Source organism: Polypterus senegalus, chromosome 15 (assembly GCF_016835505.1).
Source record: "Polypterus senegalus isolate Bchr_013 chromosome 15, ASM1683550v1, whole genome shotgun sequence".
In the NCBI taxonomy this organism is placed as follows: Eukaryota; Metazoa; Chordata; class Cladistia; order Polypteriformes; family Polypteridae; genus Polypterus; species Polypterus senegalus.
Genome location: NC_053168.1, coordinates 89997553 through 90069641, shown reverse-complemented (window position 1 = coordinate 90069641; position 72089 = coordinate 89997553). Strand labels below are relative to the sequence as shown.

General features: G+C 38.4%; 1 protein-coding gene across 1 annotated transcript; it reads right to left on the bottom strand.

Annotated features, from left to right (window-relative positions):
- Positions 1-20076: 20076 nt before the first annotated feature.
- On the bottom strand, positions 20077-41946 carry LOC120516034 (GTP-binding protein GEM-like). The gene is made up of 5 exons (XM_039737465.1): positions 40549-41946; positions 40083-40400; positions 35533-35609; positions 33756-33957; positions 20077-21298 (listed from the first exon to the last, which is right to left on the bottom strand). Exons 2-5 carry the CDS (start codon positions 40378-40380, stop codon positions 21021-21023), a joined length of 855 nt encoding a protein of 284 aa, XP_039593399.1. The 5' UTR covers positions 40381-40400; positions 40549-41946; the 3' UTR covers positions 20077-21020.
- Positions 41947-72089: the final 30143 nt, after the last annotated feature.

Sequence of the window (72089 nt, the reverse complement as noted above, 5' to 3'; positions counted from 1 at the left end):
TTTTGCCAAAACAAACTGGATAAAATGACAGTGTTCTCTTGTACTGTATGTAACTGATTGTTTCTTGAGTTCAGGAAAGAAATAAAAGTGAGCACTGCAATAATGTTGCTTGTTAAATTAAAAAAATACACAAAGAAAGAAACTACATATGTCCCTTTACTGGTAGTGGTTAAAAATACTGTAATTGCAATTTTGTCAATTTGTTCAAAATATCTGCAAAAAAAAAAAAAACACAGGCAATCTTGGCTGCAACAATCCAAAAAAAAAAAACTCTATGCAATCCTATAGGGACTAGTGTATATATATATATATATATGGTCAATTCAATCATTTCATCTCCTCCGGAGCTTTTACAGTCTCTGAAAGAAAGAAAGAAACAAACAAACAAACTTGCAGGACATCTTCCCAAATGTTGACGTCGCTTTCAGGCTTTACCTGACATCACTCATCACTTGCATTTGTGACTAGCTATCTTTCTCCAAGCTCAGACAAGGAAAAAAGGTTCCAATCCACAATGTGAAACAAAAGACTAAAGCATTTGACTATGATTTCAATTGAGAGTGACTTGGTTTAGAGTCCTCCACCTATTCCAAGCAAGGAGTAGGAGTTCACATTCGAGAATGAAGGACATAATGATTTTACAGTAATCGAAGCCACAAACTTGTAGTTCCCTTGAAAATTATCATATGTTGTGGTTTTCTGATACTAACATTATGGCTTCACCACAAAGATATTATTTAAAGAAGGAATACCTAATAAGGTAGGGTATAGCAATTGACTGAACCTAATCGTTGCCACTCCACAACATATAGAATAATACCATAAAGAGCAACAAGATAGAAAGTCCAAGAATGTAAAGTAAAACAAACACTGCCACAAACCACTGCTCATCTAATTTTCTATTTTCAAGTTCTCAACATGCAAATAGTGTGGGTCAATGGGCGAGGCTTTTACAGTTTTCACCACCTTGTTCTCCATTCCATTCCCCTGTAGTTGAGAGATTACTTGATTGGACTCATTATTGTTATAACTTTTTAAAGTAAAAGAAATAAAAATACTACTTTATTACCTTATTTCATTACTTTTTAAAATAATGTGATACAGTAGTGATTTTGTTCACAAAGACCTTCCATAATCCATTCTTTTTCCATCATTTATAACCTCAAAGAAATGAGGTAACAAATGTGTACTGCATTACCTATCAATTAATTTCACATTTCTAATCAAAAAGAATGAAACAATTCTGGTCACATAAAGATCGTATGAAACAATGATACAGTGGAACCTTGGGTCACGACCGTAATTCATCCCAAAACTCTGGTCGTAACCCATAGAATTGTATTTAAATACAATTAATTTATTCCAGACCGTATGAACTGTATGTAAATATTTTTTTAAATATTTTTAAGCACAAAAATAGTTAATCATACCATAGAATGCACAGCATAATAGTAAACTAAATGTAAAAACATTTAATAACACTGAGAAAACCTTGAACAGAGAAAAGCAACATTGCAAGAATTCACACTATAGCCTTACAAATGATCGCTGTAAACACTTTTAACGAGTTTTAAGCACAGGGAAAAACATGAACATTTGAAAAATCCGCAATTTAATAAACAACCAAATAAGTAACATTGCAACAATGCACACTATGAACCGATCGCTGTAAACAGAAGTGAAGTGGATGCTAAAATCCAATAGAAATAAGTCTTCATTAAATACAATGAGGTTAAAACAATGCAAGAATCAATCTCTTTAAAAACAAGCCTGGGGCATTCTTTAACTGCCTTCTTGGCGTTACACAGCCAGCCCCCTCTCCCTCCATGACCTTTCTCCTTCTTGTTGTCGTCGTCGCCGCCTTCTTCTTCTTCTTCTTCTTCTTCTTCTTCTTCTTCTTCTTCTTCTTCTTCTTCTTCTTCTTCTTCTTCTTCTTCTTCTTCTTCTTCTTCTTCTTCTTCTTCTTCTTCTTCTTCTTCTTCTTCTTCTTCTTCACCCTGCTGCTACGCTGTTATTTATTGCCCTTAAATAACTTCATATGGGAGCACTCAAGAATTAACCCATCAATTAACCATCCATCCATCCATTATTCAACCCGCTATATCCTAACTACAATTAACCAATTAAATGAGAATACCACTTAAAAAACACATGCAATGCATCAATTGACTCAGTGCAGAAAAGAAAAAATATAATTAAAAACAAGCGTGTATAATCTTCAAACAAAGTGAACAATTCAAACAATAATTAACAAACGTGAATCATTCTCAGTTTAGCACAAATGTCAATAGTTACTCAAACCGGTGACAAATACAGTTTATATTCATTACTCATGTATTTCTTTATGAGGTGGATTTTAAAAAATCTTATAAATGATGGCAAAAGAAGCATGAATTAAATGAAAAATGCTGATTATAGACGGTGTTCATAGTGAATAAAATAATCACTACCATATCACCTTATTTTTAAAAGTAATGAAATACAAGTTTTTAAAAAAGTACTACCGTATCACCATATTTTATAAAGTTACAACAATAATGAGTCCTGATTGTTGATCAACTACAGGGGAATGGGACAAAGAAGGAGGTAATGGAAACTGTAGAGAGGTAAATTATATAATTCTACACAAAAAAATACAAAGCATCACAGTTCCACTTCAGTGTAAATAAATATAAATTAGGACATAATAAAGGCTAATTTTTGTCATATTAAATATTGTAATTAAATAGCACATTAATTACTTCAGAACTACAATTATGCATGGTTTTTGGATTTTGTGAGGTGGTTTCACTGTGAAGCTCACAGTATGACGGTGAATGTGGCTACAGCTATAAAGGACAAAGAATTGTGGGAAACCATGGTGCAAAGCCCTGCCTATTGGTCCATGCTATTTTCATGTTGATAGCTTGAAAATGCAAAGTGGAAATTAAAAATTCAATTAGCAGCAGGTGCCGCCCATGCTTATTATATTTTACTTTTCATTTTTGCAGCTTCATTGCTGTTCATACTGAAAATGAAATTGCAAATGTTATTTCATTTTTTTTTTAATTTGTACAGTCTTCTTGCACTTAGACTTTGAAAATTAAATTGAAAATGATGTTATTTCATCAAGCCTTTTTTAATTTGCAGCATTCTTGCGTATAGACTTTGAAAATTAAATTGTAAAAGGGAGATGTATTTTTATTTAATAACTTTCATTTTCATTTCCTTTTTTGCAGAAAATACCTCCCATAGTTTTGGAAGTCACATTCACTCTTATAGTGCTGCCGATCAACTTCCACAGTGCCATGTCATGTCTCTCTCTTTCATACACCATTCATTATGTTCTGTGAGGCTGTATTGATCTAGTGCCCTGGGAGTCTATGTCTGCTTTCTGGAGCCTCTCCAGCCTTATAAACTGTGAATGAATTAAGAGTTAATAAGTACAGCTCATCATGCCTGTGTGACATTTTGCTGTCAATCATCCATCCAGCCCTGCTTATCTTCTGGATAATATGCTGGCTACTGCACAACAGTTTGCATCCAAGACATCTGTGTGCAAATACTGTAATATCGCTTGTGAGTCACATATGTGTGCTCACCCATACTTGGTGTTAAGGTCTTTATGTTCATGCTGATTTGCATGAATGCCGCTTGCTTCAACATTAAATCACAGGGAGTGGTGGTAAAATGTAAAAATCTTATTACCTCAAGCATTATAAAAGTGTTCAAAGTTTGGTACAAAATTTCAGAAATGGTTGGTTATAACATACCCAAATCATCTCTGTTGCAAAGAAGCATTTCGCACATAACATTACCAACACTTCCATTGTAACTGAGAGCTTATGGCTTCTCTTTGTAAAGAGAGCAATTACATGAATATTATTTCTTGCCATTATTATTTGGCTGTTTACAGCTCTTTTCTCATTATAGTAATAATCTTCTTCTTGGGTCCCAGTATGATACAGATTTTTGAATTTGGGTACTTGAAATAAAAAAATTAAGAACCTATGCAGTAGGCCAATGTACCTTACAATGGTGTCCATGATTTTTACAGAACCTCACAAATAATTATTCCACTGAAACTTTTTTACTATCTACAGTATATTCCCATTGAAAAGAAGAATATTAAAAAGTAAATGACTGGCTAAAAATCCAATAAAATAAAATCCAAAGACCACCATTAAAGTTTTGATTAAAGCCATGTATTTCATAAGCCTGACTTTCTCCAGTTTTGTGTTTTATAGAAAATGATTTTAAAATGTTTTTTGGTAAATATCTGCTCATTGGTGTAAAACACTTTTTGATTAATATTAAACAAGGTCTGATTTGTTTTGTTACCTAAGTTTTATTTGGTGATGCAAGACTCTTACACTAGTTGAAGACTCTTGTGATAAGTTTTATATTTTTTCATAAAATATTCTCTGCATCTGTGGGCAACCTTGGTATTGTGGGACGGCTGTGAAATGGCCATTGTAATTGTAAAAAACAAAAATATTAGTAACAACATAAAAAAAATTATAAAAACAAAATTATATAAATATCATATATATGAATATATAGTGAATTTTTTTTTAATTTCTGGCAACCCCTAATGGTAGCAGCAGATAGAAGAAGAAGAAAGAAGAAGAAGAAGAAGAAGAAGAAGAAGAAGAAGAAGAAAAAATGCAAGCCATTTTAAGCAGCATTCTAGAGGGGGTTAGAGTAAAGAGTATACTGTACTGTAATGTAATGTATTGTAATGTAATGTAATGTAGCAGTACAGTTCACTCTAACTTCTGCAGCAGAATTTGCTGATTGGCTTTAGCAGGCAGCCTGACTGCCATTTAATGCCATTTAGCAAGAAAAGGTAATGCAGAATATGCCTGATGTACGGTAGTATTCCTGCCAAACTACCCTGCACATCATGAATAAGTGGCTAGCTTAAGGTTCTCTTACAATAAAATACACAGAAGCAGGTCCATTTTCAAAGAAATCACTTCAGTGTCTCATATCAATAAAAACCCAAGTTAAAAAAAGCGAGAATACAGCAGTGAGTGTCAGGCTCTCGGCTTTTCATGTGTCGTACCATGTGTTGTGTGTTCTGAAGTGCTATCAAATGAAGCTTTAAAGCCCAAGACATTTCTTTGACACCTGGAGACCAGACATAGAGAGTATGTGTCCAGACCTATTGAATTTTTAAAAATAAAGTTAGAGAATGCCAAATGAAATGAAATGAAAATGTTAAAGCAGCTGAAACATTCTTAGCTCAGCTTATAGCAAAAGCTGGAAAACTTCATACAATTGGGAAAAATTTGATTTGATTGTGCATGTAAGAGCTGTTGCTCTGCTTGTGATATCTGTGCACTGCATTTTACATAGGGAAGCGAATGCTGGCAAAAATGTCAGCAAAGCTTCAGAGTGTCTTGGATGAGGCAGTTAAAATAGTAAAATTCATAAAGACCCAACTTCTACTGTAACATTTATGTGTAAACAAAATATTAATACATATATGTGCAGTTTTCTTTTAAGTTGTGTCATTTAAATTGATTACTGTTATCAGGCATTTTGTGGGCACCTATGTCATGAGGAAAGTACTGGAAAAAGGAACCTCAATTGTATGTTTTATTTAGAGTTTAACATACAGCACGGATGCCATGGATGTAAGACTTGTTTAAAATAAAGTTCCCCTGCATACGTATTAAAAAGAATCGTCTCACCATCACTTCATTTTGCACAAAGTGTGCAAACAGGACACTACAGTCATGCTTATTTTGAATGCTACTGTATGCGAAGAAATGGGTAGCGATCATTTTTAGCTTCTTTTGCACTCCAAAATATGATGGATTTTCTGGGTAAAGTGCTTACTCTGCTTTTTTGAGTTGTGCAATAAAGCAAAAAATTTTATCAGACCTAAAATTTGAAATCTCCAGTCATTTCTATGATTTCTATGATTTAAACTGCCTTATCTTTCAGACATTTTTACTCACTCAAATGGGCTCAAACTTAATCTTCAAGGTAAATCAGTAATGACTTTTAAAGTCCAAAATAAAGCAAAAGCTACAATAAAGGCACTGGAAATGTGGGCCAGACATATGAACTGGCCAGACTTTGACATGTTTGAAAATGTATCTGATTTTTTAACAAAAGAACAAATCTTTCTTCCAGCTAAGGTTACAAAGGTGACAGAGAGCACCTTCAAAATCAGGGCAGTCAACTGTGCAACTGTTTCCCATCTCCTGATGTTTAGTTCAGTGGGACTGAAAATCCTTTTGTAAATTAAGGTGATTTTGTGTTTTTCTTGCCCAACTGGGCTATTTTTGATAGTCATTCAATAATTTATGTTTATTGTTTGTTTTGGGTTATACCTTCACATTTATGTGACAGTGGAAAGAAATAAACAGATTTTGGACATCTTCTAACATCAAAGTTCAAGGTTCAGGTTTCTTTATTTAATCATGTTTACATAAGAAAACATGAAATTTGCCTCAAATTCACAAATCTGTTTAATCCAAATAGGGTTATGGAGGCCACTGCAGCTTTGGGCACAAGACAAACAACAGCCCAAAACAGGGTGCCAGGTCCACTCACAGGTCCAATCATGCACACAGTCACACTCACAAAGGCCACTCTGAACTCACCGTTTGGCTTAACCTGCGCATATTTGGGGATGTGGGAGAAAAGTTGGAGCGTCTCAAAGAAAACCCACGCAGCCATAGGAGGCCTATAAGACTCGCACAGACAGTCACCAACTATGGAGTTCAGATATCTATGAGGCAGCAGCACCAAACACTGAACCAGGATGCCATCCTTAGGCTACAACAACAACATTTATTTATATAGCACATTTTCATACAAATAATGAAGCTCAAAGTGCTTTACATGATAAAGAAAAGAGAAATAAAAGACAAAGTAAAAATTAAAATAAGACAACACTAATTAACATAGAATAAGAGTAAGGTCCGATGGCCAGGGAGGACAGAAAAAACAAAAAAACGCTGGAGAGAAAAAAAATAAAATTTTCAGGACTTCCAGACCATGAGACCGCCCAGCCCCCTCTGGGTATTCTACCTAACATAAATGAAGCAGTCCTCTTTGTATTTAGGGTTCTCATGGAAGGACTTGATGATGGTCATGTAGACTTCTGGCTTTTAATCCATCAATGTAGGAACATCATGGTGCTTTGATTAGGTGGTGGTGACGCAGGTCGCCACCACAGAAAAACGGGAAAAGAAACAGAAGAGAGAGTAGGGCTTAATACGGACTTTAGCACTACCATGAATAGTTATGACAATAAATTGAATATACAGAGTATCAGGATTAAATTAAAATTAAGTTATGAGAAGGCCATGTTAAAGTAATGAGTTTTTAGCAGTTTTTTAAAGTGCTCCACTGTATTAGTCTGGCAAGTTCCTATTGGCAGGCTATTCCAGATTTTAGGTGCATAGCAGCAGAAGGCCGCCTCGCCACTTCTTTTAAGTTTAGCTCTTGGAATTCTAAGCAGACACTTTTTTGAGGATCTAAGGTTACGATTTGGAATATAAGGTGTCAGACATTCTGATATATAAGATGAAGTGAGATTATTTAAGGCTTTGTAAACCATAAGCAGTATTTTAGAGTCAATTCTGAATGACACAGGTAACCAGTGTAGTGACATCAAAACTGGAGAAATGTGCTCAGATTTTCTTTTCCTAATTAGGATTCTAGCAGCTGCATTCTGCAGTAGTTGCAAACGATTTATCTCTTTTTTGAGTAGTCCTGAGAGGAGTGCGTTAAAGTAATCTAGTCGACTGAAAACAAAAGGGTGAACTATTTGCTCAGCATCTTTCAATGATATAAAAGGTCTAACTTTTGCTATGTTTCTTAAGTGAAAAAATGCTGTCCTAGTGATCTGATTAATATGCGATTTAAAATTCAGGTTACAGTCAACAGTTACCCCTAAATTCTTTACCTCTGTCTTGACTTTTAATCCTAATGCATCAAGTTTATTTCTAATAACCTCATTATATCCATTATTGCCAATCACTAAAATTTCTGTTTTCTCTTTATTTAGCTTGAGAAAATTACTATTCATCCATTTAGAAACAGAAGTAAGACATTGTGTTAGTGAAACAACAGAGTCAGGGTCATCAGGTGCTATTGATAAATACAGTTGCGTGTCATCAGCATAGCTGTGGTAACTCACGTTATGCCCCAAGATAATCTGACCTAACGGAAGCATGTAGATTGAAAAGAGCAGTGGACCCAGGATAGAGCCTTGTGGAACACCATATAGGATATCATGTGTCTTTGAGTTGTGATTACCACAAATAACAAAGAATTTTCTACAGTATAAACAGGTGTTTTTATTATAAAGCATTTAATGTGGGACCATTTGAACCAAATCCATCATGGAATAAAACATGCCATATGCTCCATATCAAAGACAGGAATCAGCTGAGAATACATCTAGAAATGGGAAGGATAAATATAGTTGAGTATGTTGGCCAGCTAAGATCAACACATCACTGGTGCAGTTGTGGAAGTGATCATCAACCATCACATCTGCTGAAGTCATGTTAGATGGATACTCCTAGATACATCCCTTTAGCCAGCTGTTATATGTTGAAATTCTGTTCTGTTTTTAAACCCTGGAACCTCAGGAGTGTACCATTATCTGCTGCAGGAAGACCCAGTTGGGATGAGGACAGTAAACAATTTTATATCATTCAAGAAATGAATGGTAGTAAGCCACCTTGGTACAATGTATACTGTGAATAACTATTTTTGTGTCCAAGTCAGGGAAACTTTGCTGCCACCACCCTTAGCTGTTATGCTTCATATTTTTTAGGCTGTCCTTGAAAAACCATAGAAGGAAAGTCTGTAATAGCGATTGCCTGAAGTGGATATACTGTAGATACATTCAGGAATTCTGTGTTTAAGACTGATTCTACCTCTTCAGTCCCTGGTAAGATGGGGAAAAAGTGATACATTCCTGTGAGCCACAACAGGCCATTCAACCCAGTAGATGGCTGACCATTTCAAAAACAGAAGCAACTGCAGTAATGGGGAAAGTCATGGAATTCAGAGCTCCTGTGGGGTTGATTTACAGAAAAGGCTGTGGGGAATTGAAGGTAATACACTAGGAGTTCTCTGATTCAGTGGAGGGCAGCATGTAAGCCAATTCCTATAATTTTAGCTGGCACCTTTATCCAAGGCAATTTACAAGGTCTCAATTTCTTAAATTTTATAACAGTTCTTTTTTTGTATTTTACACATGGAGCACAGACAGATTAAGTGACACAGCGAGGAAGAAGTGTGAATTGAACCAGTAGCCAATTGTGCTCACTATTCCACAGATTAATAAAATAACAGTGGGAAGTTGAGCTTTTAGTTACAGGGCCCCAAAGCTATGGAGTGGTCTGCCTGCTACTATAAGAGTTGCTCCTTTAAGTCCCAGCTTTTAAATCCAGGCTGAAGACTCATTGCTTCTGTTTACCATACACAGACTAGAATTTCTGATTTGCTGTGCTTACTGCATCTCTGTTGTTAGTTATTTTAACTAAAATGTAAGTAATATGATATTTATTAAATATTACTAAACCCTCCCCTTCTTCTCAGTAATCCTCATGAGGCACTTGGTGCAACAGCTGTACTGCTAAGTTGTTTGCTTGCCTATGTAAAAGTTATCTCAGATAAAGGAGCACTGAAATCATCGGATAGAAAGGTCCTTTCATCAGACTTCATGGTGCAAAACTGACTCAGCTGTGGAATGGCCAGTAGGTGGGAGACGTCTAGTTGGCCGAGGTCTCGACGACTGTGACTGTGTCTGGTTTGTCTGACTCCTTGTTCTACAACCTGGTAGTTCTACAATTGGCTGATGGGCAGGTATAGTTTTTTTTATCTATGCTAATTAGTTTTTAATTTGTTTTGATGTATTTGAACAAATCTTACTGTATACTCATAGGTGATATTTCTGTATTTAGTGAGTGGTATAATCTATTCTTGAATATTGCCTTGTAGTTTGTACTACTGTATCATTTTTCTGAAGTAGAAATCAAAATATTGGCCATCTAGCTCTGTGAAGAGGATTACTTGTATTCTGTTTTGTTTGTTGTATTTAACCCATTTTCTTTTTTTTTTTGACACACATTGCATGCCCAACCTATCTGGAATGGGGTCTCATTCTGAATTACCTTTCCCAGGATTTCTTGCATTGTTCCCCTACAAGATTTTATTTTTTGGGAGTTATTTTTTCTTGTCTTGGTAGGGAATCAATGCTGGGGGTGCCTTGAGCATGGGAAAGGTGCTATATAAATAAAATGTATTATTATTATCATTATTTTGGGATACATAAGAAATAAATTGTTTGATTTGTTTATTTCTTACCTTTTCTTTCCAAATACACTGTACCCTTCTAATTGTTCTTCTTGTACACTTTAAACAGGGTGTTATTTGTGCATGTTGACAGTTCAAGAATGATCGATATCATCCAAATGGATTAAATATCCATCCATCCATCCCCCTCTTTTTATGCTTATCTACTTCAGGATCACGGAGCAAGATGGAAAACAGCTCTGGTGGTGGTAGTTCATTACAAGCCACTCAGTCATAACAAGTCAATTTAGTGATGCCAGTTCACTTAGCAAGAGCTAAAAGAAAAAATCCAAATAGATGCAGGGAAAACATGCAAAAACTCCACAAATATAAAGACAACAGGCATTGAAACCTTTGGCTCCAAAACTTTGCCAGCAGAGCTAACCAATATGCCAATATCTAAGAGGCAAATTTAAATGTTAGCTGAAATCCATAGTTTAGAAATGTAGGGGTACTGATGGCAATCTTAACATCAACTTGCATCTGCAAGCTTATTGAAATTTAATATTACCATATTGGTTTTTTTTTTCTAAAAAAAATAAGGCCAATAAAATCATATCAATCACTTTTGATTATTTTCTCCTGTTTAAATTAGACAGATTTCATATATGTAACTCTACAGGGACTGGATAGTGTTCTCACTCTGGTCTAAGGGTCTGTGAAATCTCAGCAGAACTCTATGTCATCTCGAAGCTACTCCGCCATTTATATTTAAACATGACAAAATGCAATCCAGGCTCCCTATTTTCTAGACAACTGCAGTATAAGTATTTTGTTTATTATATTTTCTAAACCTAAAAAATATTATATTGAATTATTTAGTGTTAGTGGGCCAAAGGACACGTTTTCAGTTTGGAATTAATAAGTAAATAAAGCTACACCTACTTTTAAGTTGATGTCAACAATTATGCCGTCTATGTGAGGGGCCACTCTATTCTTAGCCACCAGTGACACCATGGCTAATGACCATGTAGCATGCATGCATAAGATGAAGTTGTGGACTAAAGTTTTTTTGCTGTTCAAAATGTGTGCGTTCTCCTGATGTGTTAAGGCAGGGCTTGCTCTTAGTATCAGCAAATCAATTCTGTCTGTAAAGTCTCTATGCGTGACAATTGCAAATTAACCTAAATGGCACTCTGCTGACCTCCTCGAGATTACTTTACAACTAAATCTGTTGTGTTACCATTCTTCTTGTGAATTGCAGACAGCAGGTGACATTCAGCTTTGCTCTGTTATTTTTAACACATTTGACAAGGTTTAGTTCTCCCTCCAGTACTATTATTGTCTACACAAATAACTGCCTCCCTTTATATTAGATTCTCAGAGGTTGGCTGATGAAACTAATCTGACGGAGCCTTGAAAATCTGATATTTAATTCAAGAGATGTTCTAAGAACGAGAAACTGAATATTAGAAAAAAGTCCTCTGATGACTTCCTTGAGGTAAGTGTGAAGAAAACAAAAGAGATGGTAATGGATTTTACAAGGAAAAAATAGCCCCACCAGTTATGCTTGAACATGTCACATTACCGAATTTGTAAGCGATTTTTGGACCCAGATTTCATTTGCATAATCTTAGTAAATCGAGACAGTCCGGCTCTCGTGTCCATCCAGTAATGATATCACATGTTGCGCTTGCGACAATAGCTTGTCGTTACTAACAACAACAAAAAAACCTCAATAGGGTGGACACGTTCAAGAAAAAAGATTGAGAAATACTGATGTGGTGACATTACTACAATATCAATAAAATATTGTAAAAAGAATAACATTAAAGTAATAATGCTAGAGTTCCACAACAATGGGTTGAACAGAGTGCAAAACCTTTAAAATCACACCACTGCTTAATCATATAAACATAAAACTGTTTTTGCAATTCTGGTTAAGAATTTTTTTTTGTGTGTAAATCAATGACTTTAATTTTTGCTGCTGTAATTTATATGTATTCGGCAAATCTGTTTTTTGACAGAGTTCTATCCTTTGGTCAAAGCTGTGATTTTGGAAGTAAAAGTATTTGATGAGACTGCTCACACTTTTTGATTCATGCAGAAGGTCTTTGGGGTTGCTCAAATTCTGACACTGTACTGAAAAACCTTTATCAAATCCTTAATGCAACTACTGAGCGTCTAAGCTAAAATTTTGAATTAACAGTTTACCAAGTAATACAATCTTTTAATCCGTAATCAGACCAACAACATGTATGATCATTTTTACCATCAGCATTTAGGTTGTTTGATGGTAAAAGGTAATCCAGTCAAGAATTGCATCAGATTAACTAAGCCAGTGGCCGTCAAAACCCCATTCTCTATCCTTGGCTGCATATTATGACTTGTATTTTCCAGTCAAACTCACACTATTTATTTATGTCCACCTCCACTGCCCACACCAATTCAAAGTTTCCCTCTGCTCACATGTAGTTCAAGGGGACAGCTCCCTCTTGCTCACCACCTCCTTGAGCTGATCCATGCCAGGAACCATGTGCTAAGGCTGAGAGATTTTTGCAAAGGAGTATCCTAACAGGCTACTGCTGTCATTCTGCCCTCTCACCCCCTGACCAATGCAGTCTGCACAGTGTCTCTCTCTGATGTGATCTCCTGACATTGAAATATATTTGGTCTTGATAAACTTGTTTGGTATGCCATCATTTTTATAACATGTTTAGAAACTGGCAGAGTAATAAAGGAGCATGTACAATGGGAACAAAGATGAATATTGACAATTATTAACAAAAAAATAAATGCGTCTAAAGTTTCATTTGTTTTTATCAATATTAAGAACAGAAGGCTAGTGTGTCAGAAAGAAAGATTGGTCACCTTTTTTCTTTAAATACAGGAATAGGCTGAATGTAGAAACAGATCTACCTTAATTTATCAAAATTGGACCCCGACATAAAGGCCCTCAGCACCATAACACAGGCTCAGTCTTGACATTAACTTAAAAACTTGTGAGAGTTATTTCTTTCTTTTTTAACCTGAAGTTATAAGTAAATTGTGAGTGATTTCCTTCTTCTTGTGGTCATAATTCACATGTAAATTTGTCATTTATGTAAATTAAACATATATAAGCTTTAGGATTTCTAATTGTATCATATATCAAATCCCACTGCTGTTCTTACTTTAAAAAATAATTAATTAAAAAATGTAAATCCCCACATGCATAATATTACCTTGAGTGATGACTTAATAAGAATTCAGTAAATAACAATTTAAGATTGAAAAAAGGATAGTAATTCAAGACATTTCAATTCTTGGTGATGGTATACTAAGAAAAACTTCTGAAATCCCCTGAACTAAACCAAAACGAATGAATGAAATTTCAGTTCATGGCACAAAAATACATTTTTCTTGTAGTTTACTGTTCTTTTACATGACCAAATGAATTTTGCATTATTGGGTAATTAAGTCAGTTAGTCAGTCAGTCATTGTCCAACCCGCTATATCCTAACTACAGGGTCATGAGGGTCTGCTGGAGCCAATCCCAGCCAACACAGGACGCAAGGCAGGAGACAAACCCCGGGCAGGGCGCCAACCCACCGCAGGGCACACACACAACACATATGCACCCACACACCAAGCACACACTAGGGACAATTTAGAATCGCCAATGCACCTAACCTGCATGTCCTTGGACTGTGGGAGGAAACCAGAGTACCCGGAGGAAACCCACGCAGACACGGGGAGGACATGCAAACTCCACAATGGGAGGACCCGGGAAGCAAACCCAGGCCTCCTTACTGCAAGTCAGCAGTGCTACCACTGCGCCACCCCATTGGGTAATTAAATTAATTGCAAATTAATTTACCTTGGAAACAGCACCTATGATTTCAACAATTTATAAAATAACCAACTGAACTTAAAAACAAACAAGGTAGGTAATTGACAATAAATGTTAAATTGCAATACCTCTTCTCACAGGTGATGGCTTTCCATGAACACACATGAAGCTTTCTACCACCCCGTGGCTCAGCTGGTTGAGCTTACAGTAAACAGAGCAAACTCTTGCCATAACCTGAACCCAGTTAATCGAGGTAAGGGGTGCACGAGGGCTGGATTGCAGCAATACTGGATGAAGACCAAGCCCATGTCAATATCTGCCACTTGCAAATCTACCTTGACGTTGCGATTTCACTTTTGACTTAAGTCCTGACTATGAACATAAAAATGTCTCTGAATGGAACAACACCATAATGAAAAGTGGTCTCTTTGAATGAAAAGGATATACATTGATTCAGGAAATTCAGGGTTTTCAAAAAAAGCTGAGAAATCGATTGCTTTTCTCAAGCTGAAGTACCAGATGAAAATATGGACATTTCAGATCAGCACAACAGTATGCGTGGGATATGACCAAGGGAAAAATGTTTGTCTTAATCTATGTGCATCTATCTATGTGTGGTGAGACTAAATACTTTTAGTTAATAAAAGCATTTTATTTGATTAACTAGATTGGTTGTTTCATGTAAAAAAGTATGTCTGCTGTTCGTTTGTATTTACTAAAAGAATTCACTGTGAAAACACATATGTAAGATATTTTTAATAATACATTTGTTTTTAATTTTACTTCTTGTAAAATTTTATTGATTTGTATGGAATGGTTGCAATAAAATTAATAAAATTTCAAAAAAATAAAAATAAAAAAATAATACATTTAGTAATACATTTTAAAATTGTATTTGTGGCACACTTAGTGATTAATGGAGTATGAAAAATGAATGGATAAGTCAACAGATGAATATTACACTATCTACTTTTCAAAGATGCAAGGTGAAAACGTCTCACGTCTTACTTTATCAAGCTATTTTGAAATAAAATGCATGATTTACCTGATAATGAGCCATTGCTTTGTTACTCTTTCCAAAACAATCTATGCTGCCTCCAGAACATTCTACGACTGATGGTAATCGCTGAAGAATATTTGGTGTCCTGCTAATTAGGGAATTAATACAGTAGTTAGCAGACAGATAGGTAAGGATCTGTGTATTAAGTGGATTAAAACCCTTTCTTCTGAGAGTGATGTCTAGTTTATAGATGAGATAGAACTCCAGTTTGGAGCCATCACATCATTTCTCTGGCTTTGATCCCATCTGTGAACCTGCAAAATTATATCACATGTTGCACTGTGTGACAGATAGAGGGTGCTATCATCCTCTTGAAGCCTCAGACTAGACGCCAGACACCAGGTAAAAGTCCAAATATATGACTTTTTATTAATACACAGTGCACAAAGCTCCCTCCTCTCCACAATACTCATTAAACAATACATTCACAATACTCAATAATCTACTCCACTACTCCCAGATGCGTTGCCACCCTTCCACCCAGGTCAGCTCAACTCTGGGATCTCCCACAGTCCTTCATATAGTCCGTGACCCGGAATTGCACCTGAACCCTTGTCCATGTGACTTCTTAGCACTTCCGGGTCAGATCCAAAAGTCTTCTTTTCATCCTGGAAGTATGTCAGTCTTTTTGTTCATGTGACTATGATGCACTTCCGGGTTGTATGTGAAAGTCTCGCTGCTCCTCCCTGCAGCGCCTTCTAGTGGCCCCTATGGTATCCAGCAGGGCTGTGGATGAAAACTCCAATGTCATTAATTCCCTGCTGGCATTCGGGGCACCTCCATGCTGCAGGGAGGGCTCCATCTGGTGGCCTGGGAGTATTGGCCGGGATGACTGGCCGGCCATAGTCCACAACTGTTTATGAGGGCATCAAAGCTGTATATGTAGGGGATCAGAATAATCTCAATACTCCTCAAAGTTAGTCCTGTAAACCTTTCCCTAGGTTGGACCATAGCAACATAATAGAGATATCAGTTATTATTTCAGTAATGCAGATATTGCAGTCCTTCAATTAAAAACATGTATTCAATACTATCATGTCAGATAGTTGCTGCTAAACAGGAAATATATTTTTGATTCATTTTGAATCTTTTATAGGAGTTGCACTTTGTGCCCCAATTTTAGCATTCAGGGTTACTAATGTTGGATTCAGCTTCAAAACTGTTTCAAAAATGAGGTTCTTTATACTTTCTACAACCTATGAATTACTCCATGATACAAGAATTTTGTCAGTGAGCTGTTGATGGAAGAATTTATTATGGTGAAGCAGAGGATAACAAAGAATGCTAAAATATCAAAGAAACTGCACTTGAATTGAAGATGTGGAAATTTTCCAGTAATAATCAATTTTTACTGCCAATGTTCAGGCTCTGGCCTGCTCTAAAACCTGTTATGTGGTTTATAATCTACTATATAAAAACACTACTCTGTGTGTGTGTGTGTGTGTATCTAGTCCCTCTGAGCAATCTGATTGGTCAATTTGGCTTTGGTGATGTGATCAAAAGAGGAAGTGTCAGGCAAGAGAGGTTGAGACACACATGGATACCGAGTAAAGGCATACAAGGAACACTGAGGCTACACATGGGGCAAGAGATATCCAATATTAAATATTTTTACATTTATTCTATTGCTTCTCTTTGATAGGTAATGTGGCTAGTACTGAGGACTCTGACTGATCAATATATAAAAACATTTTAAAGTCCCTTCCTTTCAAAGATCCTAGAGTACAGTGGGAAAAGGATCACTCACTCAACATCTCAGAAAAGGAATCGAAGGTCGCAATGCAGAGAAGTCACACGAGCTCCATATGCGCAAAGCATACAATTATTCATCTTAAAATTATATATCAAGCGCGTCTGTCTTATTTAAAATTGTCCAAAATGTTTCCAGGGCAAGATCCAACCTGTGAACTCTGCAATCAAGTTCTAGCCTCACTGGGTCACATGTTTTGGGCTTTCGCCAAATTAACATTATTCTGGACCAAAATCTTTAAATGCCTTTCAGACAGCCTTGGTGTCACAATCCCTCCTAATCCACTAACAGCTTTCTTTGGTGTACTTACAGATGGGCTTAAAGTGAGAAAAACAAACAAACTGTAACTTCCTTTACTACACTATTGGCACATAGACTTATCTTGCTCAACTGGAACAATCCTAACTCTCTTATTTTAAGTCAGTGGGTAACTGATGTTATATACTATTTGAAATTGGAAAAAATCAAACTCTCACTCAGAGGATCTGTACAAAATCTTTTCAAAATTTGGCAGGATCTAATCAATAACATTTCAGAATAAGCATTTAAATTGAGGAAGCATATTCTCTCCCCTCATTTTTATTACATTTTTTTTCATTTATTTATTTACACATTTTTACTACTATTAAAGTTTTACTCTGTTGGCCTTGCTTTCTTTCTTATAGGTAGGGGTTGATTTGTTTCAAACCTAGTTTTGTTAAACTTGACTTGCTTGTATGGAATGTTATTTGATTTTAATAAAATCAATAAAATGTAAAAAAAAAAAAAAATATGTATTGATCCTGAACAGAAGATACAATTTCTCCAGCCATCCATCTTGCATTACGTATTATTGTTATTGTATAAAGTGAGATGTAGTACAATATTTCTCCCCGTGTCTGCGTGGGTTTCCTCTAGATACTCTGGTTTCCTCTCACAGTCCAAAGACATGCAGGTTAGGTGCATTGGTGATTCTAAATTGTCCCTATTGTGTGCTTGGTGTGTGGGTGTGTATGTGTGTGTGTGTGTGTGCGTGCCCTGAGGTGGGCTGGCGCCCTGCCCGGGGTTTGTTTCCTGCCTTGCACCCTGTGTTGGCTGGGATTGGCTCCAGCAGACCCCCGTGACCCTGCAGTTAGGTTATAGCGGGTTGGATAATGGATGGATGAGTAGTACAATATTAATTTGGTGACATTTCATTTTGAAGCAAAATACACAAGTAAAGAAACACAAAGAAAATGTAAACAGTCACTCTGCTTATTTTACTACCTGTGTAGGCTTTGAATTATTATTTTTTTGACAAATTAATTATGTATAGATATTTTGGGATATTTTCAGTGTCTGAAAGACAGGCATTTCAACGTAACGTAGCTCTTTCAGGTAAGGAATTTATATATTTTGAGATAATGTCATTCTGCTTACTAGTCATGGTGCCAAAGAGTGACATGTTGCATGTTGATAAGCACATGCTAGTAAGAATTCTACTATACTCCGCACATGTGACAATAATGACTCTATGTATAAACCTATAAACCCTATAAATAACTCCATACCAAAAAACAACACAAAGCCAGAAAATTTAACAAATTTAACATTTATAGACAATATGGTGCATGTCGTAATCACTTTGATATTGTTTTATATGTTAGGTGTAGTTTTAATGACTACAGCATACAGTATGTGCTTCATTGCAGTCTTTGAGGCAATGGCTATGATTACATAGCCATCCCTAAGGCTGTAGAGAAAGCAGGCTATCCAGAGCTTTGATTCAGCACAGCACTCCTCTACAGACCCTACTTCCTTGCACAGGCAGGCCCCAAGTTTCATCAAATAAGGGACTGGTTGGGGACACCTGAAGAATAAGAGACACCAACTATGATCATGAATCATTAAATGCCTGTTTGTCTTTAGATTTCTGACAGAAACCTCTGGCTTTTTCAAATCAGATTCAGATAATGCTAAACTTTTGGCACAGGCTGCTGTATCCTATGGGTGACTCTGAATGTGACACGGCAGTGTGTGGCTATTTCTGCCCACCTCTCTTGTTGTGCTAGTTACATAAGAATGCTGTTCAATTTGTCTGGAGGTAAGTGTGTCTGAAGAGACAGCTGGATTTGTTCTTAATGCTCCAAGAACACATCCCGGACCTTATTTGATAGCAAAATTCAAGTAAATTATTAAGAATTGATGAGCATTTTATTTTTACCACATGTAGTCATTTATGTTGTGTTGTTGGGCTTCTTGTATTATAAGCTGTGCTTGCTTTTTTCACTTTGAGCTAATGAAAGCAAGATTGCTGGTGTTAAAGTGAGATGATGAAAGAAAGCAACTATGTAAGTAAACTAAATGTTGGTACCATCACAGCCTCAGATTAGATACAGTAAACGTACTTTATCCAGTGGTCTCAAGATATGAAGAAATGGAAATGTTGTCTCTGTATTTTTAAGTAGTTCATTTATAATGACACTTAAAAGTTCACTGTCATGACATTTTGTCAGACAAAATCTTAAGAAAGCGGACATGTTTTTCCATCTTGTCACCACTCCCCAGGGCTATTTCTAGGCTTGTCTAGGCACTCACCAGTTTGGGAGCCCTGACTCTTTTCACTGTTTTTTTTTTTTTTTTGTGGATTGTGGTAATCAGTCATTTATGCCAAGAAACAGCTCCACTACTCTTTTTATTTCCTGAGGTGCCTGCACTAGCGTTTCTGTAAAATTTATTGCCTGGTAGACCACTGAAGATTAACAGTTCTGTCCGAATTAAAAGCACAGCAGGCTTGTTCCACTGAATAAAACATCCTGCTTTGTTTCAACGGTCTGTACTAGACACTTGGATCAAGTCACCAAAGTCCGTATCGCAGAGAGACATTTATTATGGTAACAACTGTCTTTAATCTTGTGCTGGAAATCATGAAAAGAAGTTTAGCTGGAGATCGTTTTGCATAAACTGTCCTAAAATATAATAATATAAATGAAGTTTATATACCTCTTTTTAATAAACCTGAAACAGCTTGGGATTTCAGAATATGAAGAGTCTTTTGAGGCAAAAGGCATCATTATCTACATCACACAAGACTAGAAACCGATTATGACACTAGTATGAAAAAAGTCAATACAGCAACTGCATATGTCTGGAAGCTTCAGGTTCATAAAGCATACTTCATGCTACAGCCATTGCATTGTGTAAAAAATATTTATTTAAATATACACAAAATATTACTTTATAAAACATGCAAATGTATAATTGAAATAAAAGACAAGAAATCAATTTCTGCAAAAAACCTTTACAAATTCCATGAACAACCTCAAATTTCAGTTTCATCAAAGAATGAAGGAAGGGAAAGATTTGTGTGTTCCTAGTGGGATTAAACTCAAACTGAGTCAACACCGACTATGCACTTCACATTGGCAGGTTTGCTGAGTCAGAGTAGAACTTGTGACACACAAAGGCGCACTTCACAATTTTTTGTATTTATTATCTTTATGCCAGGGCCATTAGACATAAGCTAGTATAAGATTACTTTCTCCAGCAATCAAGTTGCTAACTATAAAAAAAAATCCATTTAGCTAGTTTTAAAAAGTATATTCATTCTACAATTTTTGTGATCACAAGTTTTTTACATTTTCTTTCCCTTCAAAAATGGAATTCATTTAATGAACTTCAGATATAAAACTTTAGCCAAATAAAATTTTATACAGTCCATAAAATATTTATGAAACATTCACAGAACATTCCAAATATTCTGTCTTAAATAAATGACTGTGTTCTTGTGCTTGTTTTAAGGTCGTCATGGTTTCTGTGTTAAAGCACTTTGGCAAGACCTTGCTGGAGTAATCAGTCTTCTTGATATGAAGCAGTCTTGTCTGCACCAGACGTCTCTGTCTGTCCACATTCTTTCATACTCCACTGCTGGCTAAAACTTGTCATTTTTTTTTTCCACTAGAGGCTTAAATTTGTTGTGCAAAAATGCATACAAATAAAGATGAGCCACCTGTGCCAGACTAATGGTTTGTGTTAAAAGTGTTTCAGCTCTGCTTTTGAGTCCCAACTTTAGTGCTGCTTTGAGCCTTTGTAGGAGACGAAACACAGTTTAGAGTCTGAGAGATTTTTCATTCTTCAGTAGAGTCGTTCTTAATGCTTAAAAACTTCTACAGCACAGACAGATCATGGCATGACTTGGATTTTAATCGGTAGGCCATGTTCTTGTTATTCTTGGCCACCATTTTGTCCAGAAAGCGTTTTGCCTTTTTGGGGATGCTTTCTCTCCTTCGGTTGAGAGCCATCCTCTTTTCGTTCACCTCTTTGCTGTCCCTCCTGAGCCTCACCTGCCTCACAATGCCTTCAAACATCTCAGAAACGTTGTGTTGGACAGCGGCTGAGGTCTCAATGAACTTGCAGTCAAACACTACAGCACATGCTCTGCCCTCTGAAAGATATAAAGAGCATACCTGTTTAGAGTATTTATCATCAATATGAAGATTTTACAAATGTCTGCTACATCTTGGCAGTATTTGTTTATGGTTACAGCATGCTACTATAAATAGCCATACAATTGTGAGTAACGTTGTGGAAGTAAATATTTTAAAGGTAGCAGAATGACGCAGAAATGAAGCTGGCTTAACTTTATCTAAAACCAGGCAAAAAATTAGCTAAACTGAGGAGGAAGGCTGAAGGCGGAAGGCTGAAGGTAGGCATTCTGAAAAACAGAGAGAATGAGGTTTCTGACAACTCGAAGAAACTAGCCACACACACAATTTTTTTCTGACCAGGGTCAAGAGGAAGGGTCAGGAGGGCAGAGGTCTCAGGAATAGCCCTCAAGTTCAGATTTCGGTGGGGAGCTGAAGCAGAAGGTTGACTAGCAAGAGGGAATTGTAGCCAAAAAACAGAGAGAGAATAGAAGATGGCAGAGTGTCTAACAGAGTTGGAGCTCTTGTTTTTAGTAAGCAGGCAAGTAGGCAAGCTATTTAAGTAAAGTGGCCAGAGGCAGTCACAGGTAGGCCCAGTAGAATAGGTGGCCATTATTTTTTGCCTCATTTTATTATTTTACCTTTTCTGGAACTTTGACTAAGTAAAACTGTATTTTGTTGGGCATATCTGACTCCAGATTGAAGTGATGTATCCTTCACAATATGAATGTGATTAACTGCCTGCATGGAGTTAGCTCATTCCGCCTATGTTTGCTTGGTTTTTCCTCTTAAATTCCAACGGCATGCATGTTTTGGGTAAGTGGTTACTCTAACTTGGCCCAGCGTGGGTGTGAGCGTGCCTTGAGATGGGCTGGCACCCTGGTAAGGATTAGTTCCCAACTTGCACCCAGTGCTGCCATGATTGGTGTCACTCACTGTGACCCTGAACTGGATAAGTAGGGTGGAAAGTCCATAGATAGATGGGTGTTGAACCATAATAAACAATGCAAAACACAAGATATTTTTGATTTCCTCATATTTCTGAAGATCGTGTCCAAAATTGTACTCCTCATCTATCACACCATGTTGAAAGGATTAAGCCCGTAGAAAAACTAATAATCCCATCAAAGTCAAAAGGGCACAATGTCATCATAGTTGCTGGCAGTATCAGGCTTAACTTTGAAAATCAGTTCTGACAAAAATAAACAAAATGTATGTGTCATGTTGATGCAGTGTGCTACGTGAAGCCAGGGCTCAAACAGTACTAGTTAAAGAACGGTGGACTATCCTGACAAAAATGAAAGGTGTGATATGATGACGACATGTTTTGCTGGATTGAAAATCACATATTTCCAGTAAAGAAAAGATGTGTCTGAATACAAATAATATAATTAGACTTCTAATGATTTGGGATGCTGAAGTGGTTTGTTGTGTTGTGGGGCAACACACAGTATCAGTGCATGTTCCCAATCTCTCTCTCTCTCTCTCTCTCTCTCTCTCGCTCTCTCTTTCTAATGATTTTGCTGAGCCAGTTTAATCCAACTTTGGCATTATACAGAAATGCAGCCTAACTCATGAACTCCAAAATGCCCCTTTATGAGTGGGTGTAGGTGTGTGTACGAGTGGTCCCTTTGGTGTTGGTCGAGTGTTCTCTTTGGAGTTGGTTTCTGCCATGCATTTGATTCTGCCAGGATAAAATGATTAACTGTTTTCAGCCAATTAGTGGATGGATGAACACTTAATCTATTGTACTTTTGCTCTCCTTGGCATGGCAAGTTTAAAAAGGAAGGCTTTGGATCCATAAGTGAAAAAGACCCAGGATGTCTAGTGTTTGAGTTAGGACATCAGGTTAAGGAGCCACGAAGACACTAAAAAGTCACAGTATCTTTGTACAAACTGTACAAATATGCATCTCTGCACATTGGGTGGCATTTTTAATTAAAACTGCTTTGGCCAGGATTTTTGCACAGCTGATACAGAAATAAATAACACTGTACTAATATCCTAGATTGTTAATAGTATTAAACACTTTTGCTTTCTGTTTTACTATATATGGCATGAGATCAACTAAACATTTCTAATAAGAGTCTTCTGGCACATCTTATCTTGACTTTTGTCACCTTCTATTTTAATCAATTTCAATTTGGGTTCTCTGATGTTCCTTAAAGCAGTAACCTATTATGACACTGTCCCAAGCAGGATGAACTTTAAATGCTTTGAGCAAATCCTTCTTTAGGTGTCTAAATGTAGAGCTTGCAAGCATGAATTCCTCTAACCTGTCCTGACAGATCAACATCTGACTTCTACAGATTAGCTTTTTCAACTACTTTTGTACTTTGACTCCTTTACTTAAAGCCAATGGCACTACACAAATTCTAGTCATTAGGTATGTCAGATTGGCCAACTCCAGTTGCTGATCTTGTTGACAGACTATGTTAATTTACATGACTGAAAACAACTAGCCACGTCAAATTTAGTGACTACGTGCCAACCTTCCAGCACAGTTGTGCTAGCCCCTTTCAGTGACAGCCAATATCATTCTGCCTGATAGAGACAGTGCTATACAAAAGGTTAACCGGTACATCAAGTTCAGCCACAATTTAATCCTTTTTTTGTTTTTTTTCATTCTGTCATGGCATGTAAAACACAAGACATCAGACAGACAAGCTTCTATTCTGTTTGTGAGGTCCAAAACACCCACATTCCTTATTCCTAGTCACTGCATTATATGCATTGTACTTTCCGATTAGCATTCATTGGTTGTCATCTCTCCTGCACACACAGCTCACCCCTACCACTAAAGACAAAGTCAAACCTGCTTGCAGAGTAGTTGGAGTGAGTCACTGGATATTTCACACTTAGTTATAGCTACAGGAGCAAGGCGCCAACTGCCTCTGACTCTCTAAGATTATATAAATTAAGGCTATGTCTGAAAATCACAGGAGAAGGTATCTAATATATCTTAGCCTTGTGATTGACAATTAGTAAGATTGAATTAGTGAGTTACAACCCCAATTCCAAAAAAGTTTAGATGCTGTGTAAAATGTAAATAAAAACAGTGCAATGATTTGCAAATCTTATAAACCCATATTTTATTCACAACAGAACATAGAAAACCTATCAAATTTTTAAACTGAGAAAATGAACCATTTTAAGAAAAGAATAAAGGCATTCTGAATTTCAGGATAGTAATACATCTCAAAAAAGTTGGGAGATGGGCCATGTTTACCATTGTGTAGCATCCCCTCTTCCTTTAACAACAGTCCATAAATGTCAGGGAAGTGAGGAGACCAGCTGCTTGACTTTTTGGAGAGGAACGTTGTCCCATTCTTGCCTGATGTAGAATTCCAGCTGCCCAACAGTCCTGGGGCTTCTTTGTTGTATTTTTCATTTCATGATGCACCAAATGTTTTCAATTGATGAAATGTCTGGACTGTGGACAGGCCAGTTCAGTACCCAGACTCTTTTACTACGAAGCCACGCTGTTCCAATAGATGCAGTATGCATTTTAGCCTTGTCTTGCAGAAATATGCAAAGCATTCCCTGAAAATGACGTCATCTGGATGGGCGCATATATTACTCTAAAACCTGTATATAAATTTTCAGCAATGATGGTGCCTTTCCTGATGTTCAATCGGGCAATTCCATAGGCACTAATGCAACCTCATACCATCAGAGATGCAAATTTTTGAACTGAGTGCTGATAAAAAGCCAGATTGTCCCTCTCCTCTTTAGTCCAGTGAACATAGCGCCTATATGTTTTTCAAAAAAAAATTTCAAATTTCGACTCATCTGACCACATAACAGTTTTCCACTTTGCCTCAGTCCATTTTAAATAAGCTTTGGCCCAGAGAAGATGGTGACATTTCTGGATCATGTTCACATATGGCTTCTTCTTTGCATGATGGAGCTTTAAGCTGCATTTGTGGAAGGCACAGTGAACTGTATTCACATACAAAGATTTCTGGAAGTGTTCATGAGCCCATGCAGTGATTTCCATGACAGAATCAGGACTTTTTTTAATGCAGTGCCACCTGAGGGCCCGAAGATCACAGGCATCCAATATTGATTTTCGGCCTTGTCCCTTGTGCACAGAGATTCTCTGAATCTTTAGATTATATTATGGACTGTAGATGATGAAATATTCAAAGTCGTCGCAATTTACATTACATTGAGGAACTTAATTCTGAAATTGTTCCACAATTTGTAGACACAGTTTTTTTTACAAATTGGTGAACCTCTGCCCATCTTTACTTCTGAGATACTCTGCCTCTTTAAGATGCTCTTTTTAAGCGCAATCATATTATAGACCTTTGCCAATTAACCGAATTAGTTGCAAAATGTTCCGCCAGCTCTTTCTTTTTAGTCCCACTTATTTTTCCAGCCTTTTGTTGCCCCTGTCCCAGCGTTTTTGAGATGTGTTGCTTAAATTCAAAATGAGCTAATATTTTTCATGAAAGAGTAAAATGTCCCTCTTTCAACACTGGACATGTTTTCTATGTTCTATTGTGAATAAAATATGGGTTTATGAGATTTGCAAATTATTGCATTCTGTTTTTATTTACATTTTACAGACTTTTTTGGAAATGGTGTTGTACTGTATATGAACTATGTAATCTGCATGGATAAGATGAGCCAAATTGAAATGAAGTACCTAAAATAATGATTGTAATTCTTGGATGTAGACTGCAACAAATTGTTTTCAAAGCCATCTAAAACACGCTGCACAAGTAATGACAGACTTTAGATAAACATAAACAGTGCAGTATAAGACACAATGTTATACTTAAAATATTCCAAAATGAGCCTGGGACAGCTGAATTGTACCAGTGTACCTCCAGGATTTGAGCTTGAATAATGACCTATAATACATCAGCATGAGCTGCTGGTGTTATATTGTATTGTATTCATTATTCTAATGTTCCTTGTGATCAGCTTTTAATATTTTTACTTGTGTTTCTTCTTCTTGGTGTGCTAAGATGTCTCTTATTGTACCTGGTATTTGGATCAAAGTAGCCCTTATAACCTTGAACACTGATTACACAATTAGCACTATAACACAGTAATTAGTATTGCTGTCTCACTGATCCAGTGTTCTGGGTTTGAGTCTCTGTGGGTTTTCCTTGGCTTTCTATCACATTCCCAAAGACAAACAGTTTAAATTAACTGGCAAGTCCAAATTGGTCTCAGTGTGAGTATGAGTCCTGTGATGGATTGGTACCTTGTTCAGAACTGTTTTCCTGCCTTGTGCCCAGTGCTGCCAAGATAGGCTCCAGGCAACATGTGATCCAGAATTAGAATAAGCAGATTTGAGAATATTATGTTACAATAGCATTACCAATAATCTTCACTATATTCCATTAAAATTAGGCACACTAACCCTTAACATATTATTGGTATTGGCATTAATAACCGTATGTCTAAAGATCTATATATTACAAACTGTAGGGCACATATACGCCATCCTAGAACCCAAACAACAGTAAAGGAGGCTAAAATGTACAAAACAAAACTTTTTGTTTTATAATAAGGAAAGCTTTACACAAAAGTGAGAATACCAAGTACAACTAAAAGTGAAAATAAAAGACATAATATCCACATGGGGAAATAGGACTATTGACCTACTGTATGCAAATGTTAAAGACGTATACAGCGCCACCCCACTGGCTGTGCTTAGGAAAGCAGATCATAACCTGGTTCTGCTTCAGCCTCACTACAAACCAAGATTGAGGGAGCTACCTACAACCACACCCTCATTCAAGAAGTGGTCCCCTGAGGTAGAGCAGGCTCTGAGAGACTGCTTTGGAACTACAGACTGGGATATCCTGCAGGGGTCACATAGTAAGAACACTGAGGAGGTTGTTGACTGCACTACTGACTACATCAACTTCTGTATGGACATTGTAGTTCCAGTAGGAACAGTATGCTGCTATGCTAACAACAAGCCATGGATTACAAGTGAAATCAAGGGCCTTTTGAACCAGAAGAAAATGGCTTTTAAAGGCGGTGATCAGCATGAGCTCAAGCTTGTGCAGAAGGAACTCCGAGTCCAGCTCAGGGCGGCGAAGGAGCGGTACAGGAGAAAGCTGGAGCAGAGGTTGCAGAATAACAGCATGAAGGAAGTGTGGGATGGGATGAAGATCATCACTGGCTGCAGCTCGAAGCGGGGTGCCGCTATCGAGACAGACGTGGAGAGAGCAAACCAAATGAACAACTTCTTTAATAGGTTTGATAACCCTAACCCACTTTCACCTTGGAGTACTGCACCCTCCACCCATCATTCTGCTGATACCAGCATAGAAGAGGCATCCCCATCCACAATTACAGCAGCCCAGGTGAGCAGAGAGCTGACGAGACTTCGTGCCAGCAAAGCAGTGGGTCCAGATGGAGTATTGCCACGACTGCTGAAGGCCAGTGCGCTGGAGCTGGGGAGTCCTCTACAGAGCATCTTCAACCTGAGTCTGGAACAGGGGAGAGTCCCGCGGCTTTGGAAAACATCTTGCATCACCCCAGTCCCAAAGGTATCACGTCCTAGTGAGCTGAATGGCTTCCAGCCTGTCGCCCTGACGTCACATCTGATGAAGACCATGGAGCGGCTGCTGCTTCACCACCTGAAGCCACAGGTCCGCCACCCCCTCGGCCCTCTGCAGTCACATACCAGGAGAATGTGGGAGCGGAGGATGCCATCATCTATATGCTACACCGATTCCTCTCAAACTTGGACAGAGGTAGTGGTGCTGTAAGAATTATGTTTCTGGACTTCTCTAGTGCCTTCAACACCATCCAACCTCTGGTCCTTAGGGACAAGCTGACAGAGATGGAAGTAGATTTATACCTGGTGGCATGGATCATGGACTATCTTACAGACAAACCTCAGTATGTGCGTCTCGGGAACTCCAGGTCTGACATTGTAGTCAGCAACACAGGAGCACCGCAGGGGACTGTACTTTCTCTGGTCCTGTTCAGCCTATATACATCAGACTTCCAATACAACTCGGAGTCCTGCCACATCCAAAAGTTCGCTGACAACACTGCTATAATGGGCTGCATCAGGAGTGGGCAGGAGGAGGAGTATAGGAAGCTAATCAAGGACTTTGTTAAATGGTGTGACTCAAACCACTTACACCTGAACACCAGCAAAACCAAGGAGGTTGGTTGTGGTGAGTGCCCTTTTCTATGCAGTGGTGTGCTAGGGAGGCAGCATAAAGAAGAAGGACGCCTCACACCTGAACAAACTGGTGAGGAAGACAGGCTCTATTGTAGGCATGGAGCTGGACAGCTTTACATCCATGACAGAGCAACGGGCGCTGAGCAGGCTCCTGTCAATCATGGAGAATCCACTGCATCCACTGAACAGGATCATCTCCAGACAGAAAAGCAGTTTCAGTGACGTCCTGCTCAACTGACAGACTGAAAAGATCGTTCCTCCCCCACACTATGCAACTCTTCAATTCCACCCGTGGGGGTATACGTTAACATTATACAAAGTTATTGTCTGTTTTACCTGCATTTTTATTACTGTTTAATTTAATATTGTTTTTTATCAGTATGCTGCTGCTGCTGGAGTATGTGGTATATGGATAAATAAAGTATCTATCTATCTATCTATCTATCTATCTATCTATCTATCTATCTATCTATCTATCTATCTATCTATCTATCTATCTATCTATCTAATTCCTCCACATCCTGGTCTTCTAGCCCAACTAGAAACTACTTCCAGGTGCAATGTGGAAATGAATTCTGCTGTCTTAGAGGAACGCTTCATAAGGAGTACATGGAACCCAGCCAGTATGTCCTCAACCTGATTGTTACCTAGCAACACAAAGTGATCCTATTAATTTAATGGGAGTTTCCCACTGCTTTTCATTGCCTGTTTTAGGGCCTTGCAAGTCCCTATGTCCATCTGGTAGCACCCGGTTGGAATTAAAGTATTAAAGGAGTCACCCCCTGCATCACTTTAACAATACAATGGGGTACATTTCAATGTAGATAATGAAAGATGGCTTGCAAATTAATTATGCTTTTAATGAAAGTTGTTTTTTTTTATTTTTTTTTTAGGTTGTAGCTTCATGCAACTACAGTAAGAATAGAATAGATAGAAAATGTATTTGTCCCCAAGAGGAAATTTGGCCTTTTACAGAAGCTCTTTATATAAATACATTAACAGATAGATAAATATATAAATATATGTATCTATTTAAATTGACATATATAAATAAAATATATATATATATACATATCAAAATGACTTAAAAAGAAGAAAATTAAAAAGAATTAAAATTTCTGACTTGGCTGTCATAGTCACAGTGAGGCATTGTGTGGTGTATTCCTGTCGGTACAAAGGAGCCCCATCAGTGTTTCTTGACACAATTCTGGCTGAAAGTATTAGTGTGTCATGGGGAGGATGAGCAGCATTGTTCATAATGAATGGCATTCAGTTTGTTTTAATTCTACCCTTTTTAACTACCTCCAGTGGAATCCAGAGTGCATCCCATAACTGAACCTGTCCTTTTGATTAGCTTGCTAATTCGGTGGGCCTCTCTTGAGGTCATGTTACCAGCCCAGCACATCACAGCATAGACAAATGCATTAAGCATCACAGTGTTACAAAAGATGTGAAGGATGTCACTTTACATGCTAAAGGAAAAAGTGCCCGCTCTTTTTTACTTATTTAAGTCCTCTGTGTTCTGATTTAATAGATCTAAAAAATGGTATGGATAAATATTATATTTATCTATTGTATATACACACACACATATACTGTTTGTCAATGCACATCAGGATGTTATTCATAGACTTTAGCTACGCCTTCAACACAATCATCCCTCAAAAGCTGGTTGTAAAACTGTGCAGGTTGGGCCTGAACACAACCCTCTGCAATTAGATCATGGAATTCTTGACAGAAGGGCCCCAGTCAGTTCGGATGGGCTGCAACACTTCCAACATCATCACACTGAGCACTGGAGCGCCGCAGGGCTGCATGCTTAGTCCACTGTTCTTCACCCTGCTGACTCACGACTGCACAGCCATGCACAACACCAAACACATCATCAAGTTTGCGGATGATACGACGGTGCTGGGACTGATAAGCAAGGACTGATGAAACAGCATACAGAGATGAGGTGGAACGGCTGTCCGCATGGTGTGAAGACAACAATCTATCTCTCAATGTCCACAAGACAAAAGAGATAATTGTGGACTTCAGAAAATGTGGGATCCAGCCTACATCCCACTCAGCATCAACGGTTTAGATGTGGAGACTTTTAGAAGTACCAAGTTCCTCAGTGTGCATATAACTGAGGAACATATGAGGACATATAACACCTCATCACTAATCAAGAAAGCCCAGCAGAGACTACACTTTCTGAGGCAGCTGAAGCAAGCAAGTCTTCCACCTTCCATCCTCACCATGTTCTACTGAGGCACCATTGAGAGTGTTCTGACCAGCTGCATCACTGTCTGGTGTGGCAACTGCAACATATCTGACCACAAGCACCTGCAAAGGATAGCGAAGACAGCAGAGAACATTATCGGGGTTCCTCTCCCTTCACTACAGGACATATTTCACAAACGCAGTGTCGCAAAGCCTGCAGCATTGTGCAGGACCCCTTACACCCCTCACATGGACTTTTTACACTTCTGCCATCCAAGAGAAGATACTGCAGCATCAGAGCCAGATCTGCCAGACTGCAGGATAGTTTTTACCCTCAAGCTGTCAGACTACTTAAAACCATGCTGCCCCCTGGGATCTTCCACAATGTATCAACCATCTCTAAAAACAGAACTTTTACTGTATACATGCAAGCCACTTTCCTGCAAAGACGAGTGTACATGTAGAAAAGAACTGACAATCTCATACTGACCTTTAAGTATTTTGACACTCTTGATATCCTTCTGCTATGAAATATTCTGACCTGTCATTGTTTACACATGTCTTAAACAACTATTATCATACACTAATAATTTCTGTATTATCTATATCTATTTATTTATTATATTACATATTTATTGACTATATTTATGTATCTAGATTGCATAATACCATACATTGTATCAATGTTCATATTGGTTACTACATACACATCAATATTGCTGCTACTTCTTTGTCTTGTCTTTGCACAATGTCTTGTCTTGCTTGTGTTTTAATTTTAATTTTAAATTTTAATTTTAATTCTAATTTTAATTTAATTTTCATTTTTTATTTGCACTTCATGTTGTTACATTGTGGACCCTGAGCTTCGCAATTTCGTCTATTTATATACTTATATATGGTTGAGATGACAATAAATTTCGCTTTGACTTTGACTTTACTTGACATGTTTCATACAGGCTTTAGTTTAAAAATTACTTGTGCCATAGACAAATACATTGAAAATAAGCCAAACTATATTCAACCCTGCAAGGCAATGCCGCCATCACTCTGTAATGGAATGAGTTAACTTTAAAAAATGAATTAATCAATCTGTTGTTTGAATGAATGCTGTTGTTTGATGAATGCTGTCTGAATAGATGATGCAGCATGAGTTGCAGAATAAAGGGCTGCAAGTACCCTGACAACATTACCCAAGCAGTGTTGTGAAGTGAGTAAGGGGTCCATGGTAATACAGAGTTTTAAAAATAAAAATCAGTCTTGTGTGTGTGCGTGTGTGCTGCAACAGTGCCATTCACCAAGTATTCAGAGGGTGTCACAGGAGGCTGGGGGCCAGACCAGCTGGGATGCCTGGAAGGACGGGGAGGCAGTCAGTACGTCCCCCAGGACAACCACCCTGGATAAGCAGGGGACCACAGGGATGGAGCAAGGAGGCACAAACCCGTGGGGGCCTGTGGCTTCCGCCAGGGGGTGCCCCAAGTCTCCTAAAGCCAGGGAGCTCGGTACTTCTGCCACACATGGGAAGGTGGGGGAAGATCCTTCCAGCGACACCCATAGTGCTTCCGGGTGTAAGGGCAGCACTTCCACCACACCAGGAAGTGCTGTTGGAAGAGTGTCATCAGGCACCTGGAGCACATCCGGGTGGAAATAAAAGAGGCCGTCTCACTACAATCAGGGAGCTAGAGTCGGGAGTGGGAGCAGGACAAAGTTCCCGTGAGGAGAGGAAAGGCAGCCCATGGACATTAAGAGAAAGGCCTGTGGAGGGTGATTGGTGCTGGGAGCACAATGTGCTGTGTGAGACTTTATACAAAATAAATGTGTGCTTTGTAAAGGAGCGGTGTTTGTCTGATGGTGTTTGGATCCGTGCTCACAAGGGGAATTGGCTTAACACACATTCACGTGCAAACACGATCAGTTCAGCTAGTTTCTTCATTGACACTTTGTGGTTCGTAACACAAAGTGCCTACACCCACAAGGTATAAATGGGCTGAGCAGGAAAAAGAAGGGTAAATGAATACAAGGAAAAGAAATCGGAGGAAGTAAGGTGAATCGAGCTGATGCCAGTGTCAAAAGTGGTTGGCAAAGCAGTCCATAGAGGAGTATGTGAAAGCCACTCCAGGAGTGGACAAGATAGCTCCTGCTGATCATGGGCCCCTAGGGATCCAAAAGACGCCGATGGAGGCGGAGAGAAGACAGGATCAGGTGAAGTATATCTCAATGGACAATGAGGGAATTTGACCGCAATGGCAGTCTTGAGTTGACCTCTTTCGCCAGGGTCTCATCCCTGCTGCATATACCTGGAAGATGGGTGAGTAGGGTGAGATGAGAGAGAAAGAGAGACAAATGCACTGGGGAGCAAAATAAAAAAGTGATTTTGACACTAAGATTTATTTAATTTTATCTCTATTTTTTAACTTCCTCATGAGCACTGGATTTTATGGAATTATTTATTTGCATTATTTAATTGACTGCACTGCACTATCTATTTGGACACTGCTTTTCACTGTGTGGAATAAAATGCACTAAACACATTTGTACGGACCTTGCTTGCTTATGCATCCTCATTGCCCTAGCCATCCTGGACATGACTATTTATGACACGAGTTTCAGAAGATGCCAAGGCTGCAGAGAAACCATCAAGCATCAAAATCATACTTACAAGATAAAGATATAATACAATTTCTACCATTTTTTAGGACCTGAGCAGGCTAAGTTACTTACTGAGGCACTCACAATGAGTCAGAGGAGAGAAGTGAACCTGCAACCTTGGAGTCTGAAGTCCAATGTATTATCCACTGCATTAAACAGCCCACAAGAAGTCATTTGTGGAGCTTAAGCTATGTTGAAGCCTATTGAGTCATTTATTTCTGTAAACTTCAAATTCAAAGCTTATCTCCATTCCATGAGCTCACAGCTTCATCACAAACTGACATGAGAACTTAATAAATTTCCATCCTCAGCTAGGATAAACTGAATGGGCCCAGACACCATGTATGGCCGTATCAGCAAGGCATCTGTAGAGTTGAGCCTTAATGAGTGTATGTCTTAGCTTTGTGCTAACAGAGGAAAAAGGTTTATTCACCATGTGGGATTCTGTGACTTACCTGCCACTGATACCTCTCTGCATCTGACCAGATCACTTTTGTTGCCCACTAAGATAATGGGGATGTCTTCTGATTGCCTCGTTCTTCGCAGCTGTATTCGAAGCTCTGAAGCCTTTTCAAAGCTTGCTCTGTCAGTGACGGAGTACACAATTAAGTAGGCATCTCCTGCCTGCATGCAGTGTTCCTGCACCCAGCTTCCCTCCTGTAAATATGAAAACTCTTGTTTTTAATTTGGGTCAGTGTGTGTAAAACCCAATACACAATTAAGAATATCAAGACCAGTTATTGCAAAATTAAGCAATTAGTGGAATTTCAAGCATCAGTAATCTGTATTGAGGGTAGAAAAGTGGTTAGTGCTACTGCTTTACAGGTCCTGAGTCATGCATTTAAATTCCACATCTACTTGTTGTCTGTGTGAAGTTTGCATGTTCTCCCTATGTCAGTATCTCTTTTTCTTTGGTTACTCCACTTTCCCAACCACATTCCAAGGATGTGCAAGTTAGACTAAATGGTGATTCTGAATTGGTCAAGGATGACCCCTGATGTATGCTGAGTGCTGCATGGATAGACTCTGGGACCTGGTGACCCTAAACTGGATTCAGCAGGCTTGGAAATAGATAGATATTTAATGAAGTCTATAGCACAAGCTATTAACTGCAGCCATTATTGACAGCTGTACTGAAAAAGACAAGAGGCTGATGTCATTTAGTTGTCAAAAATATCTGAAAGCACATTAGCTTTTGGGTTTTCATTTGTCTGGTTCTGAGAAGAAAGTGCATGTTATTGTTAGACGGGCTGATTGTTATTGATACCTTAAGGACTTAATTAATTAATGCTTTAATTTTGAATCAAAATGCATAAAGCTTATTAGAGAGATCAAAAGCATGTAATCAAATGTTGTTACATTCTGAATATACACACAAATGTAATGTTTACACGATCTGAGAAATAGCAAGCATGTGAGATAATAAATGACCACATCTTCTAAAAACAAAGAAATTTCAGTGCTAAAACAGCCCAACCAAACCCTATCATTTAATGAATCAATATACCAAAAATCTTGCGGTGGGCTGGCCCCCTGCCTGGGGTTTGTTTCCTGCCTTGCTCCCTGTGTTGGCTGGGATAGGCTCCAGCACACCCCCGTGACCCTGTAGTTAGGATATAGGGGTTGGATAATGGATGGATGGATGGATGGATATACCAAAAATGTGTTTTTCCAAGAAAATAATGGCTTAGCAAAAATATATTTCACAATTCTTAAGACTTAAAAATAGAATATGAGGTTTCAGAATTGTAAACTATGCTTGCTCTCTATTTCTAGCAGCATCACCTGTTTTCACTAGCTTGGACTTAGGTTCAAGTCAGATAATGGCCAAATGAATGTCTGGCATCCCTGATTAGAAAATTGAATTTGTCATATGCTACAACTGAATAGTGCAAAATATGAGCGTAAAGGAAGGGAAGATAAACAACACCAGAAACCTAATCAATTTAAATACAGCATGGATTAGGGTTTTTCATTGCCTGCTCCTCATCATTAAAGAGCCAAATAACTGAATGTACAAATAATCTCTTATATTGTACTGCTTTTATTATTTGTGTGTGCAAGTATGTGCTTATAATGTAAATTGTATAGATACATTCACCAGTTCCTGCCTGCATTCTTGTCTTTGATTAATTAGTGTGCATAGTCCACATAATGTTACTAAAGAAAGCTATCAATCATCCACATTGTAACATATATATGAACATGAGTATGAGAGGATGCCACTCTTACCTGGTTATCCCATGTATCAAGTAAAATAATTGAAGCACTTTCACCATCCACAATCACCGTTCTTTCATAAACGTCATCTGCAAGAATAAAGATATACAAATTAAAAATGACAAAATAGCATAATTCAAACTGCTGTTGAAATGTTTTGCAAATACTGCATAAGGAGACATTATAAAATAGTGATTAAACACTATCATAAGAAAATTACTAACAATATTAAAAATCAGCCAGACTTCTGAGCTTATGGTGTGCCATATCATGTATAATTTACATGTAAATATCCAACTCTGGATGCTCACAGCCACTACAGCAAGCATTTCAAACCAACACATCTTAACAATGCACACTACAGAATGCTCCTTCTCCCTACAAATTTCTACACCATGGGAGAATCTGAGGATTCACCACAAAGTCAGAGCAGATGCTGAGCAAAGCTGAATTCCATCAGTGGCAAATGTTTATTCATATGGCTGTCTAGCTGCCAAGTGAGCATAATCATTGCAGTGACTTCTGCTGCCCAACAGATGTCACAACAAAACACAGCAATATTCCATGAAGTTGTGCCAAAATTTTGCTGAAGCTCTTGCCAAGTTCAGTTCGACCGTCAACCTATCGATTTTAGAATTCACTTTAATCTGAATCTGTCAGAGTTCATCCATTCAGTGCAATGCAGAAACCAGTCCTGGATGGGATTCCAGGTCATTGCTGAGCACACACCAACAAAGGGACAGTTTTTGGTGACAAATCAAACTAAACTAGGGCCCACAGAATAAAAAAATGAAAACAAAAAAAAAAAAAATCACATAGAATATGCAATCTTTACAGAGAGAGAGTGAATGGGCATGAATGTGAGCATTACCATCTGGAATGCTGCACAATACTGCAAGCCCAAACAATGTAGAGCAATGGCATACTAAGAATGCCAATTATCCATAGAAAGTTGCACTTAAACAGAAGCTGCCATTAAAAAATTTGTACTATGGCAAAAAATGGCAAGCTTGCATTAAGCTAGTATCATTCGGGGTCATTTTTGCTAAATCGCTTGTAATTCGACCTCTCCAAATTAGAATCATTGCTGTTATTGAACTATCTGGAGTATAAACACATGTTTGGTCTCTTTGTAAAGGTAACATTCTCTAGTTTCACCCTTAGTAGTCAGAATCACTGTAGGTGTGACTGATCAAAAGTTATGCATATTAGAACTCACAAAAAAAACGAATTTTTTTGTTCTCGCCTAAGTTTTTTTTATGAAAATAAAGGAAAATAAAGCTGCAGTAGGTAGGTGGGGACAGAAACACACTATGTACCAACAGAATAACTTATTGACTACTCAAATTTCAAATTTGAAAAGAATACCTGTAAAATGACATTTTTACACCAGTTTTATGTGGGCATGCCCAGGGGCTTTTTAGAGGGACCATTATCCACATTTTGGAACGTATGGAAAAAGTGTAATAACTTTTGAATGCTTCAACCCACATATATCAATGAGGGCTCTACTGAAAGCTTACACCTAAAGGAATCTATATCTACACACAGTGTCACTCTATTAGTTATGGAAATTCATGTTCCATAATAAAAACAATAAAAAATACACATTTCTATGTAAAAATAGTCAATACAAGTTATGGGCCAAAAATATATTTATATTTTTATTTTTTACTTTTTTTATAAAATGCACACAAACTATATATATTTCTTTTACAAACTGTTACAACACAGCTCAGCGTTTTTCCATGTGCCACTTGATGGCAGCAATCACTAGCAAGCAGAAAGCACAAGGGCGTGGCACGTCGCTCTCTCCCATTACACGTCCCCTGTGCCGGTTGAATACTTTCGCAACGCGTACATGCATCTATTATTTAATCGAGCGTTTATTTACGTTTAAACTTCTACTTTTATTCATATTTAAAATGCGAAAAAACTTGGCGAAATCACAATAAACAACCACGCACCAACTCTGCAGACTGGCACAAATGCCACCTTCACGCAGCTCCGATCGTTTTGTTTATAAGTTAGTATGGCAAGTTACATATCAAAATGCTCGGCTGCTCATTGGCTGTAAGTTTTGAGTGTCAGTCACAGTGTCCAATCAAACTGGTAGATTCTACCAGAGTTCAGAGCTATACGTCACCCTGCAAGCTTTCTGTGACACTGGTTGGCTATACGAGGTGCCAGTCAACCCCAGACCCGTCGTAATTGGCCAACTTAGGTGTCTTTCGGAAGCTAACACTTCCGTGTTTCATGCGGTAGCATGGTTATCGCCGACAGAAACAAATTACGTCTAATATGAGCAATATAAGTGAAAAAAAATTACGTAGGTGGTCTCAAGTTATGAAACGTTTTCTGGAGTTTTTGTCCCTTTGAGAATATATCGTGTGTTTTGGACCTAAATCGTTTTACTGGATTATATTCGCTGGAGCCTTACGGACACAATGGGATCAATACTGCTCGGAAATATTGATGTTTGACTTGCAGGGGGTCTTCAAAGGTAGGCACAGTCAACTCTTAAAAGTATGTACTTCTCTGTAAAAAAGGCTTTAGTGTCAGTGCTGTGGTTGTTGTGTGTCAAAATGGTTTATATCATCGGAAAGACGAGACTTTGAAGTTTCATTTGATGGGTAGGGTGTCGAGATGCATGGCAGATGGGCATGCACACATTACTGTAACGTCATCAAAACGCTGTTATGTCCCGGGACCGGCACATGTGTGCGTTAAGAGGCTAGTGCTTTTTTTGGTATCTGCAGCCTAAACATTTTTAAGTATGGAGATCAACCAGAGGCTATCTGGAGTATTTAACGTCTTACCAAGGGGAAAATGATACCATGGCACCAGAGCCACTTCTAGGATTTTTGCTGCCCAAGGCGAAGTTGTAAATGGAACCCCACCACCCCCTCTGCTTTGAGGGGAATCATCACTGCCAGACCTGTACATTGAGGTCTGGAGACAGAACTGGGGACAGTGAAGTATTTAAGACATTGAATTCACAATTTACGAATGCTGAGTTATAGCAATATCTGTTTACAAAACTGTCTCAGAAAAACGCGCTCTTGAGGGGTGCCATTTCAGAAAATCAATAAGAACCGTGTTGTATTAGTGAATTTAGAAATGATCTCTTTTGTTACTGTTAAAACTACAACTGAGTTTCTAAAGTTATCTGTTTAAACCACCAACTAAATGTGTGTCTTTTCATGATGGTGACATTTACCTCACAACTTAGTAATTATTATTTTTTTTTAACTAAGACATTACTGTAACATGTACATGTCGTTTAATTAATAACATACATTGAAAACAGCATTCGGACAACATTCAGTGAAACTGAGAATATAATAGTCATCTTTAAATAGGTATCTTTAGGCACAATTCATATTTGCTTTACGCTCGTGTATGCAAATAATGCAATCTAACTATCCAAAAAAAATGCACAATTACTTTAGCGTGCCCAGAGCAAATCTCGCAAATGGTGGTGAGCAAAAGAGGACGATATTTGCTAAGTTTTAAGACAAGTTTGAATGTATGTCTATTTGGGAAACGATCATAGTTTGGGTTAATCAGCTTTTAGCGATTCACTCAAGAGCTACAGTCCTGCTGCCATTTCGATCATTTAATTGTTGGATTGTATAGGTCGTCAGACGGTAAGACCAAACATCACTAGTATGTAAAAATAATATAAAACAATATAATCGGACATTCGCTTTGAGTCCGAGTGTTTCTGGGCAGGAGATTGTGCTGTGCCAAGTGCAAACAGTGTAGGCGCTGCTGAGGCGCACAACATAAACATTTCTTTACGTTCCAGACACATTTTTCTAAACAAAATAAATGTAGGTAACTCTACCTGGGGCTGCAGTAATGTGCCATGAACACTAGAGGGCATCTCCTGCGCTTGCCTAGAACGCCTATGCCCAGAAAAAGTCATGATTGGCACATTCCTGTAGTTAAAACCGCATAAAAGAAATTAGAAAAATCAACAGCTGCGCAACATAATTAACTGATCAATGCAAAATATGTAACTCTTTTATTTACAGCGACTTTAATATAAAAATTACATCAAAGCATCCCAACTTTCTGATACAATATACACTAGAAGAAAAAAATGCGGCATTATAACAGCTCAGGGCATCAATAAGTATCCGTTATAAAAAAAAACTCGGCCAATGTTAACTTCTCCTTCCATAAATGATCTGAATTGGCTTTCTCGTTGTTTCCTCCAACAGTCCAGAGTCACGCTGCAGAGGTGTAAAGGAGTCTACGCGGACATCGCCCAGGTCAGGTTCCCTAGCATTGCTACCTCTTCGCTTAATTCTACGGAAAATATATGGAATGACTGTAAAACTATCACATCAAATTCTTAAAATAAAACCCGTCAAAATGAACCTCAGTTGTTTAGATGTCTTTTTACAAGAATACGGCTTACGTTTAAAGCAGTGTGAGTTAGTCGGTTTAAAGGCACTAGCTCGTCATTCTTACCCTGGCGCCCCGACATGCCCCAGCCATTTGGCTCAAACCTGGCCCTCTATATCCTCAGGAGGTGCCACTTTCATTTTTACCTGCCCATTGGTCGTAGTCTGCGTACATGCTGTACGGGGAGCCTGCAAAGACACTGGCTAGCGCCGACTTGCCCACGCCGTCTTCGCCAATCACCACCACTCTGTAGCACACTCTGCCAACTTCCGACGAGTCGGATGATTCCGAAGACCAGCTGCCCCGCGGGTGCTGATCCGGGGTGAAGCACGACTGGGAGCGCACGATGCTGGATGCGGGATTGCCTTTGCCAAGCAGACAGCCGCCGTCGGTGGAGATACTCCAGCGATGCGTTTGTTGCTGGAAACAGCTGTGCCGCCTCATCGTGCCATGCAGGGTCCGATCTGCAGTCCGCAATGGGGGAAAGAAAAGAAAAACTTAAAAGTAATACCCGGACACTTTTGTGCGGAAGCAGCACTTTGCATGTTTATTCATCATAATCTGCAATTTTATAACTGACATTTGAGAAAACAAACAAACAAACCTACTTACGTGTACACGCCACAGCTTTCCTTCGGGTGATGGTTTTCACGTGTCCGGTTACTGTCCCCGAGAACTAAAAGACGGTAGAGGTCAATGTAAAGGCTGAAGCCTCGTGCACGTATAGGAAATTATAACTGAAGATGTACAAAACTGAAACAGATCAACAAGCAAGTAGAAAGAGCAGCTGCAGAGTCCGGTAAGGGCGAGCGTCTTCCTCTTCGTCTGTCAATTTTGTGTGAGCGACTCTGAGGACCTGCGCCTCGTTACCGCCCTCGTGCCGCTAATGCGCTTTTAATCGCTTGCCTGAAAGCAAAGACGGGCTTCTCCCTGACGTCAGGAGTCAATCCTTACTCAGTTGCGAGGTAAACACAGGCGCTGGAAGACAGGGTTCATAAACTTTTATGACTTGGTATTGAAGAAATCAAAGGTGCAGTGGCAAGTGTAAGAAGAAAGCCGGATCGGAAAAAGTAAACCCAAGTCTGATAGTCGTCGTTACTTATACAACACCGTTGCCTGCCAAGGGCTCAGCATTCTATTGACCCATGAACTTTTTTGCTTCCTACAGCCCAAACACCTGAAATGTCCAGTATTGCTTTCCTGCTTTCATTTCCCACAAGTTTCTTTCTTAATTCTACTTCACTAAGCTTTCAAGCAGTACAGTACTTTGTTTACCTTAATCTTGCTTCAGATATCTCTTTAAATTGCTTTTTCATGTTATAAAGCAGAGCAGCATATGTCACTGCCCCTGGTCAATGTGATACATGCATATTCTCTCTGTGTTCAGTGGGGCTCCCTTCAAGTCTCTTCCTATATATTCTTAAGAGGAATGTTTCATGGGCAGCACTTAAATGGTCGAGTGTGAGTGTGTCCTGTAATGGACTGGCATCCTGACCAGTGTTGGCCCATGTGATCCCTTCAGTGCTTCCAGCCTAGGATTTGTTTCACTATGACCCAGTGAGGAAAATGAATGAATGGCAGTTGTAATATAGATGTACAATCATGAAGAGGCAAACATCTGATGCCCTCTTCAATCTCCTGGATCATGGACTACCTGACCAATAGACAGCACTTTGTGAAGCTCAGCGTCTGGGTGCCAGAAATGGTGATATGTAATACTGGAGCACCTCAGGGAACTGTACTGCTCCCTTTCCTGTTTACCCTCTACATAACAGACCTCTAGTACAATCCCAGCGCTTGCCTCCTATAGACATTTTCAGATGATTCCTGCATCATAGACTGCTTTAATAATGTTGATGAGGCAGAGTACAGGAAGGTGGTGGAGGATTTCATCTTCGGGTCCAGGGAGAGCCACCTGCAACTCATCATCAGTAAGACAAAAGAACTGGTGGTGGACTTCCGCATGGTAAAGAGCCTTTGAGACCAGTCACCATTCATGGGGAGGATGTGGAAGTGGTGCAGAGCTACAAGTACCTGGGAGTTCATATAAAACAACAAACTGGACTGGTCTAACAACACAGTGGCGCTGTACAAGAAGAGCCAGAGCAGACTGAACCACCTAAGGAGACTGAGGTCTTTAGATGTGTGCAAGAAGATGCTAGAAATGTTCTAGTAGCCAGTGAATTGCTGTGTGCTGCAGTCTCCTGAGGAAGCAAGTTGAGCACAAAAGAAGCACAATGCCTAAGTGCACTTAACAGGAAAGTCAGTTCCATCACAGGGCAAACCCTGGACACACTGGAAAAGCTGTTTTGGAAAAGAGGATGGATAACATCATGAAAAATCCCCTCTAACCCCTCCAGGAGGTGTTTTTCTTGCAGGATGTTTAGCCAAAGGCTCATTCCACCATGGTGTGCTAAGAAACAGATCTGGTGGGCTTTTCTGCTCACTGCTATTGCGCAATTTAATGCTTCCTCCCAACGCCTCAAAACTAAATTTGGATACTCCTAACTCCAAGTTTGTTTTGTAACTTTATCTTCAGTTTGCAGTTTCTTCACAATATAGATTATTTATTTATTGATTGATCAATTAATTGTATTATTTGTCCAATGAATCCGTATCCTTGACTTTTATGTTTTCTGCTGCTGTATGCATCTAAATTTACCCTCTGGATTAATTTAGTCTATATCATCTAAATGAGGTGATATATGTACAAAAAAAAAGGAATGCATAACAGAAAAACACAAATGGCTCCTAAACGTTCAAGACAGTAACACCAGTAACAAGCACCTGTCTACTTTTAGCTATTAAAGCTCTGTTTCTGCTGGGACACTCATTTCAGTGCAATCACCTTACAATCACCTTGTTTCTTCATTGTGTTGAATCCAGGGTTACCAGGTCAGAGTGATCAGACCATCAGAGGAAAATTCTAGGAAGAGTTTCATGGGGTACAAAAATATAATATAGGGGGGAATTATAAAAAAAAATAAGGGAAAATGTTTATGTGAATTACCTTCATATAGAAATCCCTTCAACATCATCTTTATCCCAAAAAGCTCAATAAAGGCATCACCCAGCAGTATCCAACATAATGTACATTGCAACAGCCACCTGTCATGGCTCCACCTACTCATCTTGAAGCTTGTATTTGATTGGTTAGGCTCAGAGTGCTTCAGGATTGATGGACCACTTGACTGTGGCATGCTTATCCTGTTCATGCCTAATTAATTTTTCTGACTTAATTAACAAGAATTAGAAGTCCAGCTAAGCATGCAAGCACATCTAGGGCTTGCATTATAGCTTGCAAAGTTCTGTGAAGCTGCAGTATTAGCATCACAATGTTAGAATCAAATCTTTATGAGTGCATTTTGTTTAACAATGCAATAATAATTAATAGCAGTTCTCATAGCATCCAGCTGCAGGCAATGTTTCAGTGTAAATGGAGTGTAGAACCAGAGTTTTTGGGCAGTGTCTTTAACATTTAAATAATTACTTTCACTTTTCTACATTTCTTGGCTTGAAAATGAAGCTGTAATTACATAATTTATTTTGGGATAATCAATACTTTAAATTTTTATAATTTAAAATTAAACAGTTTATACCAATCTCTGCATTTACATATTTACAATGGTATTTACTAAGAGAGATTTACAGTATATCATTAAAGAATATATTCTTTTAGTTTAGTTTTTTTTTTTTTTACAAATATACCTGAAATATTTGAACCTGTTTTGGATAACAAGGTGGCCAAAACAGGCGCCCATCTGCTTCCTTGATTGAAGCATTTATGTAAAATGAACAGGTTCATCATATAATGTTTTTAGTGCAACCCTTGTAAAAAGCCTCACTACTCAGTTTCTCTGTAATATATCTTGTAACCTTGAGTGGTACACTCTGTAATGCACACTTGATTAAATACAAAATGATTACCTGATGACTTAAACCTGAATGTTTCAGGCGCCGTTTACACATGAAGCCAGTATGCCTTCCAGCACAAGCATCTGAAACGTGTTGGGTTGGCTTTACCCCTCAACTCATTATAATGTCTGGAAAGGAAATGCACTGAATCAAGTGGAAAGTGTGCCCAGTCCTTTTTAGGTTATGTGTATTCTACTTCAGTAAATCAGACTTGGGCCTTTCATTTTTACTTCCTGGTTATTTTGAAAGTTAATGTTATAAATTAACCACAGTCAGACCCCTGGAAAATCTGTAGCAAAAAAAGGACTACAAATATAAACACTAAAGTTTTACTGTTTTGTAACATGAATATTATATTCATAGATAGATAGATAGATAGATAGATAGATAGATAGATAGATAGATAGATAGATAGATACTTTATTAATCCCAAGGGGAAATTCACAAAAATAGTAAAATAGTAAAAAGTGTCCAGGGAGCAATTCCACATAAAAGAAAGTGGTAGAAGTGATCAGTGAAATAGAGAAATAGAGAAAAATAGAGATAAAAAGGTAAAAAGATAAAGTCATATATGGAGCTGCTGGAAAGGCTGCCACTCGTATGCGGCGCCGGAAATAATATGCTGTTTTGCATATTAATTTAAGCAACATTTTACAATGCATAACTACGTGTAATATATTTAATGACACTTATAAAATAAATAAATAAATGCAGAGATTTTGATTCCATGTTTGTTAGAACATAACATGTGAAGAGATTTTGTCACTCCATGCTCACTGGACGTTTGCCAATAAGTAGGCATCTTGCAAGAATTAAGTTGCTTATCCACCCATCCATTATTGAACCTGCTCAACCCTACTCAGGATTATTGGAGGGGTGAGGTGTAAGATGTCATCCTTAGCAGCATCAAGCACTTCACTCGCTCACACTGGTCAAATAACTTTGAGAAATGACAGAAAATTTGCAGTACCCTGAGAAAGCCACGCAGACATGAAGTGAACAAGGAAACTTCATTTTCTCACTTCGAAATGGTTACTTGGCCTTCTAGACCTGTAAGCTGTAAGCAGCACTCATTTACAGTGAATATTATTTTAACTCTGTATATATACTGCTCAAAAGAATTAAAGGAACACTTTTTAATCAGAGTATAGCATAAAGTCAATGAAACTTATGGGATATTAATCTGGTCAGTTAAGTAGCAGAGGGGTTGTTAATCAGTTTCAGCTGCTGTGGTGTTAATGAAATTAACAACAGATGCACTAGAGGGGCAACAATGAGATGACCCCCAAAACAGGAATGGTTTAACAGGTGGAGGCCACTGACATTTTTCCCTCCTCATCTTTTCTGACTGTTTCTTCACTAGTTTTGCATTTGGCTACAGTCAGTGTCACTACTGGTAGCATGAAGCGATACCTGGACCCTACAGAGGTTGCACAGGTAGTCCAACTTCTCCAGGATGGCACATCAATACGTGTCATTGCCAGAAGGTTTGCTGTGTCTCCCTGCACAGTCTCAAGGGCATGGAGGAGATTCTAGGAGACAAGCAGTTACTCTAGGAGAGCTGGAGAGGGCCATAGAAGGTCCATAACCCATCAGCAGGACCAGTATCTGCTCCTTTGGGCAAGGAGGAACAGGATGAGCACTGCCAGAGCCTTACAAAATGACCTCCAGCAGGCCACTGGTGTGAATGTCTCTGACCAAACAACCAGAAAGACTTCATGAGGGTGACCCAAGGGCCCCATGTCCTCTAATGGGCCCTGAGCTCACTGCCCAGCAGCATGCAGCTCGATTGGCATTCGCCATAGAATACCAGAATTGGCAGATGCACCACTGGTGCCCTGTGCTTTTACAGATGAGAGCAGGTTCACCCTGAGCACGTGACAGAAGTGAAAGGGTCTGGAGAAGCCATGGAGAACATTATGCTGCCTGTAACATCATTCAGCATGAGCAGTTTGGTGGTGGGTTAATGATTGTCTGGGGAGGCATATCCATGGAGGGTCACACAGACCGCTACAGGCTTGACAAAGGCACCTTGGCTGCCATTAGGTATCAGGATGAAATCCTTGGACCCATTGTCAGACCCTATGCTGGTACAGTGGCTCCTGGTGCACGACAATTCCTGGCCTCATGTGGTGAGAGTATGCAGGCAGTTCCTGGAGGATGAAGGAATTGATACCATTGACTGGCCACCACACTTTCCTGACCTAAATCCAATAGAACACCTCTGGGACATTATGTTTTGGTCCATCCAATGCCACCAGGTTGCACCTCAGACTGTCCAGGAGCTCAGTGATGCCCTGGTCCAGATCTGGGAGGAGATCCCCCACAACACCATCTGTCATCTCATTAGAAGCATGCACCGATGTTGTCAGGCATGTATACAAGAACACAGGGGCCATACAAAGTGCTGCGTACAATTTGAGTTGCTGCAATTAAATTTTGGCAAAATGGACTAGCCTGCCACATAATTTTTTCACTCTGATTTTTGGGGCGTCTTTGAATTCAGGGCTCTGTAGGTTGATCATTTTCATTTCCATCAAACGATGTGGCATCCTTTCGTTCCTAACACATTACCCAGTCTATATCAGTATAGATATCCAGGAGGATTTCTTTTTCCCATTGAGATCTGATGTGTTTTCAAAGTGTTCCTTTAATTTTTTTGAGCAGTTTATATATATACAGTATATATATATTTATATATATATTTTTTTTTTGACTAAAGTGACTGCTGCCATACAGGTCCAGCTATCTTGTTTTGAATCCCAAAATGCTGCTATTTGTGTGGAGCTTGCTTGTATTCCCCATGTCCTCCTGAATTTTCTGTAGGTTTCTCCAGTTTTCCTCATTTGTTCCCAAAGATGTTTATGTGAGGTTAATAGGTCACTCTAAACTGACTCCAAGTGTTTGTGTGCGTCTGTGTGTAAGTTCACTTTACTAGGCACTTTTTCCTGTTCATCCATGCACACTGTTGCTCCCACACTCAGAATATGGACATGGAAAACATTATGTTACACAAGTGCAAACTGCATAGAGTACAGTATGTGAAACTGCAAGCACTGAACATAATGAAATAAATACCAATACTTGGTAGTGTGACACCAGTGAATAGATTTGGTTTGTACAAATTATTGATAAGTTCTCATATATACAAAGGCTGAAGTACACCAAGTATGCTGTTACAGTTTATTTTTTTTAAATTAAGTTATTCTGTTCATTGTTAACAATTCTACATGGGTTTTTTTTCAGGGTGTAATGAAAGCACAAACAACAATAAAGAGATGGAGACACCATCCAATGACCCTGTATAATAACATAACGAATGGTTTACAGAAAAACTGTAAGAACGTCTTTTCAGAAGTTGAGAACAGAACTGATTAAAAATGGTAATGTCTGTGGTTTCGAATGATCTCGGCAGGAATGGGCAGGTCCAGGAGGGAGGTCAACAGAAGTGATGTCAGAGGTGGAATGACTATCAGTTCTGAGAAGAAAGGAAGAGAAAAGGCATTAGCCAATAGCGCCACCCCTGGTACAGCAGGTTATCACCAGAGCCCCTAAGCTTGCTCTGTTGGGTATGCGAGTGACATAGGTTACTCCTCCAACATGCCAAACACAGGATAATTGTCAATTTTTCACTAGCCCAGCAGGGGTCTCTGGGGTTGGGTTTCTTCTAGTGATGTTCAAAACAGGCAATTTTGGATTGTGGTGCAGTGCGCCACTGAAATTAATAGTTGCCTGTCACAGTATGGCAGCATAGCTATTTATAGCCTTACCTTTATTTTTAAAGGCTATAGAGAAAGGGGGCACACATACCCTGAGGGAGAAGGAGGAGGCAACATGTTAAATCGCTGGAGGAGATGCAGCTTCAGAGCAGCTCAGGTTTTTCATGTCTACAGCACACATACCTGATTCATGTACGAGTGTTGCAGGAGTCAGACCAACATCTGGGCAGGTGAGGTCCACCACCTGTTGTGCTCTGTCAGTTTTGAAAAAGGTAAAAGAAGTAATGTGATCAGTGCATTGCCTAGTTAAAAAGGAGATTTATGAGCTTAGCCAAGCCCTGGGCAAAAGTTTAAAAAATAAGTAGTACTTACCAGAGAGAGTGGAAAAAGAGACGGTTCTTTGCCGATTGCGTGCCTGCTGATGCCTCGCTAAATGGGAGAGTTCCGGAAGGAGGATGAAGTACAGCGTGGGCAGTGTCACTACATGCTCCCTGATTGGAAGAATGAGAATGTGTTGGTGGGGATTGGGTGCCCCTTTGACATATAACACTGGGGAATGGACATTAAAAGTCTTCTTTTGACTGGGTTGGGTGTCTGGCTAACCTTCATACTAAAGTCAAGAGTGAAAGTAGAGTGGTGAGTGTGTGTTAAACCCATTGCATACCAAGAGGGGACTTTAGTTGTCTCCTATTCGCACGTGTGTGACAACTGTTAAAGGGCCTGAATAGTTGTAATTCTATGCCTAACCAGGGGGTGGCGAGGTGCACTGATTGTCTCTCTCAATCCCTTACAGACAATTCCCAGGAAATCTTACCTGGTTCTGGCGCTACCGATGACATCACTTCCAGTTCTGGCCCTGGTGACATCACATCCTCTACTTGACTTTAAAGCTACCATTTTAAGGCAATAGTTCAGTTCATTCATGGACTCCAATCTGTAAAGATCTGTTGTTGATTTTCAAACAATTTGTAGCCAGGACACAATATACTATATATATATTGTGAAAGCTGGCCCTGACACAGACAGACGGACAACATATTTTGCACCCACACACTGTTTATTTACACTATTTACAATGTCAATATCACATGCACACTCACAATCCCCAGTGCCTCTTGCACCGATCTCCCCAAAGTCCAGGGCCCACAGTCTTTGTGCCTTCCTGGCCGCCTCCGTCCTCTCTCCAGTTCAGTCCTGCTACCTCCCGACATCCACCAATGACTGGAGGGGGAACCGGATGGGCTCCAGCTGCTTCCGGCACTTATGGGAACCCGGATGGGCTCCAGCTGCTTCCCGGCACTTAACGTTGGCCACACCCCTGTGTGGCGGAAGCGCTGGCTGCACACCCGGAAGCCGTCCGTGTCTCCCCGGTCGTCTTCCCCCCGGCACTTCCTGGTGTGGCGGAAGTGCCGGGCTCCCGGGATAAACAGGCACTGGGGTGCCGCCTGGCGGTGGCCACGGGTCCCTACAGGGCTGGGCTTCCAAGCCCCCTAACCGAGGCCTCCTGCATAACCAGGACGGATGCCCTCTCTCGGTCTGGAGGAGGCACATGCCCTTCTCCAGTCTTCCAAGGCGTCCCGGCCGGGCTCCATCCCCGGCCAAAGACCACACAGGGTAAACCGGCATCGGTGCGCCGCCTGGCGGTGACCACGGGTCCCTACAGGGCTGGGCTTCCAAGCCCTGTACCCATGGTCCCCAATATAACCAGGACGGACGCCCCCTCGCGGTCTGGAGGAGGCACAAGCTCTCCTCTCCTCCTCCTGGGCGTCAGCCGGGGACCACAATATATATATATAACATATTTTTTTAATGCAATTAGGTTTTTGATTTTTTTTCCTGATTACAAAAAAAGGAATAGGAAGGACATTTGTTTTTGTATTTAGTTTTTTTTTTCTTTCTCTCTGATTATTGCTTTTAAGGAAGGAGGAATAAGATCAAGTTCTTTTTGTGTAAGCAGTATCTTCAAATTAGAGTTTATAATTATTTCTTTTTCTTTTCTGATTTTGGGTTGGCACAGGAGGAAAGGAAAGGACTGTATTTTTTGTAAATATTTGTTGTTTGTTATTTTTATTATTTTTGGTGTGTGTGTGTCATTAGGACTGGGTTTTATTTAATGACACCACATTACTTTGATTTGGGAACTTGGTATTCGTACCTTTTTGTTTGGAGTAGCTGTAAATAAAGAACATTTGTTTATCTTCACTTTTGTAAATTTGTGTCTGGGTCTCTGCTCTAAAAGATGATATGTTCGGTCCATGAACTACAAGCGTCCAAAGTGTAGCATGGTGCCAGTTCCCACTATACAGGGTCTCACGTGGATTTGCATACAGCTTCATGAAAATATCTGAGATTTCACAATTGCAAAACACCAAACTCAGCAAAAAGAGTTTTTTTTTTTTTTTTGGATTGTTAAGGTTTTGGTGTTTAAAACAAGGAATACTGCTCCTTGATGTACTCACACTCATATGTTTACTTGTGTTCTTTTCTGCAGTTGTGTAAAGCATAAAGTTGGCCGTACACCAAGAAAACCAATTCTTTTTATACCTCTGATTCGTATCACTGTGGTGGAGTGCAGTGTATTTTTAAAAAATGTGCCATGCGGTATATTTTTCATGCCAAACACCTTGAAAGGTACTATCACACACAATACTGTGTTTTCTCCAAGCCTTTCCCTACAAGCACCATATTCTAGAACCACCCTGTTCTGTTTCTTGATTTCTGCAAAAGATGTTGAGGCTATGCACCCTCTGTGAAGCTTCATGTTTCTTTTCTGTCTTAAGATTGTGATTACAAAGATTGTCATCATACTTGGTAGTGTTGGGATTGCACTACCAGAACTTGCCTAGTGGATCAACAAAATGTCTACATGTGACAGGAAATAAGTTCAGTGATTTTTACTCTTTCACTAGAGATTATTTACTAACTGGCAGGCAAATGCATATGAAATAAATTAATGTAAATGCTTCCTGGCAGAAATAAATACCTTTCTCCTTGTGCAAAGTGAACCACAGAGTTTCTGTGTGAATTCAGTTTCTACAGTTTTCGCTCACCACTAGTTTCTTCCTTGCTTCCAATGCCCATAATATTAGGGGAATAGTGTAGAAATCCTGGTATTCGCTGAGCTTCCACACATCACCCTGTGACCTTCAAAGCAAAAGCTACTTCCAGACTTCAGTCATGTCCTGTTTTCTTCCTGTCATCTCCTGCAAAGCCTCTGTGTTTTTTGCTTTAAACAAGAACATTTTGAAAAATGGGACATTGCCTCCTATTTTGCAAGTGGATATTTTCCCTAGCAACCTGCATTATCTATCATGCAACTTGTCATTGTAATAAACATATTGCCCAGTTAATATATGTCTATTGCATATCTAATTCAAGTCGCTAAAACAAAATTCACAACAGCAAAGAGATTTATTTGGAACCCGTTATTGCCACAGTTATTCATATGGTCATCCATCCTCATTGCTGAAAATAACAATATCTAATTGCAACATTGATATGGAAACCTCAGGAGCACTAAGTGCAAGACAGAAATTGCTACTGGACAGGAAAACTGATCATTCCAGGATATACAGACACCAGAAAACCTAACTTACATGTCTTTCAGATGTTGGAGGAAACTGCAGAATGAGGAAAAAGGCATGTGGATATGAAGAGAATGTATAAACTCCACACAGACATTCGATTGAAGCCAGGATTTTGAAGCTGAGAAACAACAGCATTAACCAGCACATTGCAATCCCAGCCATTGTTATGGCAATTCATCCATTCATATGCTCTATGGACTTAATATAAACTTAGACTTTTGATAAGGAAGAAACAAAAAGCTACTCTGGTGCAAGTCATATCAAGAATCAACCCTAGACAGGGCAACAATTAATATATTGATTTGTCTATTAAAACCATTTCATTCAATTCAGGTTCATGGGGATGGGCACATACTCAGAAGCATTTGACAAAAGGCAGGAGCCAGTCCTGGACAGCACCATTTTTTGCAGCACATCAGTCAACGCATTTTGAATGAAAGTTTTTTTACACCATCACAGTATATCCTCCTTCACATGACAGCAAATCTAAAAGCCTTCAGCAAACAGAACACGGAGAGCGTCTGCATTTGAACAGGCGACAGTTTCCAGATGGGTGGAGGAATGCAGCATCGATTCTTGTGGACATTAAGAAGCAGCCCAGGCAATTATTCTTAAAAAGATGGCTTTATTGTTTAAAAGATGTTGCAAAAAAAAAAAAAAAGTGAAAGCCTAAGAATACATTACCATGTTCTCAATAAAGCTGCAGTTGCTGGTTTGAGAGGCAAGCAGGCAATAAGGTCAACACTTCAAAAAGGCAGATCCTTGACAGCTTTAATTGGTGGTGTGTTTTATTCTTCATATTAACAAAGAAGAGCAAAGTGCATGGTTGTGCATTCATTTACACTTGCACCCATTTAAACACTGGACATTCACTTATTTTCCGTGACAGATAGTAGTCAATAGATGAACACATTTGAAATAAAGCTTGTCTTTGTTTCCTAGGCACATGAAATGGGAGATTAACTGAAAGAATGAACTTGTACTAACCCACTCACTGAAACAAGGAGACATGACATATATATCAATACTAGACCCAATTTATCCAACTCAGGGTGGCAGGGGAACTGGAACCACTTCCATCAGCACAGGGATCAAGCCAGAAATCAACCTTGGACATGACTTCTTCCACAAACACCCACACTCACATTTACATTTGGGTTAATTTAGAGAAAAGGGCACATCAGGAAAAACATGCAGACAAAGGAAGAACATGAAAAACTACACATGGACATGGGTCTGTGAGCCTGAACTACTGCCACCGTGCCAACTTGTTTTGTAATGCTGCTTGCTAAAATGAGGTTCCTCACGGTAACAGTTATATTGTTACACATTAAATAAAGCTGACTGAGTGATTTGTAATAATACATTGCAGTTCTCTAAAAAGACTGACTGAATGCCAGTAAACCTAGGAATTCCAACCAGTTCATGTTCACTGACACAAGTGTCACCAAATGTTATCAATATAAGCAAGAAAATAGATAACCAAGGAAAGTAATCAAAATCGCTAGAAGGAAGAAATAAAGATGGATAAGTAAGAAACAAAGCTCAAAAAAGACTAAATAAATTGTTCTCACCCTCCATGTATTTTTAACTATGAGTAAAAAGCTGAATTGTGCAAAGGGGGTCTGTAACATTCATGATAACCATCACTCATTCTGTATCGCAGCATGTGTGTTACCAGTACTATTGTCACAAAGACCTCTGCAAAGACCCATGCAAGAGATACCAGAGACATAATCAGTCAAGCAAGCAAGCAAGCAATCAATTAATCAATCACACTTTATATAGCACCTTTCATATATGAAATGCAGCTCAAAGTGCTTAACATTTAGAATAAAATGGAAAAAAAGGAAAACAGTTAGCATTTACAGTATGCAGTTAGAGGTGTTGTTAAAAGACATTTGTATAAAAACAGAAACTAAAATAATGGGGCCCCCCAAAAATAAATGCATAAAAATAAGTTTTTTAACAAGAAAATGATTCAGCTTCTCTAATTACTTCTAGCGGTGTAGTCAGGGTCAGTGCCACCATTAAGTCGAAATAGGCGTTCACCTATGGCACAGATCATAAGGGCTCAGCCGCATGGGTTAGCTACCGAACTGTCAGCTGGCATTAATCTAGGGTGCAACATAACCTAGCAATGGCACTGAGTGCAGTTCATAGTTTTGGTGAATAATCACTAAATACTGCCTCCCCTTTGTATTTCTTGGTAACTCTGAGTATGTGGAGAACTTTAGAAATAAGGGATCTTAGAGAACAATGGGGAATATAAATATATAAAGGACTAGTGATGTACAAAGGTGCTAGGCCGTTAAGTGCTTTGTAATTGAGTAAAAGTATTTTAATATCTGTTCTAAAAGATACAGGTAGTCAATGAAGTTCACTCAAAAATTGATGTCATATGATTTACTTTGTTTTTGCTTTTGTAAATGTTCTAACTGCAGCATTTTGAGCAATCTGTAATTTGTTAATGGTGCGTTTTGGTAGGCCAGTAAAAAGAGAATTGTAGTAATCAAGACAACTTATAATAAAAACATGTGTAAGCTTCTTAGCATCTTGTCATAAAAGGGTGTCTCACTTTAGCAATGCTCCTCAAATGAAAACATTTTCTTAGAAATATATTGAATGTGAGTTTTAAAATTCAGATCACAGATATTTTTAAGTTAATAGAGTACCAAGCCTTGATTTCACCGTCTTCCTCATTTCCAGGGGCCTATATTAATCATCTCTGTCATTTCTTAATTGACTTTTAAAAATTTACCCCACATCTACTCATGTATAGCAGATAAACATAAAAGTGTTATATGAAGATCATCAGGTTTTTGTGGTACTTACAACAATGTATTGTCAGCATAACAATGAAGATCTACAGGATATTTTCTAAACATTTTTCCAAGATTAATCATACAATAAGAGAAAAGCAGTGGACATTATACTGCCTTATGCCATTCCACAGTCAGCTGTTAATGATAATGATGATGATCACAATTCACCTAGTTTAACATGAAAGCTTCTCCCTGCCATATATGTCATGAACCAGCTTAAGACAGTACCAGAGAACCCTATTGATTCACAGTGGTGTAACATGATGGAAAAATCAATCATGTCAATAGCAGCACTTAAGAGCTAAGAAAATTAAAATGATTACCTTATTTGAATCTATGTTGAGCCTCAGATCATTATCTACATTCAGCAATGGAGTCTTGGTGCTATAATGTGTCTTAAACCCTGATTGGAATTTTCAAATATATTATTACTACAGAGAAATTCTGTAATCTGAAGATAGAAACTACCTTCTCTAACATTTTGCTTAAAAAGGGCGGTTTGAAATAGGTCTAAAATTAGTTAAACAGTATTATCTAGTGCTGGCATTTTGAGAAGTGATTTAATCACAGGACTTTCAAACAATCACGAAATGCAACTGTTAAAAGTGATGTACTTTCAATGTGTAGGGCCCATTCCACAAATAATTCAAATGTTTGCTTAAATAGTACCTGAGGGTGACAGTTTTCACCACAGCTGATGCCCCACCCTCTAGTCACTAGCCCACTAGCCAGTATTAGTTGTATTTTTAGATGAGGGACAGAGATGGTGGAAATGTGTCCACATTAAGTCAGACTATTAGCTGTACAGACAAGGGGCAAAAAGCCAAGGTCTCAGAAAAAACAGAATACTCACAAAACTCAGCAGGATGATACAGGAGGAAAGAACCAAGGAAATATATTAAACATAACAAAGTAAAATCTCATTCATTAGATTTGTTCCAAGGATCTTACTCAATCCATAGTTTTAATTCCTTACCCATGCAAAATAAAAACAAAATAAAAAATGTGATTCTTCCTCTCAGTTTTTGATATATACTTTGAAGTTGGTGGGGTTGTTTTGTAATTTGCCCTAATTAAAATAAAAAAAAACATTCATAAAATTTCCCTTATGGAGAGTGTCTTCATGGTCTCCTATTATACAAAATGGCATGTTCTTTGACTCATTACAGGCACCACAGCTAGATACTCTTAGTGCTTAGTGAAAAATAAGGACTTACTACAATGTGCATCATACAGACTAATATCACTTCTGAATAATGATGTTAAGATACACTTTAAAGTTCTAGCAAAAGGATTGAGAAAATGCTTCTTACTGTAATATCTGAAGACCAAACTGCATTTATTAAAGGCAGACGCTTGTTTGGATGCAGAAAATGTATTTGACATGGTTGAAAGGAACTACCCATTCACTATATTTCACAAATTTGGGTTCGACCCAAACATATGTGCATAGATCAAACTACTCTATATTAGTCCAGAAGCCTCAGTCCATATTAACAACATTATTTTGGACTGCTTTAAACTAGAATGTGGTACAAGATGTCCCCTATCATCACTGCTCTTTGCAATCACCACTGAGCCACTGGCTATTTACTTTTGAAATGCTTCAGAGATAAAGGGGGTTTTCAGAAAAGGAATTGAATAGAAAATATCACTATATGCAGATGATATGGTACTGTGTATATTACATATGACCCACAAAATTCCATGGCAGCAGTCCTAAAAGCACTAGCAGATTTTCCGATGATATCTGAAACCAAAATTAATTTGAATAAAGTGTGTTTTTTCCAATGAACTCTCTAGCACACAATACTAGACCGCACACCTTCCCATTTACCTTGCAGATCAGTTTAAATATCTAAAGGTATATATCCCAAGTAAATATAGAGCTTATTTTCAACAAAATTTGCTGTCTGCATGGAAAAAAGTAAATAAGATATGAATAGATGGTCCACCCTCCATCTCACAATAGCAGGGAGAATCAGCACTGTTAAGGTGAACATCCTTCCCAAGATTCTCAAACCATCCCCATATACATTAACAAATCATTTTTTAAGAAATTAGATTCAATCATAACCTAATTTATTTGGAATTCTAAAAATCCAAAAATCTTAAGGGTGACCTAAAGAAGAAGGGGGGCATGGGATTTCCTAACTTTCAATTTTATTGATAGGCGGCAAATATTCAGGCCATAAAGACCTGGGGCCTCATGTATAAATGGTTCATATGCACAGAAATGTTGCGTAAGAACGTTTCCACGTTCAAATCTCAATGTATAAAACCTAAACGTGGCGTAAAGCCACGCACTTTTCCACGGTACCTCATACCCTGTCGTACACAAGTTCTCCGCTCGGTTTTGCAGACTGGCGGCACCCAGCGTCAAAGCAGTGCTACTGTTCCTGTGTGGTTATCCTTTCTTTTCCTCACGCGGCTTTATAAATACACTGAAATTAACCGCATATTGTTTATTAGTGTAATGCATCTGATTGTAATTAACTTGTAACAATATAATAGTCCAGGAAACAGCCATAGTATTCCAAATACCATAACTGCTTTAGCGTTGTTACTCTCACTGCACCTTCTTCTTCTTTCAGCTGCTCCCGTTAGGAGCTGCCACAGCGTATCATCTTTTTCCATATTACTCTCACTGCACCACTCGGAGTATTTATATCACTGTATCTGAGTGTGAATCACAGCAGCAGCTGATCGGAAAGAGAATTATCGGTATACAGCTTGAAGAACATGCTACCTCAGCCACGGCAAAATGTTTCAAAGCCTTTACTGTACAGACCTCATGGTTCAGAAACAGTTTCATCCCAAGAAGTTTAAACGCACTCAATCAATTGCTCCTTGTAGAACTATCTGTACTTATAAGTACAATTACCTCACTGTAAACTTGCACTACAGTTATAATATTGCACAATCTGAGCCACTTTATTAAGTGCGTATTTACATACTGTATGATGACGGTATCATTTTTAAGATGATGTGCAGCACAGAAGGCTTTTCATAGAAGGCTGAGCTTAAGGGCTATTTATATTGATTTGCATATTCAAAGAGGCGTAATTCTAAGAGGAGTTGGGTCGTTACATAAAGCGCGTGCACGAGCTTTACTTTTCCTGCTGACCGGGATTTATGTAGCGGAAGAACGTGGAAGTTGGAGTACGCACAGATTCCTGCATCTGGATTTTTCTGTGCATAAGCACATTTTGGCTTTTGTGCTTACGCCATGTTATAGTGCGAATTCTACATGAGGGGCCTCTGTCTGTAAAAAGACAATGGGAAAAGCACGGGGGAAAATATAAGAATTTCAGCGAAAAAGTGGAGGCAAAGGAAAAACGTACTATCTGTTTAATTAAACCGTGGTATAATCAACAAAAGGAAGTTGATCGAGTGACATAGCGTGTTGGAGAAACTTGAAAGCTCACGTTCACAAAGTCACACAGTGCCAGAAATAAAAAAGAAGTCACATATCAAAGTCGCCGTGAAAAGAAGAGTTGTAGCCCACTGTCTGAGTGACATATGAAAGCTTATTAGGGTACAGAGAAAAAAAAGGCACACAGTGGGGAAAAAGCATGAAATGTCAACTTCAATGTCGAAATTTCCACTTTAATCCTGTAGTTTATTTTGTCATTAAAGTAGAACATCATAAACTTCATCTTAAAATCGTTTAATTAACTAGTTTCTCAAATCACATCGTAATTAAAGTAGCACGTTAAATGCTTTGTTTTGTATGTGATCTTCTATGTGCTCTATGTGTGTGAATCACTACTTGCTTCTTAAACCGGCTTTCTTCCTCCAACTGAATACGGAATCCATTACATTCGTGATATTACAGCTCTCTGAATAACTAAAATACTGAGATGTATACGTGATATCATTTTCATGATGATAGGAGTTAAAGCACGTTATTAAACATGGGTTTCACGGCGCAGTGATTGTGTGCGACCTTCGATGAAATAATTTATTGCAGCAGTACTCATGGGCGGCTCAAGGCTTGTGGCGGCCCTTGGCAGAGGAAGAATCGGTGGCCCCTTCACCCGCCAATGTCAATATGGTACGTACGTTGCGGACACTGCATAGCCGCCTCGTGCTCATGACACAAGCATTTAAGTTTTGCCGAAATTTGTCGCTGCGTTTTTAGCTGTGTTGTTATTTTCTCTTTCTGTTTTATATTCAATATTTATTGGCGTAGCTGCCCCTGCAGTCCTTGCTTTTCTTTCTCCAAGTAATCGATCGCCACACAATCAGCTCTGTAATAGTCGTTAAGCCATCTGTAAGCTTAGAGTGCTGATTCTTCAAAACGTTTAAGGAACATTGAAATATCTTCGTAGTACATGTTTAATTATTCTATCCTTCACGCAGACCCAGTGAAGAATATAGATTATTTAAATTAAGTTAAAGTTTTATCTGTATAATATAATAAACATATTTTGCTGCAGGCGGCACGGTGGCGCAGTGGTAGCGCTGCTGCCTCGCAGTTAGGAGACTTGGGTTCACTTCCTGAGTCCTCCCTGCGTGGAGTTTGCATGTTCTCCCCGTGTCTGCGTGGGTTTCCTCCGGGCTCTCCGGTTTTCTCCCACAATCCAAAGACATGCAGGTTAGGTGGATTGGCGATTCTACATTGGCCCTAGTGTGTGCTTGGTGTGTGGGTGTGTTTGTGTGTGTCCTGCGGTGGGTTGGCATCCTGCCCAGGATTGGTTCCTGCCTTGTACCCTGTGTTGGCTGGGATTGGCTCCAGCAGACCCCCGTGACCCTATTTGGATTCAGCGGGTTAGAAAATGGATGGATGGATGGATATTTTGCTGCATTTCATCTTAAAAATATCATCATCATATATAAATACGCGCTTTATAAAGTGGCTCAGGTTATGCAATATTATAACTGTAGTGCAAGTTTACAGTGGGGTAATTGTACTTATAAGTACAAACAGTTCTACAAGGAGCAATTGATTAAGTGCGTTTGAACGTTGAAACGTTTTGTCGTGGCTGAGGTAGCGTGTGCTTGAAGCTGTATACCGATAATTCTCTTTCCGATCAGCTGCTGCTGTGATTCACACTCAGATACAGTGATATAAATACTCCGAGTGGTGCAGTGAGAGTAATATGAGAGTAATATGGAAAAAGATGATCCGCTGTGGCAACTCCTAACGGGAGGAGCTGAAAGAAGAAGAAGAAGAAGTGAGAGTAACAACGCTAAAGCAGTTATGGTATTTGGACCATTATATTGTTACAAGTTCATTACAATCAGATGCATTACACTAATAAACAATATGCGGTTAGTTTCAGTGTATTTATAAAGCTGCGTCAGGAAAATAATGAGTAACCACACAGGAACAGTAGCATTGCTTTGACGCTGGGTGCCGCCAGTCTGCAAAACCAAGCGGAGAACATGCGTACGACAAGGTATGAGGTACCGTGGAAAAGTGCGTGGATTTACGGCAAGTGCAGATTTTATACATCGCAATTTGAACGTGGAAAAGTTCTTACGCGACATTTCTGTGTGTACGCACCGTTTATACACGAGGCCCGAGGCCACTGGGCATTTTACACCCGGCCCGCTGACTACCTTTGACTGGCCCGCGTGAGGTCGTAGTAAAAGTGTATCAACATCTATTACTTTGTGATAGGTGCACGAAATACAATTACACAGCTTTTATTTTGAAGGCCACCATTGTTTTTCTTAATTATCAGTGTGCTTATGCGCATCAGCGAATGTGTTGAAAAGCCTCCAAGAAATTAGCTCTTAGCCCTTAAATATGTCAGCCAACGTTAAAAAAAGAAAAATTGACGTAGAATGTAGAGTTTTTAACAAGTTCTAAATATTTGCTGAAATCAAAGGTAAAGCTGTGTGCTTAGTGTGTGGAGAGCATATAGTGGTGTTTAAGGAATACAATTTGAATCGCCATTACAAGAGTAAACACGGAGAAAAATACAAGAATGTCACTGATGCAGAGCAGGTACGAGCATCGGAAGAGTTGCTAGGCGGCTAAACTGCAAAAGCAACAAGGATTTTTTACAAAGCTCCACTCATCCAGGGATGCAGCAATCATGACCAGCTTTGTAATATCCCATAAAACTGCAATATACAGTAAGCCATTCTCTGATGGGGAGTTTATCAACGACTGTTGGAGTCTTCAGCGCTAATATGCCCTGAGAAAAAAGTCACGTTTGCAAATGTGTCTTTCTCGAGGCACACGGTAACAAGGCGGGTCGAGAACATCACGTGGAATTTGGCGCTTCAACTGCAAAAGAAAACGGACAATTTTGTCTTGTTTTCCTTGGCTCTGGACGAGAGCCGTGACATCCGTGATACAACCCAGTTACTTATCTTTGTATATGGATTAACGAAAGACTTTGAGATGACGGAGGAGATGGCAGCTATGTGGCCAATGAATGGGACTACAATGGGGAGTGATTTGTTCTGGGGTAAATGCACCCATGGACACGCTGGGACTAAAATGGGACAAACTGGTAGGTGTTACAACCAATGGCTGTCCAAATCTGACGGGGAAAAATGTTGGACTTTTGAGGGGGATGCAAGATAAAGTGACTGAAATTAACCAAGAAATTGATATTTTTGCATTATATCATTCATCAGGAGATGTTGTACAAGTCAGTGCTAAAAATGAGCCATGTTGTTGATGTTGTAACTAAAATAGTTAATTTCATCAGGGCAAGAGCACTGAATCACAGACAGTTTGTTTCACTGTTAGAGGAGCATGAAAGTGAACATAGTGACATAGGCTACCAGACAGCTGTGAGATGGCTCAGCCTTGGCAAGGTGCTTAAAAGAATATGGGACCCGAGAACAGAGATTCAGTTTTGTTAAAAGAAAGACAAGGACATTCCAGTGCTCTCTGATACACACTGGATTGCAGATCTGCACTGCATGGTGAGTTTTCAAGAAGATTTGAAGACTTCAAAACAGTCAAGGGTGAAATGCACATGATTTCTTCTCCCTTTACTTATACTGTAGTGTGGATAATGCACCCAGTGATGTCCAGCTTGAACTCATTGATCTGCAGTCTGATAATCTACTGGCCGAGCATTTTAAGTCAGTATCACACGTGGAGTTTTATTCTTCTCTCAAAGAGGAAATCGTCCCACACTTGAGGAGACATGCACAGAGGATGTTGGTTCTCTGTGAACAAACATTCTCAGTTATGAAGTTTAACAAATCCAGATATAGATCCTCTCTCAGCGATGATCACTTGTGTGCTGTCCTTCACATATCCACCTCAGATATTTAACCTGACTTCAGTGCACTTGTTCAAGCCCAAAACAGGCTAGATTTCTCTCACTGAACACCAAAAGAACTAAGGTAAATTAATGTGATGTTGGTCTTTGAAAATTAGTTAAAGTTATGATGCTATTTTTTCAAATGCTGCAAAAAATGCACATTTTCTAAATTGTTTTTATAAATGTTTCTTAAATAGTGCAATAATTCTGTGCTCCACACTTGTTTGACTGTTTGGTTTACTGTGCTTTATCAATGTAAGTTGATGCTGCTATTTTACGTTATGATGCTAGTTTTCTTAAACATTGCAAAAGTAGAAATTTTCTAAACTGTTTTTGTGATTGTTCATTAAATAGAACTTTATATATCTTCCATGTTTTCTCAATGTAATGTTTCATTTGTTTCTTAGAGTGGGATATCATACATATATTGGAAATTAATTAAGAATATTATAGGTATGAAGTATATATTAAGTATATTATATATTCCGGCCCTCTAAAACCATTCCAATTTCTCATGTGGTCCCTTTGGAAAAATAATTGCCCACCCCTGACTTAGACTGATCTTGCTCATTTGGAAGAATCCCAGCCCATCTCTTTTAAGCAATGCCGGACTGACGTCTACAATCAGCGGGAGCTTTCCTGGTGGCCTGCTGCCTGTCCTGGCCTGACATTCAGAGCAACCAGTGAAATAAACTAATGGTGAAATTATATAATGTTATTATACTGGAAAACGAGCAGGCGTTATTGCTCTGTAGTGGGCACAAATCCTGTAGGTTTAATGTTGGAGGGTTTCGTTTCTGGTTGGATGGTTTCTTGTTTTTGCTCAAGTCAAGTTTTGACTTTGCCTTCGTCTCGCACCCTGACAGCTAAACAGGAGTGCAATGATGAGAGATCCGTACGTCTGGTGCTTTTGTGAATAAAGTTATATATGAAGATTGGTTAAAAGTTTCTAATATATTTTGAATTATATTTGGTTGTTGTATGGGTTTTGTTATATGTTACTGTGTATTTATTTAGTTTTATTTTTGTTTCAAATTTTAATGAAGTGTAGAGTATGGTCACATTTTTAACATTTTCTTTTCCTTGTGAATAGGCTACACAAAATGTTTTATTTTATTTTTTTATTAATGAAACACATATATGAGTGGAATGATGTGTGCTTTTAAATGTACCTGTTGTTCTTTATTTTATGATAAGTTTGTTAATGAACGTGTCTTGTTTTTGCTTTATTTTAATATTTTCAAAGTGCGTCCCTTGCTTTCTGACAGTTAAACATTAGCGATATAATGAAAGAGAGTGACTGAATAGGCTACATGAAATGTTTCATAGTTTTTTGTTTACTAAGTACATTCTTTAACAAATTCTTAGCAGGATTCTGTGTCACTGAGATATTTTTTGAGTCTTTTGTCTAGTGAAAAAATTCAAAGTGGTCTTTTTTGACCAACGCTTCAAACTTTGAGGAAGATTTCACTCACAACTACTCTTTGTGGTTCAGTGCTTTTTGCACATTTGTTTTTCTATACACGTTATTGAACTACAGGGTTTATTTATTTATAAAGTGTTTACACTTATGAAGTGTTGTTCCACACTTTATCAGAGGCTGTCTTGAGACTAATATTTAAGAGTGAAATGTATGTGTAAAAGCTGAATCTACTGTCTCGTCATTCATAAAAAATTCCAAGACAGAATGGTGTTTGTTGGTTTTTTGAGTCTGTCCCTGTACAAGAAAACTGATGTATATTGTGTGGCCTGGGTGAGACTTGGGATTCCTGGCCTGAAAAAGCTTCTCAGTCCAGCCCTGCTTTTAAGTCAGTCTATGATGTCTTTTTGAAATCTGAAAAAAATCAAATTTTCACTCAGAGGAATGTTTCAAAACTTTTAAAAATATAGCAGGATTTAATCAATCACATTTTAGAATAAGCTTCTTTATCAGATTAAAAGATACTCTTCCTTCCTTGCTGCTTCAAAGATTTGCTTTGCTGACTGGCTGCTCTCTCTTTCTTTGTGTGGGGGTTGAAATTTGATTTTGTTAAGTCTGACTTGATTGTATGGATATTTGTTTTAATTAAAATGTGTGCCATTACAAATCAATGCTTATTACCCACAGCCACATCCTACAAGACTTCATCATCATTTACATTAATGTTGCTATTGGCACATGACAATACAAGTACATTTTTTCCCTCGGTGTCATTTTATCCTTGTAACTGTGCTCAGGTGAAGTGAGTGTGTTGCAAAAAGAGCACATGCACTCTAAAAGCAGAAGAGCTGAAGGAGTGCTCTTTGGCTCAACTAGCTAAGGTGATTTTTGTGTTTGTACTCCATATAAAGGACATGACATATCCTGCCCTGTAGTGACACACAAATTGGGCACCAGTTATATATAACAATCCTCAAATCTTAATGTAATGTAGAGTTTAGACAAATAGCCTGTGTATGGGATGTTTATCATGCACCTAGTAGTGGTCAGACAGATAATGGCCATATAAAACAATCACATAAGACTGCTCTGCCAAGTTACGAATAACAGCAATTAAAATGTTCACAATTAGAATGGACTAGCAGATGAATAAGCTTATGAAATTTTAGGAGTATGATCATTATAAAGAGGTCTTGAAGTGCACCAAAACTCTTAATGCTAAAAGTAATTATGGTCAAACAATGCAATGAAGTCATTTTATGAAATCTTTGAAATGCCAAACGTCAAATTCCTAAAACACCAAACAAACCTGAAGTGGAAAGATCATTGCTAGATACAGGTACATTTACGCTAAACTGTGCATTGCATAAGCTCATTTTGAATTTTTGATCCACAATCTTGGATACATTCTAAGGCATAATGTTCACTTAAATAAAGTTGCACTTATGATGTCACACACCATGATTTCTAGGCGCATAATCATAGAAATAGTGATCAAAATGCAAAAAGGGGTCACAATAACACAAAAGTATGTCTGTCAATTATAATTAAAAGCCATTAGCAAAATTAAACCACACAACTAATCTAATCACAAGAGAAACAATACCAGCACTGAAAGAAAAAATGTAATAAGTCAAAGAAAATAATTACAAAAGTGCAAAGAATTCATAACAACTCTGATACACTTAGAAAAAACAAAGCCAAAAAATGGTAACTTGATGACATCATCAAAATAATGTTAAAAACAATTAAAAAACTAATAAATAATAAAAACACAAAAATAAATAAAAACTAAACAAACCTGACATTCCTAAAAAAAAACCTAAATTTGTAACTTTTGAGAGGATGCTATGATTAAAATCAAAGATATATTTGCCACAGAAACACATAATGTGTTCAGATTCCTTTTGGGTTTGCTACAGAACTTTCACAATATAAAAATAGATAACATGACTATTAAATGAATGCTCACATGTTTAAAATAAAACCTGAGCTAAACTAATATTCCCAATCATTGCCTTCCACTACATTAACAAATGTCAACTCAGGTATATTTTGACAATACTTTTCACCATTATTCTTCTTTTATTTTGTATTAGCTGAATTACTTGACATTTGCCTGTCTGTAGAAAGAGTTAAGGAAAGAAAGCAAAGGCTCATGTGCTTTTTAAATGGTGACCCTGTTGTTTTTGCTAGTTGTCCCATCCATCATCCACACTGGCTCTGTATCAATGTCTGTGCTCTCATGAATTGACAATTTGTTCATTTTGTATCAGATTGGATTGCAGAATTGTAACACCTTGCTAAGTTATAACCATGAACACTGTCATTATTTCTGCCGATGTAGTTCAATGTGGACAGTTCACAGTGCTTAAATTATGATTAAAGTTGACAAAGCAGGGGTGAAATGTGTTGCACTGCACTTCCACTCTCAATCAAGCCTTACGCAACACCCCCTGCAAAAGTGCACAATACACCTATTTATATTAAAGTAGGTAGAAGCAGCATATTGTGTTACATGGTGGTCTGTCTTGTCTGTATCGTCCTTCAGATCAACTGTGCAAAATTTGATCCAGATTAGTCAAAGGGTATAGGATTGTATAGGGAGCAGACAGACAGACAATCATTCTATTTTATATATTGATTTCCACCTACTTTTTCTAGATGTACACATTTCCTGCTGTCTGTCCTATTTTTTGTGTGCCACTTTAAATCTTTTAATTCTTGCATTTTTTTTAGCAAAATTCATGCAGCCATGGCTAGAAAATTTGTCAGAAGAGTGTTAATTATTAAGCTTACATTAAATTCATGAAGAAGAAATGCTACTCTTACTCCGCTACATTGGGCAACACTCAAATTGTTACTTTTTCTCCATTATACTGTATATGCTATATTCCAAACATGCACAGCCCCTGCTCTGATTGGCTGAGCAGTCAACTATCCGTGACTGGCCTTTTGTAAAGTGAGACTTCTTGTACGTGCGCAAGCTGCCTTCTTCTAATGTTATTTTCTGTAGCTTTAGCTGTGCTATTTGGAGGGTAAGTGAATATGCAGTATTATACTGTCAGTGTACAGGATATCTTGTCACTGTAAGTACTTTGCTCTGTTCAAACACACATGTTACCTACTGTAGGTATCGGCTTCAAAAGCTTTGTTGTGAAAAACTGAGATTTGGAACTTTGTGTTATTTGTGCATCTTTATTTTGTAAAGATGTGATTTATTTTTACTCTTTTTTATTTTATTATTTAAAAATAGCAGAATTTGCACATTATTTTATATTTGTGTCTGTCTTATTACAAAATTTCTAAAAAATAAATAATTTATTACAGTTAGGTCCATAAATATTTGGACAGAGACAACTTTTTTCTAATTTTGGTTCTGTACATTACCACCATGAATTTTAAATGAAACAACTCAGATGCAGTTGAAGTGCAGACTTTCAGCTTTAATTCAATGGGTTGAACAAAAAGATTGCATAAAAATGTGAGGCAACTAAAGCATTTTTTAACACAATCCCTTCATTTCAGGGGCTCAAAACTAATTGGACAAATTAAATAACTGGAAATAAAATGTTCATTTCTAATACTTGGTTCTCATTTTTATGCAATCTTTTTTACTTCTACTTGAGTAATATTATTTTGAAGTAATGCTACTCTTACTTGAGTACAATTTTTGGCTACTCTACCCACCTCTGCTCATATTCATGTAACAGGATGAGTCTGGCGAAAATGTACCATCCATTTACTTCTGTATAAGGCAAGAAATTGAGGCAACTACTCAACCTCAAAATATAATACTTTTGTCTGACAAGTACCATTGTACCTCAGCTAAATAGCACAAGCATGTTATGTACATGGTTGGCGTATAAACTATCCACTTATATAACACAATGGCCACTTTGACTTTAAAACATATACAGAGAGGCAATCCTAATGTTTTTAATATTTGGCTTTCTGTGTTATATAAACTGTTTACAGTTCATTAATAATCCTTGCTGCAGACCTGAGTCATAGTTCGGGTGTGTGGAGACAAATTCAAAATGTCCCTTTGTTTATTGCTAAAATAGAAGTTTTGGGATATTCTCTTCTTTCAGTAGTGGAATTACTGCCTAGTTCTCCCTTCAGCATTTCTTCAACTCGTAAATTCTGACATTGACTTTGGGCTTTTTTCCATGACATACACTTACTGAATGTGACTGTTTTGACTTTCATTCCTTACTCTATTCATTGCTGTTCCTCTCTGTTTCTACTAATCTTTGCTGTGTCAAAATTAACTTTTCTTATTTTCTTGTATATTTTATCTGTGTTTTTGTCATGTCTGTACAAGCACATCCTTTTCACAACCCCAGCATTAAATTACCAAACTGCATTTTAAATGGTTCTGTCTCATTCCCTACCAAGACAAAATATGAAAGTGAAAGTATAATTTCTCTAAATAGCTAATACAGATTTTTGAAGTGTTTAGATTTTATTTATCCAAAATCTTGGTCACTTGTATTACTGCTGTTAAATGTACTTCAAAGATACCCGCAATAGTTGCAAGAAAAGGGTAACCAGAAAATGAGATGAGACACTGAAATCAAAGTCAGGGATGTGCCAAGGTAAAAATTAGAAATGTCAAGCAAAGGTTGAAGTGATATAACGAAAAGGCAAGAACAAACACCAAAGGCAAGACTCAAAATAAAAAAAATCACTATCAAAACAGGCAAAAAACCCTCACGCTAGGACTATTTGGATTTAAAATGCTACGAATTAATATTGCGAGGTGTATACAGAAAGGAAAAAGAGTGTGGTATAGAGGGTCCGCAGCTCAGAAAAACTGGCCATTTTAATAAATAAATAATGAATGTGCTTACGCTGGGGAGTGGGAGCAGGTATAATCAGTCTGCCTCAGACACCCCGTCTCCGGGTTTGTGTGAGACGGTCAACCATCTGTTCATTGCCTAGCCGGCACGTGCAGGGAGTCTGATTGCCTTGTTATCAACCCGGGGCAGTAATCAGGCGAACACACCTGCAGCTGCTGCCCCAGCCTATAAAGGGGAGTGTAAGAAAGAGAGACAGGGAAGAGAGAAAAGGAACAAAAGAGAGCAGAGGTTAAAGGACAGAGAGAAAGGCAGGAGCAGTGGTGAGCCTGTGCTTTGGAGTGAAGCCGGCGGACGGGAATGATGCCTCAGGAGTAGCACATGGCCAGTTCTCAAGAAGGGGCACAAGGATCACTGCTGCTGAGCAGCCAAGAGCAGGAGTGAGCCTTACACTCAAGAGGATCCTCTCACCAGGTGGAGCGTGTGACTGGCAGCAGTGGGAGGATGGCGTGCTTTCACCAGGTGGAATCCATGGAATGCTGTGGATTGGGCTGTTGGGACACGGGCCAGTTTTGAAGGATGTCTGTGCCTCTCGGAGGACATCTCTCTGTGCTGCAAGGTCCAAGTAGGATACGATGGAGAGATGTTGGTTTAAAAAGGGAAGCACCGGGGATAAGAAGTTTAAAGACTCTTGCCTGAATTTTAACCTTGTTTTAATGGATTACTTATTTATTGGATTTTAGCCATCACTGTTCATTCATTTTATGGATTATTTATTTATTGCCAGTTTTGAGCACTGCACTTTATGAACACTTGATTTTGTTTTTTTTAAATAAAAACACTTGCACTTTTCACCAGCTCCTTGCTTGGTGTGTTTTGTCCTCATCAGCTCAGCTCATCCTGATATGTTTTCGCTGGTGTCGGGTTTAAGAGGCTCCCATTATGGAAGAGGGAGCAAGGAGTCAACCTGCACTGTCACACTGAGTACTATTTATACTACTACTTGTGACTCTTGCAAGAGCATGAACAGGAATGTGGCAATGCACAGTCAGCATAGCATCGAGTAAAAAAGCAAAATAAGAAAGTAACAAGACCTATTCTCCTTAAAATGAAAATGCAAGTAAAAGTTAAGGTTAGAAATAAAACACTTGTATAAAAACCACAAATAAGAAAAAAAACATTGTATAGTAGTATTAGAGTACTACCACAGCACCCTCCTAAATAACATCTGCAGTCACAAACAACATGCAGGCTTGTATTCAGACACATGACTAGCAATGAGTGTCTTTGCCAATGTAAGAGCTATACGTTCTGGATGCGGTGCTGTAAGAGCAGTGAAGGGAGTCTGCTATTCTCACCTTACCAGAATCCAGTGTTGGTTCATCTTGGCTTACGGGTGAACTTGGTAGTGTAGCAGAGAATCCTCGATGTGTGGGAAGACACACAGAGATGGTCACCCCAGTTTATGGACTATTTGCCAATTTTATTTTTATTTTTTTTAATAACACAATGGTGAATACTCAACACTACCCAAGAACACTTTCCTTCCCTTCTACACTTTTTGTTCCAATTGCCCCTCTTCCTCTTTTAAATAAATTAATAAACTTCATTAAAACTTCCTAACATAAAGTCCTGCTTACACCAATAACAAGGTAAACACGAAAGAGTGCATTCAAAAATGGCACTTTAATGACATCACAGACAGAACAATAAAAATTAGTGGAAGCTGCCCCATTTCGGATTGTTCATAAGGAATGCAATAATTTACTTCATGAGGTAAAAGTACATAGTAAATAAGAATAATTGCATCAAATATTTGAAATTTTAAAATTGGTGTTTTAATCAAAACATTTAAAATCTAAATATTTTCAACTGTGATACAGATTTGTCACTTTTTACCCTCTTGACAGAGGTCCATAGAGGACTTGATCCCTACTAAAGGATCAAAAATACCATCATTTTCATAATCACTGACCTTGAAATAGTCTAAAACGATACCCGACATGCTTATGTTTATAATGTGTCATTTTAACCATCTGGGGGAAGCTTGGATCACTTTTAAAGAATCAAATTTCAAAAATATTATCATATTTATAATCAGCAGCCAAAAAATACCTTTCACCACACCAAAAAGCCTCATGTCCGGTCACTGTCCAGAGAGTGAATGTAGAGTTGGTGTGCTCATACAAGTACTTGGGGGTCCACTTCAAAGACTAGATTAGTCTTAAAACATGGAGAACTATATAATATAGTGCAGAGCAGGGCCATTTTCCTTAGGGGACCACATTCCTTTATTGTGGGAAGTGGCAGCCTTCATATCTTCTACAACTTTGTGATGGCCAGTGCAATTTTCTATGCTGTGGTGTGGTGGGCTGGTTGGGTATCAAGATAGGCCCACTGATTCAACAAGTTAACTAAAAGTGCAGGCTCAGTTATAGGATACACTGTGGACCCCCTGGAGATCATAGTGAAGAAGAGAATTAAAATAAAACTAAGTGTCATTATGAACAATGATGCACATCCTCTCTGTGACACACTAACAGTGAGGACTTTCAGCCAACAAATTATTCAGCAGAAGTGTGTCAAGAAACACTGCTGGGGGTCCTTTACGCCAACAGCAATATGTCTGCATAATGCCTAATCGTGACTGTGAGTGGCAAGTCTTTTAATATTTTTCTGTCATTCTGGTGTGTGTTCAGACTATATAGTGTGTCTGTGTATTTGTGTTTATCTATTTATAGTTTTATTTATTTAAAAAACCTCTGTAAAAAGGCAAAATTCCCCATAGGTACAAATAAAGTTCTATCTATCTATCTATCTCTCTATCTATCTATCTAATAGCATAAAACAATATTCCATACGCCTATATTACCAATCTCGATTTCTTCAAATATTATGAAAAAAAGAAAATTTCACACCTCGTATCTTATCAGGCAATTCTCTATCATAAGGGTGTAATGCCTGAACAAAACAAGTTCCAAAAATGGCCTAAAATATTAGGATTTTTCAGGTCTAGGCAGAGAGAAATAGAGAGGAACAACTCTAAGTAGACATCAAGACAAGTTGGATCTTATATCATATGTGGGGGTTTTCTTTTCCTAGTGGGTCAAGAGGCGCCAGACAAAAATACTAAAGTGATTTCAAAGCATTCATAAGTAATTTTTAAAAATGCAAAAATATTAACAACATGAAGAATACATCAAACCACAACAATAATGTGCCCTAAATATTCCCTGTGAAAAAAAATACAAAATTATACTGACAATATTCTGTCAAAGGAGAGCATTAGGCCATCATCATACAAGAATGTTCAATCAAATTAGTAGGAAAACATGTTAAAATTATTTTAAAATGTTTCAGCTGCAGAGTCATACTACTGTACATTACTTATGCATATCATAAACAAGCACTTTTGTGCACCATTTACTACAAGCCTTGCAGTATATTGGTTTTCTCTATTACTAATGACACTGAAGTGTTTCTGTGAACTTGACTAATTTGAGAAGAATTATCAGTTATTTGATCTTTCTCAATAGCTATATTTGTCCTAAGACAGTATGATAGTGCAGTGGTTAGTGCCGGTGCTCCTCAGATCTATTGTGCTGGGTTCAATTCTTTTATTTGTGTGGATTTTATACATTCTTCACACATCTCGGTGAGTTTTTTCTCCAACATACGAAGATTTGGGTTTATTAGTAACTCTAAATTGTCCCTATGATGGACTGGTAACACATCCAGGTGTCGTTCCTGCCTTGTGTCCAGTGCTACTGGGGTAGACTTTTGCCCGCTGTAACCTTATAATGGTCCAAGCAGGTATGAGAATGTAATATTATTTTGCCCTAATTGTATTTTTGCATTGACAGTCGGATTCTGTGAGCTCTGGGCAGGTTAGCAGTTAATTTGGTTGGAGAACAGGGCAAAACTGTACAAAGCCTGCAACATGAGTTGAAATATTCTGTTGCAGAATCGGACAGGAGAAACGAGTATGGTTATTTTTGTTTAGTTTTATATTTCTATGCAGACCTCACCTGTGCTTCTTTAGTCATGGACTACAGCTAGACCTACAGACAAACAGTCCCAAAATTCACTCACTGGCTACATTTTCTTGGAACTCACTCAGTATTTAGATGGTGGTCAAGTGCTTGAAGCCACTTCACCTTTCCACTTATTAAGGTTCAGAGAGGTGGCAGGGGTGTGCTTTTAATTGATGAAGTTGTTTTTATGGGCATTCCCACTATGTATCCCTACATTCTGTCTTCTTTTTTTGCCACCATAGTACTCCCCATGAGATCACAGGTTTTTCAGCTTTTTAAAAGCTGGAGAAAGCAGATCTCACAAAGTGTAGAACTGTGACAGTAAAACCTTACAGTATGTTTAAAATAATGCTTCTTTTTAATTTCTGGTAAGAATAATACCTTAGATATCCAATGGCTCGCACTCTGCAGACCATGGACATCTGATGGATGATCTTCTGGCTGGGTTTTATTTAGGTTGTTGAGTCTGTGAAATGAGATTAAGATGTCAAACTCAGAGGTATCTGAAATAGGCCATGTCCTAAGGTGGCCTACTAAGAAACTATAAGCTCAATTACTTTAATATCCTGAAAAGGAAGATGGGAACAACCAGAAGATGATAGTACTTAAG

Bases quoted from the DNA above. Each gene is read 5' to 3' on its own strand.
- LOC120516034 (XM_039737465.1), bottom strand. From the start codon at position 40,380: ATGAGGCGGCACAGCTGTTTCCAGCAACAAACGCATCGCTGGAGTATC. The intron at 35,610-40,082 runs GTAAAAATGAAA...TTATTCTTGCAG, and splicing joins AGACTACGACCAATGGGCAG to ATGACGTTTATGAAAGAACG. The intron at 21,299-33,755 runs GTAAGTCACAGA...TATATCTTTCAG, and splicing joins CAGAGAGGTATCAGTGGCAG to AGGGCAGAGCATGTGCTGTA.